Source organism: Gastrolobium bilobum, unplaced genomic scaffold (genome assembly GCF_033153095.1).
Source record: "Gastrolobium bilobum isolate Gb01-03AN ecotype WA unplaced genomic scaffold, APGP_CSIRO_Gbil_v1 utg3261, whole genome shotgun sequence".
NCBI lineage: Eukaryota > Viridiplantae > Streptophyta > Magnoliopsida > Fabales > Fabaceae > Gastrolobium > Gastrolobium bilobum.
In genome coordinates, this window is record NW_026899069.1 from 524,708 (window position 1) to 585,655 (window position 60,948).

The window sequence follows — 60,948 nt, forward strand, 5'->3', positions numbered from 1 at the left end:
AAAAAATCCACATCCTAATTTAGATATCTCTATCTAATTAAGAGACAAATCCACTATTGGATCCTAATTATTTTTCCTTTTAAATTACATAGCAAAGACTTATTCTGACTTTTCTTGAAGTTTTTTTCCCCCGCTAATAAATGGGAAATATGATTCAAATATTTAATCACTATGCATGTTTAATCTTTGGAAAAATTTCTTTTTCACCCATTGTGATTTTGTGATTTATCATTTGACACCCCGTGATTTTAAACTTATCACTTAGACCCATTGTGCTTAAATAATTTATCATTTAACCCCTCGTGGTTTCATATTTTCACTTAGACTCCTTGTGGTTAAAAATATTTTCACTTAGACCCTTGTGGTTTAAAAATTAAAATTTTAAAAAAGAAATAAGAGGAAAATAAATTTTCCCTCTTTTTTATTTTATATCCTCACCTAAAGCATTTAAGGTTTAAAAACTAAAAATAAATTCTAAGAAAGTTCACTTATTTTTATCACGAAAATAAATTCAAATCAAATATTTTTATTTTATCTATTTAAAGAAATTAAATATCTTATTTTGATAGTACATATTTAATTTATCATAGATAATTTTTTTTAATTTCATCTTAAATAATCTTTTTAATTTCAAATATATTTTTAAAATAAAAGAAATTAAGATAATTTAAAAATTAATTTCAGAATAAATAACTTAAAATATATTTCAAACCCTAAATGCATTACATGAGAATATAAAATAAAAAAGAGATCCATCCACGAAAAATAAAAAAAATAAAAAAGAGAGAAAATTTATTTTAAATATGTTTTTAAAATGTTTATTTTTTAAACCACAAGGGATCTAAGTAAAAATTTAAAACTACAGAAAATTAAATGATAAATCATTTCAGCATAATAGATCTAAATAAATGATAAGTTTAAAACCACGGAGAATTCATAAAAATGGAAATGAAGTTTTCCCTTAATCTTTGATGAAACACAAACGAATGGCAGACTTGAGCTATAGCCAACAAGTATCACTTTCCAAAGGAACCGACACAGGGACGGCCGAGAGAAGCTCGAGTCATTACTTTATGAGGTACTTTTGTACATGCAACTGTTCACTGTTCAGAAATTGGTAGTCCCTATAACCACGTGTGCTTAGGTTCCTGGAAGTTTCCACTGCAGTTTATTGTGGCACACAAACACTGATGCATAAGTATTTGGGACCCTCCACCCTCAATACCGTGATCTTTCCTAACATCACATCCCTTCAAATAACTCTTCTCAACAATCCTCTTGTCAATGGACACGCACGATTAATTACAAATACCCTGTTTTTGATATATTGTTTGATCATGCGTGTTGAAACTTGAAATTTGGATCTCCAGGCATTATGGTTGTTGTGAGCTTTTTTTTTTCGTATGAACCGATTTCATTATGTATCTCCGAAGGTATATAGTGAAAATATTAAAGTTATAATTTTTTTTTTCTTCAGAAATTATCTAGTGATGTGCAGAGAAAAAAAATTATTTTTTATATTTTTATTATGTACTACTAGGTAGGGGTGAAATTGGGTTGGACCCGCCTATAGGGACCTACGGTTCAGCCTATGTCAGGCCATATTTGACTTAGTATATTTCGCAAAATAAGCCTGACTTGGGCCTTGAAAAAACTTGTTTAATAAATAGACTGTAGACCCACTTTCACAAGGTCTGACCTATAAGCTTATAGGTCGCCTATATTGTACTATTTATTTTAAATAAAATAGAATACAATAAGTATGCCTTGAAGAAAAAACAAAAGATATAAATTTAATCAATTGCAATTATTTATAACTTAATTATATTCGATTGTTATTTAATATAAATCTGACTTTATTTCTTATGTAGAAGGAACCAACATCTCAGCATATTAAATTGTGTATATGAATATATTAAAATATTTTTGGAAGAAGTTATACTTACTACAAGTATCATGATGTGTTTGTTGGATTCATGTAATTATTTTAATTTACATAGTATGAATTTTTTGTCAGATCTTATGAAATATATGTTCTTTAGTTTAAGCATTTTGTTTTTGAAAGTGATGAGTTTTGTTGTGATTCATGATGCTGTTTGGACGTTGAAATTGTGATTTTTGATTTAATAACATAATTTTAGTATTTTGTGAAGTTGATTCATGGTTCTGCTTGGAAGTTAAAAATTAACAGGCTAAAGGGTTAGAGCAGACCATTTGTTTTTTATATACAGGTCAAGTCAGGCTAACAGTTAGACTTGTACTAGACTTAGACCAGGTCAAATTAAAACTTTTTAGCATAAAATTGGACTTTTGAGACAAAGCATGGTCCAGTCCACTTTCACTTTTACCACGAAGGTATATAATAAAAATAAGTTGCTTCATAAAAAAAAATAAAAAAATTCTCCATTGAAAAGATGAAAATTTCAACCCTATAAGTATTTAACCTAATTCAGCATTTATTCGTATGGTATATGTTCTTTAAGAATTTTAACTCCCAACAACTTCCATTTTTGATACTGTCTATTATTTATTATTGTTATTATTATTGGTTTCTTTTCACGGCTTTTGTTGTATCCTTTAATTCATAAGATAACATAAAATCGTACTCATTTTCACTCCGACAAATGCATGTCTTCATTCAAAGATTTTTGTGCCCCAGAGATCTCCAACCAAACTTGTATCTTTCATCAGATCTGCATTTTTTACCACCCTTTGTTTCACCCGCAATATATTATGCCTCGTATTCGCTTGACCATATATGCTTTGCTGGATATTATTACTATAATTTCTTTTTCTAATCGATATCTGCTGTTTCATGTAAATATTATAAGTAATGCTATTACACGAATAGGGTTAGAAAATTTCAATTCTGGGTTATTATTGTAAAGAACCTTGGGAGTTGGAACACACCACCCCAAAACCTAGTTCTTAAAGTGAGAGTGCCAAAGAGAACCTCTATATATCTCAACACGTCTCCTCACGCAAGAGTGAGAGTGCCCAAGAGAACCTTATAGTCACTCAAAGTCTGATACCATGTAAATAATCTTGAGATACACTACTCCAAAAGCTAGCTCAAAGGGTGAGAGTGTCCAAGGCCTTATAAACTCCACATTAATTGTTCATACAACCAATGTAAGACTATATATCTCAACAATCATTAATGGTAAATTTTATTTTTATAAAAACAGGCTATTATCTGATTGGTTAATTTTTAAGAGACAAGAACAATTTATCTTATTATTGAATATTTGAATGTCACCAAGTCATTTATTTGGGATGTGTGCACCAGTTATTTTTTTTTTTTGATAAAGTCTGGTTAAAGGCAAATTAAATTATACATCGTTACTTAGGGTTTTATTTATCTTATTTTACCGGAAATCTTTTATCTCGAGTGGTAGACACAAATCAACAGTGGATCCTATTAATAGAAGAAAAAAAAAATTGAATGGACCCACATCATTTTTAAGTCTGCAGGAAAAAACCCTGTCTCCTTTAGAAGGAGAATAATAAATCTCTATTATTTAAGAAAAATAGTTGTCTTATGTCACATAAGATAATTGTCTTATGTTGCACACTAATCGAATCTTGTGCCCATATTTATTTATTTTTAATTGTAATCTCCATAATTTTGTTTCACTCATGTAAGATACATTTCTTATGTAACATAAGATTAATAACTCCCATTACTTAATAACTCGTAATGAAAGAATTATTATGTAAATAATTATATTTGCAGTTAGGTTCTTTGCCGTTACTTTAATATAAATATTTAAGGATATTTTATTAAATTTAACACATCTTTCAAGCTTTTTAATTTTGAACTTGTCCTATTGATAACTGTCTATCTAAATCTGAGAAGCAGTGGGAGAAGACTTTGCTTAACACAATTACTAATCTCTCATCTTTAGTGCTTGTGGTGTTTCCTTATTCATCAACTCAGTATGTAGTTTTGATATTTAGTGCCTGTTTAGATCCTCTCTCTTTTTAGTTAGAAGCTACTTATAAGTATAAGCTAGGTCAAACAGGTTTTGTGAAAAGCTCTAATAACGAAAAACTCTTTTTTTTATAATAAAAAAAAAAAGCTGCAAACTAAAAGCTCTCTTATGAGGAGCTTTTTTTTAAGCTCTTATTTTTTTCTTGAATTGTGTGCTTTTTTTTAAATGAAGAGTGATAAAGATAGAAAGAGAAATAATTTTCTTGAAATATGTACTTTTAAGTAATTTTTAAGTTAAATTTTTTATGTAATTTCCAAACAGCTTTTAACTTATTATTTTAAGCTTTTTTTTTTAGTTTTAGCTTATAAGTAACTTTTAGCTTAAAAATAAGAGGATCCAAACAGGCTCTTAGTGTTCTAAATTTCATATAATCTATAAGGGTTATATTTATCTCATTTTATATGAGATAAACAATTTTCCTACACACAAAAAAATAGTTGGGTCTCACTCTTCTTTTTTCTCTCTCCTCTTACATGTAGATCCCACTTATAATTTTATTTCTACAACTTGAGATAATGATTTTCCTACAAGAAAAGTATTTCTCAATTTATAAATATTTTCAACATAATATTCTGGTTAATATTATTCAACCTATGACTTTGGTATATTGTTAAGTTAAAACGGGTTCTTTTTTTTTGGTCAACTAAAACGGGTTCTTTATTTTGGTTAACTCTTCATTTATGATTGAAAAAAAAAAATACTCAATTGTTCAATCGTAATTGTTTTTTCTTATAAGATTTAAGAAAAAAATGTAAAGGGTTCTTTATTTTGGTCAATTTCCCATTTATAATTGAAAAAGTATACTCAATTGTGCAACCTTAATTGTTTTTTGTTAATTATAAAATTTAAGAACATAGTCATATTTATTTATTTTTTTAAAAATGCTACAAACTTCTCGAAAAAAATTACAACAAAACTAATAAATATGAGAAAGAAACCAATAAATCTCACAAATAAAAATTGGACCTAAATGCTAAAATATAATGATGTTATACTATATGCATATTCCAACAATGTGCTACATTCTGTCGGCAGGGAAAAATAAAAATCTTTAACTAGCTACTATTTCTTTTTCTTTTTTTTTTAACTGCTACTATTTCTTCTAATTTGATTATTCAATAGCGTGCCTTTTTCTTTAATATTTTCTGTGGGGACATTCACACCTCCCACATACTATTCATTATTTATTATTGAAATTAAAGTATATTAACTTTTTTCCTTACAATTGTGTTGTATGAAAAAAAAATATATGTAAAAATCTTTATGCGGGGAACAATAATACTATTTATAATATACATTTTTAAATTGTAAAATAAATTACATAAGATTTATGAACTTTTCCCTAATTTAAATGACAATTTAAAAAATATTTTATTAAAATTTACCTGAATAGAAAAGATCTCTAGTCTCTACCATAGGGTAGCTTTAGCTTATACTTTTACTGAAGAGCATTGATGTTTGTTTTTTTTTTTTTAATATTATCATTGATGTTTTTTATTAGAAGAAAGAAAAAAGAAAAAAAAAAGAACATGTGTTATTTTTATTTTTTTGTAACTATATGTTCTGTTTTTAATTAGAACATGGATGTTGACCATACAATGACTGTATACTGTAACAAAAGGAGAGTCCTAATTTGTGGTTATCTGATTATCTCCACTGATGCAACACTTGTATTGTATCATATTCTAACAAATTGAAACAGTATTTGAAAGAAAAAAAAATGAATTACTAAAACTAGACTTACGTGAGGTTTTTGCTTTATATGCACCTCTGTTTTTTATTGAGTAAAGCCCATTTTTAATCTATAACAAAAAAATAGGTCCCACTTTAGTCCTTTACAAAAATAAATTAGTCAGTTAGTCCTTAACAAATTCAAGGTGGACCCATTTTAGTAATTTTAAGAGACTAATATGGGTCTTTTTTGAATTTGTGAGGGATCACGATTTCAACTAAATGGATCTACTTTGAATTTGTTAGGCACTAACTGACTAATTTATTTTTGTAAGGAACAAAAGTGGGGACCGTATTTTTTGTTAGGGACTAAAAATGGTATTTATTCTTTAATTTATTTAACTTTTAATCTGACATACTTATCTATAAATTTTTAACTTACTACAAATAATTCTTTAATAATATATTTAATTGATTTATATGACATAAAAATGGTAATCAATATTCCGTTGAATTGCAATATGTATAGTGTATTATTTGGTTTATTTATGTATCATGTATTGAGAATTGTATTGAATCATAGGGTACAAAATTACAATAAAAAATAATTTAAAATATACATTATACTAAATACCATATAAATTAAAATTCTAAAAAAGACCCGACTAGCAAAATACATAACTAACTAAAGTGCAAATGAATTATTCTCCTACTTATCAATCATCAAAATTAATATTATCACTACTATCGCTTTCAGTATCTATCAATGACATAATTAATTCATCTTCCTCTTCATCAGTGTAGTTTTTGACTCATCTTCCATTTCTTTTTTTTGGTAAGCTGAAAAAGTTTAAGTGGGGTTAGACACCGGTATCTCACTAGGGTCGGGTTAGAGACCGGTATCCCACTAGGGTCAGTGAAGACCCCCTACTTCTTTGAGGATTTCTGAGAGGAATTACATATCACCTACCAACAAAGTTCTCACATCGGTCAGTGGGGTTTGAACCCACGCCCTTGAGAAGCATGGACCAAACCCTTAGCCAACTGTGCTCACCTTTGTTGGCACTCACTTCCATTTCTTATTCAACAATATGAGGTCATTTTTCCTTATCATTCTTGTGGAAATATCATTTCGTTTATCAAGTCAGTTGACATTATCTTGTTCTTGCATAATGATGTCTTTACTTTGATTATTTCTGTCGGCTTTAAGATTTCGATGACTTAAAAAAGAAAAATATACATAACAAAATATATATTTATTTAATTATTTCCTTTGTTAATACATGTTTTTCAAATTGATATTTGAATTAAAATTATAAATTAAATTTTTATTTTTTTCCTTATTAATAATAATTTTTGTGGATTTTTTTTGAATTTAAATCACAAATTAAATCCTAATTTTTTTTAATTAAAATTGTAATATTTAATTTATTTTCATATCATATGATATACGATACCATGTTTTGTCGTCTGATACAATCTTTTTTTGATACATGATACATCTCTGGATACATATTTTTGAGCTTGTAAATTGTATCATATCGTACGAATTATATTATATATTGTAAGATACTAATAACTACAATGAATATCATTTAATATAATTAAAATCAATAGATCAATCTATCAAATGTTTGCAAAATTTTAACGGGACCAAAATGAGCAAATTGATTTAATTCTTAACAAAAATACTCCGACCGTCGAATAAATCATAAATACTGTTTGTTTGAAAATGTTATTCAATGTTTTTAAGTTTTTATCAAAAATGATGACACATTAATTATTACTGTTATCGTGTGGAAAAAAAAAAAAAATAGGTGAATTGGTGTTAGTGTGATGTCATTGAAATCTGTGATGAAATAAATGACCCAACAGTCTCACAAATACAGCCTTTAGCAAGCACATCACTGAGCACCACCAAACAGAGGAAGCAAAGCTTAGAGAATCATCCCTTACTCCCCCATTCCCCATTCCCCATTCCATTAGAGAGACACACACACACACACACACATAAAAACACACATAGCAAGCAATTAGGAAGACATAGCTATGGGTATATTACCAATAACAAACCCAAAATGTAGCACCACCAACAACAACAACAACAATAACAAGAACAACATGGGTCTTCTACTTGTGTTGTTCCCACAAGACAAGTCCACCACCACCACCATTGCCGACAAAACCAAGCTTAACTTCCCTTCAACATCAAAATCACTATTTTCAAAAGCTCAATCCACTATTTCAATTTGCGCAATCCTCTTATTCTTCACTCTCATACTCTTCACCCTCTCCACCATACCCAACACCCCTTCTTCTTCTCCTCTTCCTCTTCCTCCACGCTTCCTCCTTCACAAAACCCAAACCCACAAACCCCATTTCGCTCTTCAACGCATGGGTACTCTTCATCGAAGAGGAACCAGAGCCATGACCAATCTCCTCGTTTGCCACGTGTCAGACGAAACCCCACTAGACGATTTTCGCTTCTTCGTTAGACTCCTTCACCGTTCCACCCTCACTGCTTCAACCGACGTCGTTTTCCTCTTCGCTTCTCCTTCCTCTGTTTCCACCTTCGCTCCCATTCTTCGTCAAGAGAACAACGCATTCTTCTCCTTCCTTCGCCAACATTCCCGGTTCAACTCAACCCGGTTCAACCTCACTCGGTTCTTCTTCAAGGAACCGCGAATGGGAGAGCCAGAGCAGACCCTTTGGGGTAATAAGAAAATTCGAAGTAATTTCGATGATGTTGATTTACTGAGTTATGGATCGGTGCTGAGTTTCGACGCTACCGAACTCGACCCGGAGAACTCGCTCGCCGGGTTTCTTGACCGAGTTCCGCTGAGTTTGCGAAGGTGGGCGTGTTACCCTATGTTACTCGGCCGAGTCAGGCGCAATTTCAAACACGTGATGCTCGTCGACGTTAAAAGCGTCCTCATTTTGAACGACCCGCTCGGCCGAGTCAGGAATCGGAGTCCCGAGTCAGTTCTTTTGTTCACGAAAGCAGAGAAGCACGGTAAGAAAACTCAGCGAACGGTTCTCTCCACCGTCGTCATGGGCGGCGCTCGCGGTGTTCGGAGGTTGTCAAACGCGGTGCTGGTGGAGATTGTTCGAGCCGCAATCCAGCACAAGAAGAAGAAGAACTCGGTGTCCGAGTCAGCGATTCTGAGTCAACTCGTCGGTGATGAGTTTATGTTGAAGAACAGGAACATTAATTTGATCCCCTCGAGTGAGTCAATACCCGAGGCGAGTTCACTCGGTGGCCACCACTCAGGTGCTTCCACGTCATTGTCTGATTATGCAATAATTCAACGTGGTGCAAGTAATCACGACCTTAATTCTGTTTTTAAGAAGCAAATTTGTTCGTGTATGATAGATTCTTCTGTTTATAAAGATTGTTAACACTTAGCAAAGTAGAAAAATAAAACACGAAGTGAAAAAAATAAAAAAAATAAGAAGAAAAATTCATATTTATTTTATTATTATAATAATAGTGTTCACCCTTCTCGGTGACACATTTGTTCCTATTTGTACATATTCATCTTGGAATTACATTTTTTGTATTCTTTTATGAAAAAAAAAAGTTTGTGGACCACTGTGTGTGAATGAATGGAGCTGACACAAGATTTGACCATGCAAGACAATGCAGCTACAATGAAGTATTACAATATTCTATATTTAATAATATTTGATCAGGGTCTAATACTCTAATGGGTTTAGATCATTAGATCATACCAAATTTTTCTCTCAATAATTTGATTTTGGACCTTGATTTACGGCTTTTCTATTTTTTTTATTTATCATTGAATTTTGTAATATTTTGTTGGTTGTTTCATCCAAATGTGTCACATGAAAGGAAAGTGGGAGAAAATTTGGGAGGAAAATTAATAGTAAAATGAAAAAGGAAGGAAAGTTTATGAAGGGCATGTGAGCCAAGGAAGAATTGGGGAAGCTGTAAAAGGCATTGATTAGTGCATGTGCTTGTGATCTTTTTGGCTTCTGGCTTCGACAATGTGTACGCGTTAGCAATTAATATTTTTTGAAATTCCAGCTCCTAAAAGTAGAAAGGGCACGGAAACGTGCTTATTACGCAGTTTTGTTTAACTTGGCCTTTTACTTCGTATGGCGTTAAAGGAGCTGTGTTTGGGTTTAGTTTAATCGAAAGGTTATTGATTATTGCGTTCTTAATTTGATTTAATTAATTAATTGAGGAATGGATGAAATTGGAAAGATGAGAAGTGTGCATTTTAATGTGGTGTGCTTGTTTCTCCCAATATGGTGTCCTTTTACCTTTTATAAGGCTGCCAAAATCGAATGGACCTTAGTCATTGACTTTCAACATTTCAGGGAAACTTGCAAGTAAGGCTACTAACTACTGTCTTTTTAAAAAATAAAAAATTAATTTTTTTATTTTCATAATATTTTTGAATTTTATTTTCGTCATCTATTATCAATATAATACAGTGAAAATGGCATAAAAAATATAACATTTTTATCCATATACATGATAGTTATTTTTAATTTAGTTGTTATATATTTCACTGTTATATATGACCAATTATTAACTTAAGTTCAATAACACTGTCAACTTATTCTAGTAAAGATGTTAGTAAAAAAATTTTTTTGTTGAATTATCGGTTTTTTTTTTTTTTTTTTTTACTATGGATGCTTATCAAATGTTCCATCATCTCTTCCTTTTCACGGTGAAATCCAGTTAGTCACCGACACTAATAATGGACCACTTTTTGCAGCACGAATGATACAAGAAAACATATGAATTCTTATATAGACAAGCACTCAAATTAAAAATCTGCAAAATTACGTGAAATATATTCGATAGAGGTATTTATCAACTGATTCAAATTACGATGACTGAATCGAAAAATTGAGAATCAAAAAATAAAAAAAGAACTCACATATTTTAATTGGATTAAATCGGTTATCGATTTAGTTGTTAAAAATTGATTCAATCCAAACTGATCAAATGTATTATGTATTTATTATTTTTGAAATTTAGCTAATGCTCTTCTTATGTAACCCTCACTCAGTTACGCCCTTAGTTTCGAAGCCTAGAGTAGATTATTTTTAAATTCACATCCACCCACCCACCCATGCCGCGCCTCCTCTATCTGAAGAATCCACTTTTGTTTCAGAATCCAAAGGCTTTCTCCACTGCGTCATTGCCGCCGTCCCTTTTGTTTCCTCTGTGTGACAAACTGACACTTACTTGCCTCCTCTGTTGCTTTGTATGACTTTATTTTGATATAACTAGTGATTTGTATGGCTGAAATTTTAGACTTTTAAAAAAATAAAAACTAATTCAATCCAAACCGAATAAAATTGGATTAGATTTGAAATATAAAAAAATAATAATGGATGATTAAATGATCAAAATGAAAGGATTGAATTAGATGATTTTTACTTCAAAATCGATCAAATTCAGATGACGAATACCTCTAATATTAGAAATATACTTTATTATAAAAATAGAATTTTACATAAGAGGATTAATTGGCTGTTTATGCGTAAGATAGAGTGGAGGAATGGGAGGTTTTTTTTTTAATTTCTTTTTTTGAGCTTGCACGCATGTCTATTTAATGTGAAAGAGAGGATGCTCATACAATGGGCAATAATAACAAGATAGGGTCCTATTAATGTTGCTGTGGACAGCGTTAAGCTGATATAACTGAAGGACATTCCACACTTTGAAATATAAGAACTAAATTAAAAATAAATATCATGTATATGGATAAAAAATGTTATATTTTTGGATACCAAAAAAAAAAGTTATATTTTTGGATGTCAATTGCACAGTATTATATTGATAATAGATGACGAAAATAAAATTCAAAAATATTATGTCTTTTTTAAAAAAAGAAGAAGAAGACAGTAGTAGCCTTATTTGCAAGTTTCCCTGAAAGGTTGAAAGTCAATGACTAAGGTCAATAACACTGTCAACTTATTCTAGCAAAAATGTTAGTAAAAAAAAAAAAAAAACTGTTGTTGAATTATTGGTTGATTTTTTTTTTACTATGGATGCTTATCAAATGTTCCATCATCTCTTCCTTTTCACGCAGTAATCCAGTTAGTCACCGACACCAACAATGGACCACTTCCTGCAGCACGAATGATACAAGAAAACATATGAATCCTATATATAGACATGCCCTCAAATTAAAAATGTGCAAAATTACGTGAACTATATTAGATAGAGTGTTCATCAATCGATTCAAATCACACTGACTGAATTGAAAATTTGACAACTGAAAATAAAAAAAATAAATAAATCCCGCATAATTTAATTGGATTAGATCGATTTTCGTTTTGGTTGGTGAAAACCGGTTCAATATATTATGTATCTATTATTTATAAAATTTATCTAATGCCCTTTTTCCTATAACCCTTACTCAGTTACTCCTTTAGTTTTGAACCCTAGAGTAGACTATTCCTAAATTCACATCCACCCACCCATCCTGTGCCTCCTCTATATGAAAAACCCATTTTCGTTTCAGAATCTAGAGACTTCTTCCCGCATTGGTGCCGCCATCCCCTCCGTTTCCTCTGCGCGACAAGTTGACACTAACTCGTCTCCTCCATTGCTTTGTATTACTTCATTTTGATATAACTAGTAATTTGTATGGTTGGAATTTTAGGCTTTTCGAAAAACTGAAAAATGATCAAATCCAAACCGAATAAATTGGATTGGATCGGATTTGAAAAAAATCTAAACCAAATGGATCGAAGGAATTAGATCTGATGATTTTTATTCCAAAACTAATCCAATCCAGACCACGAACACCCATAATATTAGAAATATACTTTATTATAAAAATTGGATTTTACATACCTTAAGGATAGGATTACTTGGCTGTTTATGCGTAACATAGAATAGATGCATGGAATTTTTTTATTTTTTATTTTATTTTGAGCTTGCATTAATAACATCCACCAATTATGCAGATGCAGTGAAGAATGCAGATGCAAATATGGTGGAGAGCACGTGACTTTTATTTAGTTGATTAAGTTATGTGCCAGCTGTAATAGTTGTAACTAACTAGGATTTAGTTAGTTTTAGTTAGCTTTCTGTTGTATTTTTAGTTGTTTAGTTACTTAGTAACTCACTTCCCTTTTACTTAGCTTAATGTTCTGTATATAAGCCTTTGAGGCTTCATTGAATGATACTTTTACAATTTTCATTTTTCAATCAGAATATCAGTTCATAAGATGGTATCAGAGCACTAAGCTCTGGTACTCACCATTCTTTCCGCTGTAAATTTTGAGTTCTTGATAATGACAAATCAAGGCGCTCTTCCAGATTTCCTTACAAATCCAGCAAATGTTTTCTTTCTTCATCCCAATGAAAGTCCAACATTGGTGTTCGTTAATCCAGTTCTTGATGGAAGAAATTATCACAGTTGGGCAAGGGCGATGACGATGGTGCTCCTTTCAAAGAACAAGCTAGGCTTCATAGATGGAAGCATTGAACCTCCACCTGCTGAGGATCTTTCGTTTAGTGCATGGCGAAGATGTAACACCATTGTTCTTGCATGGATCCACCGTTCAATTAACGAATCCATTGCAAAATCAATACTGTGGATAGAAAAAGCTCATGATGCTTGGATAGATCTTAAAGATCGATTCTCGCAATCTGACATATTTCGAGTTTCAGATCTGCAAGAAGAGATTTATAAAATGCAACAAGGAGAAAGAACGATCACTGATTTCTTTATCGATATGAAGACTATGTGGGATTAATTAGATAACTTGAAGTCACTCCCTGCATGCAATTGTGTTAATCGGTGTGCATGTGGTGGATATCAACAGATGCAGAGATACAGAGAGAGATCATGTCATAAGATTTTTGAAGGGTTTGAATTATCAGTACTGTCATGTTCGATCACAAATTATGCTGTTAGATCCATTGCCAAATATCAAGCGAGTCTTTTCCATGGTGGTTCAACAAGAAAGACAGATGCTTACAGAAGGGCATTTTGATGCCATTGCTGAACCAAAGGCATTTTCCACCAACTCTGATAGAGGAAGAGGGCGTGGAAATTATGACCAAGGAGTAAGAGGTCGTGGAACCTATAGTCACGGACGAGGAAATGGTAAAATCTGTACCTTTTGTGGGAGGCATAATCACACAATAGATACATGTTATCGAAAGCATGGATTTCCTCCAGGTTTTAAGCCAAGAAATATGACAAACCATGTTGCATTGGATTCTGATATAAATGAGTCCATGCCTGATCCAAGAATTGTTAAAGATTCAACAGTTTCCATGTCTCATGAACAATATGAGACTTTGTTAAATGCAATGCATTCATCAAAGATCAATCCAGATGCAGTGATGTATTCATCAAATCATGTTCAAACTTATGCTTTGAATGCAGATGCTTCTAATAAACCAGGTAATCAACCAATTCAGTGGCTCCTTGATACTGAAGCCACAGATCACGTATGCCATGTCCAATCAATTTTCACCAATCTTCACAAAATTCCACCAATTTCTATTTCTTTACCTGATGGCTCAGAAAGTATAGCATCATTTGCAGGAACAATATATCTTTCCCCTCATCTTACTTTGATTAATGTTCTTTATGTTCCTACTTTTCGAGTAAATCTTATTTCTGTTACAAAACTAACCAAAATTGTTCCATGCTACCTCATTTTTCATGACTCTTTTTGTTGTATTAAACAGAACCATACCAGAGCGATGATTGGTTTAGCTGAGGCAGTGGGTGGACTATACATGATGAAGACCTCCCCCCAGCATTCTTTTTACCAGAATAAGCCATATAGCAAAGTTGTCAATTCCACTGTAAACACTTGTATACCCCAATACCTTTTAGCCAATAATGATGTACCTAGTGCTGTTGATGCTTCCTTACTTTGGCATCTTAGACTAGGACATGTATCTCATAATATTCTGAAGCAAATGTCAATACAATTTCCTTTTGTTCCTAATGTTCATACTGCACCTTGTGATGCATGTCAATATGCTAAACAGAAGCGTTTATGTTTTCCAATAAGTAATACCAAAACAGAGAGGCCTTTTGAAATGATACATGTAGACATATGGGGACCATATGCAGTGCCTTCCATACATGGGCACAAATACTTTCTGACAATAGTAGATGATTTCACAAGATACACGTGGACTCTTCTCATGAAATCAAAGAATGAAACCCGAGAAAATCTTCAAAGCTTTATCAAGCTAATGGAAAATCAATTCAATACTTCTGTTAAGATTATCAGAAGTGATAATGGATCTGAATTTTCAATGGAAGGATTTTATAGATCAAAAAGGTTTTTGCATCAGAAAAGTTGTTTTGAGACACCTGAGCAGAATGAAACTGTAGAAAGAAAACATCAGCATTTGTTAAATGTTGCAAGAGCTCTCATTTTTCAAAGTAAATTGCCACTGGTATACTGGTCCTATGCTGTAATGCATGCATCTTTCTTAATCAATCGGTTGGTAACTCCATTGTTGAAGAATAACAGTCCACATATGTTGCTATACCAACAACCAAGATCTCTCACAAGTCTCAAGATCTTTGGTTGCTTGTGTTATGCATCAACAAATGTGTCTGGTCGCACAAAATTCTCCCCAAGGGCCAGAAAAGTAGTATTTCTCGGGTATACAGATGGGATCAAGGGATATGTCTTACTTGATTCAACATCACGTTCCATTTTTATTTCTAGTAATGTGATTTTCTTTGAGCAATGTTTTCCCTTTGCAGATACCAAAACCATAAACACCAATCCCACCAAAGCCACCAACCCAGTCCATAATCCAGAAACCTGTGATTATCCATTTCCTATTGAAACTACAACACCTAATATAGTTCCCAACATTCCTGAACCTGACATAACAATTCCTATCAATCCTGCTTAACCACGACGTTCCAACTGCTTACATCAACAACCGAAATACTTAAGAGATTATCATTGTAGTCTATCTACTGTAGCAGTGCCAAACCATTCTTGCTCAGGTAATATTTCTAACTCTTCTGTTGATTACCCAATTTCTGATGTTGCCTGTTATAACAAATGTGCTCCTTCATACAAATATTTCTGTTTAAATATAACATCACACAGTGAACCTCAGTTTTACACACAAGCAGCAAAGTTTGAATGTTGGCAAGATGCCATGAAGAAGGAGATTAATGCCCTTGAAGAGAACAATACATGGGTTTTGGTTGACTTACCACCAAGAAAACGAACTATAGGGTGCAAATGTGTATACAAGATCAAGTTCCTTGCGAATGGCACAATTGAGAGATATAAAGCCTGACTTGTGGCTAAGGGCTATACACAAATGGAGGGAGTGGACTATTTCGACACTTTTAGTCCAGTAGCCAAGATGACAACCGTGCACATGTTACTTGCCATTGCAGCAGCCAAAAACTAGTTTTTGGAGCAATTGGATGTAAACAATGTGTTTCTTCACGGTGATTTAAATGAGGAGGTGTATATGGATGTGCCTCAAGGACTTCAAGTCTCAAGTTCTCATAAAGTTTGTAAATTGCAAAAATCTCTCTATGGCTGTAAACAGGCTAGTAGGTAGTGGTATTCTTGATTGACCACAACTCTTATTTCTTTGGGAAATGTCCAATCATCTGCAGATCATACTCTTTTCATATTACAGAAAAATGATAGCTTCACTACTTTATTGATTTACGTCGATGATATTGTTTTAGTAGGAGACAATTTTTCAGCGATTCATTTCTCGATTGACCACAGCTCTTATTTCTCGATTGACCACATCTCTTATTTCTTTGGGATATGTCCAATCATCTCGATTGATCCAACGAGTTAAGCAATTTCTAGATGCTGAATTCAAGATTAAAGATCTGGGCACATTACGCTTTTTCCTTGGATTAGAAATAGCCCGTTCTAAACAAGGTATCGCTGGTAATCAACGAAAGTATACACTTGAGTTGCTTTCTGATAGTGGACTTCTTGCCACCAAGCCTGTTTCTACTCCATTGGATCCTTCAACAAAATTCTCTTGTGACCTTGGGTCGAAGCTGTTAGATGCAGGCCCTTATCGAAGATTAGTCGGAAGGCTTTTATACCTTACCACCACTTGCCCAGATATTGCATTCTCTGTTCAACAGCTAAGTCAATTCATTTCATGCCCAACTGATGTTCATTTCAATGCTGCCACACGGGTCCTCAAATACCTTAAGGGCGCACCGGCAAAAGGACTCTTTTTCTCTGCTACAAATGACCTGACTCTCACTGGTTTTGCTGACTCGGATTGGGCTTGTTGCCCAGATACTCGTCCATCCATTACAGGATTTTGCACATTTCTTGGTCCTTCACTGCTCTCATGGAAGTCTAAGAAGCAGACAACAGTATCTAGGTCATCTTCAGAAGCTGAGTATCGCGCTCTTGCGGCTCTCACTTGTGAGATTCAATGGCTGCGATTCTTACTTCAAGATTTTGGCATCCCCTTCTCTCGACCAACATCAGTTTATTGTGACAATCAATCTGCCATTTATTTGGCCCACAATCCTTCCTTCCATGAACGCTCAAAGCATATTGAGCTAGATTGCCACATCACACGTGAGAAAATCCAAGCTGGACTCCTTCATCTTCTTCCCATATCTTCTTCTATGCAGTTGGCTGATAGCTTTACTAAAGTTCTTCATCCTTCTTCATTTTCCATGCTTATCAATCGATTGGGACTTGTTGATCTTCATAGTCCAGCTTGCGGGGGGGTAATAATTAACATCCACCAATCATGCAGATGCAGTGAAGAATGCAGATGCAAATATGGTGAAGAACACGTGACTTTTATTTAGTTGATTAAGTTATGTGCCAGCTGTAATAGTTGTAACTAACTAGAATTTAGTTAGTTTTAGTTAGCTTTGTGTTATATTTTTAGTTGTTTAGTTACTTAGTAACTCACTTCCCTTTTACTTAGCTTAGTGTTCTGTATATAAGCCTTTGAGGCTTCATTGAATGATACTTTGACAATTTTCATTTTTCAATCAGAATATCAGTTCATAAGATGCATGCATGTCTATTTAATGTGAAAGAGAGGATGCTCATACAATTGGCAAGAATAACGAGATATGGTCCTCTTAATGTTGCTGTGGACAGCGTTAAGCTGATATAACCTAAGGAAATTCCACACTTTGGTATAGTAAACCATATATGGGGTCTAGCTTTAGGTCCACATTTCCTTTTTGACATTGACTTGTGAGATTCTGCATGTGCTTCCCATTGTTTCTTTCAGATCATGCAACCATATATGGAAGAGTTTAATTTTGTCTAACCTCAAAATAATTGAATTTTCTTATTTTGTTTCTTTTCTCTTATTTCACATCCAAAAGGGGTCGAATAGCAAATTTTATTTCCCATATTTCCCACCCATGCAAACCTGTTTATCCTACTGAAAAAGCATTAAGGGTTATAAACATCTCAATCTAATTAATTATAAGACGTGATAAATCGGTAAACCACATTCACATCGCCGATAAGCCACCAACAAAACCACCTACCAAAATCTTATATAAATGTAAAAGCACTTATTTATTATTCTTTGCCAATAATTCACTAAAATCAGCATTGGTTATGTTTTAGGGAACAGATTCAGGAATTTAAGAAATCAATTCAAAAGGAAATCTGCTTCTGGGTTTCAAAAATAGACTTTATCTTCAAGAGTATTGCTAAGTAGTTAGAAAATTTTGATAAAATTCAGTTAAAATTTGTCATAACTTTTTAAAAAATTGTTAAATAAGTCAAAGTTCAAGGACCAATTATGTATTTAAGGTCCATAACTTCTAGCATAAATATTAGTACAAATTTTTTGGTTGACTAGTATTTTTAAATTTTCAATAGCCTAAGCTTGTTTAATTGAGTTAAGTAAGTTGTTTATCTTCTTAATTACTATATGTCCCTCTTAATATTTTGCCGTTGCAAGCACGTAAACTTTGAGTAATGTTATTATTGAGAGAAGAAAAAACAGATCATACAAGAGTGGCTTTAAAACTTTAGGTGTCCTGTACCTGCGATGACATAGGTCCGACGAAAAGGCAACAATATAATAACGTGTGGATCGATAAGAGCTTTTCTAAAGTTAATTCAATTTTGAAGGAAACTTAAATATTTTTTTATAAAAAAATACATTAATTTTTTATTTATAAATAATTTATATTAAATATTATAAATTGAGTATGAAAGTTTATAAATTAAATAAATAAAATATTATCTTTTATGAACACAATAAGTGGTAATTTAACTTATTCCATACTTATGGTACTTGAATTAGTGCTTTAAAATTATAGGTAACTTGACGAAAATGGAGCCAAGACATGTCCAAACTAAGCCAATTTTAAAAAGAAGTTGGAATCACAACAAGGATGCACAATAAACAAGAGCTAGCCTGACCCTAAAAAAATATGGCAAAAGTCACAAAAGAGATCGAGTAAATAAAAATACAAAACACAGGTTTGGGCTTTGGGGTAATTAAGTTCCACGAACTCAATCAAACGAAAGGAAAAACTATTCCGGAGGTAGATATCATGGCAGTAATAATATATTAATATTAAAATAAATTTAGGAAGAGAATTAAAAAAAAAGTTTAGTTATACTTTATGAATTAATATAGTATGTAATGATGTGATATGATACGTTATAAAAGACAAAACCGTTGTCTCTGTTTACATAGATAAAATAGTCCTAATCTTAATTGAATAAAGAAATAAATCATAAACTATAAGAAAATTTGAAAATGAATTACAAAAATCATTTAAGAGAGAGAATCGACCTTCGAGTATTCCATATTACATATCGAAATGATAGAAGTGGGGGACAAATAAATAGATATATACGTAGTATATATATGTTATTTTAAGATAAAATCATAATATTAATTTTAAATATTTTAACAATTTTATATGACTTTTTTATTTCATATTATTTTAATTATGTGTGTCATTTTATCAACAAATTTCCGTATTGTTGACAAGAGAAAATAATTTTAAGAATTACTACATATAGAACAAATTCTATTTATTTTTTGATTGGGAATAAATCTTCTCATGTCTCGTAGTATGACGATCTCAGCCGATGTCAATGACGGGCGAGAATTTTTTATGATGGGTTGAAAATAAAAGATATTATATTATAAGGAAAAGTGCTTACAATACTTCTAATAAATATTAATCAATTATTTGTTAAATGCACGATAATTTTACAAAAACTATTCTTTTATAATTTTTCGCCAATTTTTGTATGCTTTTGAATTAGGGATAGGTTATTCTATCTACTAATTTTTTTGCCTATCATTCTCCAACACTGTTAGATCAGAATCTTTATCTTTCTTTCTCTTCTTGAGATTCTGATCTAACGATGTTGAGAGTGGTAGACAAAAATAAGCAGAGAAAATGATAGGTAGGATAACCTATCCCTTTAGATTAGGGATAAGTTATTTTACCTACAATTTTTTCTGCCTACCTTTGCCTACCATTCTCCAACGCCGTTAGATTAAAATCTTAACTAATATTTATATTTCTCTCTCTTCTCGAGATTTTGATCTAACAATATTGAGAGTGATAGGCAAAAATAAGTAGAGAAAATGGTAAGTAAAATAACGTATCCCTTCGAATTATATATGTATGTCTCATTAATAACGGGTAACAATGGGGGGTTACTTCGCTGTATATACATGTCACATTGTCACGAGCCTATGAATGAGTCACTACAATATTGAATGATGTGGTTAAATGTGTGAATCAATATATATTATCATATTATAAACTATTGGCCTTGACTCAGCATTCCACGGGTGGCTCATGAAGCTTAATGAAAACTCTTTCATAGCAACATGCGTGAACAAAATTTCAGCTTCAACAATACATATCTCTTGTGAACCCCATTGAAGTTTGTGGAAGCATCATAATTATGCTTATATTGGCAACCCTAATTCAAAATATACACCGATTGATGGGATTCAATAATTTGACGAAATGTGGCGTTTCCGCGTGTCAATTTGTAAGGCATATTAAAGCACCCTAATATTTGGGACTGGCCCTATAATATTCGAAGTGTTGGGACCCATGACATGCTTAAGCTAAAGACTAGTTTGGATTATTAGAATATAGATTAAGATTGGGGGTATAAATATAATGACAAGCGTTGGCTAAAGACAGGCTTGGAAGATCAGAATAAAGAGAAGTTAAAGATGAAGATTAATATAAGTGTTTTGGATGCTACTTACTAAGACCCACCAGGTGGACCCAACTATTTAAAGCTCACATCTAAAACTTTCTAGAGAGCACCCATGGCAAGCCATAAAGGCGCACCATTGAAACATTTCCCATCCCTGCACTGCTGCCCCTGTACACTGACAGTGGGCAGCTTGATGAGACAACTTATGGGCTGACCGGTCAAGCTTCCATGAAGAGATGACTCTCCTCTCTAAATACTCCTCTCACACATGGAGAGGGGATATTCTTATTCTCCATCTTCTACCTGCGCTGTCACTCTGCCCATTGGTAGAACACACACCCCCTCTTATGCACCATGAGAAACTTCACTAGTGGCTTGGTCTCTACCAAGATCATTATGGACACCCCTATATCAACATACTTCACTCTCCATGGGACACATCTTATGTACACCAACATACACGATTTTACAATAATGAAAATTCCTCGCAACATATCAACAAGGTTAAGAAATCTTCTTGTCATGTATTGGCAAAGTGTCCTAAATGATTAACTTTTTGCGGAGCCAAAAAAGGTTCCCACTTTATCAAAAGATACAAATTATCATGAAAAAATAAATAAAATAAAACCCATAATTTATCATAATTTATCAAACTTTACAATTGCTGAATGAGTTCCTTGATAGGTCCATTAAAGGAACTTTCAAAAAAAAAGAAAAAAGAAAAGCAAGTTGGTAACAGTCAGCTTATATGTAATTGGTTGATACTCTGTAGAAGCTATTTATTATTTCATTATGCCCACTGAACTGAAGTGGGCTCCTCTAAGCTATGCACACTTTGGGAAAATTCAAGAACCAATTATTCCCCCTTTGCTCTTTTCGACAAGCTTTACTTTAAATGAAATGATGGTTTGTGTCCCCAGAACCAAATAATCAAATCCTTCATTTTCATTGTTAGGTGAAGAAGGGCACTTCAATCAACTTTATTGTAGCTGGGTCATGACTCAGCCACTAAACACTACAATTTCTAGGCCAAATTAAACAAGCAAAGGCACCAAGAGAGACAATTATCTAAGAACCAAATATACAAGATTTGACTTAGGGACTCCTTTAGTCCTTTTATTGTCACAATGGTGACGTGTTTGTATTATATGTTATATTTTATTTGAATTTGTGATAGAGGATAAGGTCCTTTTATTGTCACAATGGTGACGTGTGGGTATTATATGTTATATATTATTTGAATTTGTGATAGAAGATAAGGCTAAGATTTTGTAATTTCTCACTTAAATAAGAGACTAGTTTTTTTAAAATATAATCAAGTTAAAGGTAAGAATTTCTCAAATTTTTTTTTTGTCTATGAATTTTAAGATTAGACTCAAAACCATATGTGTTAAAGATTCAAACTTCTTTCATTTATATTAACACGCAATGATTGATAAGTACGGCAACAAATTATACTAAGTGTGCTATTGGACAGTATCGAAGTTGGTAGTTGGTACTTGATTTGACACATCACTTTTTCCCTCAAAATTTTCTGAAATATCAATATTCGGTAACATGATAAAAAAATATAGGAAAATAGTTGTAGAAATAAAATTACAAGTGAAATTTACAAATAAAAGAAGAGAAAAAAAAGTGATGGAATCTAACTCTTTTTTGTGTGCGTAAGAAAGTTGTTTATAACACTGAAAAAAATGTGATTACTACTTTTATGATATTTCTAGCCAACAATAAACAACGACAATTCTGATTTCTGAGTGTGTCTTCTTTGGTAGATAATGAATTGTATCTCAATAACGACAATGGGTGACGATTATTTTATATTGGTAAGTTATATTTTTTATTTTATTTATTAATCTTATTTATGTCTAATAACTTTAATTTATTCAATACACGAGTTATTAGATATAAATAAATTAATAATTAAAATAAAATATAAAATATTTTATTCTTACAAGATATAAAATTAAAGTATTATACAATTTTTTTTTTTTTTTTTTTTAAATATCAAGGTAAGTGTGTGGAGGAGATTGAAGGGTCTTAGAGAATAATATAACCAATGTGGAACTATGTATCTCAACAAAGGGTTAGAAAGGAAATACTCATCAAACAATTGCACAACCAATTTGAACATATTCCACGAGTTATTTCAGGTTACCACAAGCTTTGTGCGTGGAAATTAACTCCATGATGAGTGGTTTCTTTTGGAGTAATAATTCAAATGATAAAAAAGAAAAGAAAAATTCACCAAGTGAGTTGGAAACGGACGTGCCCACAAAGAAGGAAAGAGACATGGGTTTTAGATATTACTTGCAAAACATGGTTGGAGACTCTTATATGGAACCCAAACTCTTTGTCCTCTAGAGTTCTGAAAGCGAGATACTATCTCCAATCAGTGGTGGAACTTCACTGACAAATTTGAGGGGAGAAAATGATAGGTCTAGGTGGATAACTTGAAAATAAAAATGTGGGATGATGGAGTAACTCTTAAAAAGGAAATTCGAAATAAATCCGCAAACTTATAGACTATGGTTGTTTTGAATATCACTTCCAACAATATTACATGCCTTAGATGTTTAAAATGAGTAATCCATGAAAGCAACATGTTTAAAATTTTAAGTGCTCACGAATTAACAATCAAATCTTAATGTATCAGGTGAAAACAAGAATTAATAAAAGTAAATGTCCTTTAGCATTCAACTAAGCGCCAAAAACCTACTTGGTATAGTATAATGAATGGCCGTGAATGGTTAACTTATACTTAATCTCTTGTTTATGAGGCAAGGATATTACAAAAAAATCAGAGTATTTATATTATATGTCTTTAACACCTTCCTTCACATAAGAGTTCATTCGTGATGGAACTCATGATAATTTATTATGTAAAGAATCAATTTAATTAAAAAAATAAAATAAAACTATTAAGTGAAGATTACATTAAATAATCTTATATTATATTTATCTAAGTCACTACTTGTCAACCTCAAAATCATCATATAAAGACTTGGGAAGCATGGAGCCGAGTTAAAATAGGATAATCACACATAAATAATCTTAATTTATTTATATTATATATAAATATGCACATTTTATTTAATATATGTTTCAGTACTCATATCTTTATTTTTCAAATAAATATTTTACTTGCGTATCATATGGTATCAAAACACTCGTATCCATATTCGGGCAACATACCTTACTAATTATATGCATTACATATGCTTCATCGGTTTCAAACAAAACAAATCATTTTTGGGGGCACAGCTGCCCCCTTTGGTCCCAAAGAAATTCTGCAGTTGTGTCCATGGACCACTAGAGATTGGACTTTTAGATCTATAACTACCATGCATTTTTTTTTTCTCTCAAGATGCTAGTGACTTTATTTGCTGATTACGAGCAACACGAGTGGCATATCCCTTTGTTGGAGCAAATTTTCCTGAAGCAAATCCCTCTGAGCTTCCGAAATTGTTGGAATACATCAAACTTATCAAATGTGGACTACGGCATGTCGCGGTCAACTCCGAAAAACGCTGTAGCAGATTGCGGTTGCGAAAATAGCAGAATAGATATATGACAAAATAATGACAAAAATAAACAATTTTTAAAGGCAGTGATAACATAAGTGAAGAGATGCAGATGGACTAAAAAATTCTTAAAAATTTTCTATTACACATTTAAATTTAGGACAAAATTAATATTTTGCCTTATGACAGCAATTTGAACGCAAATACGATCGCAATGGTCGCTATTACATTCCAATGCGGCGCGGCATAGTTTCTTGTGGTGAGGCACCGCAATGCCCATACAGCACGTCTTGTGGCGCAATTAACTACTATGGAATACGTGGCCTTGGCACTATAATAAGCATGATTACTTCTTCACCGTCGTAGTGCATATCTTATGCAAATGCTAGTGTTCCCGTTGAAGCTTTTTCAATCTCCAATTTAGATTTAGGAGGATCCAAATATATTGGTTATTGATTCAACTAATAAGTCATCAAACATTGAACAAAACAACTAATAAACTATCAACTGCGTTAGTGCCTTAGTAATTTACTAATTTATATCAATGAAAATTATTTCAAGTCTCCTCATATATTTCTTTGATATTTTAAAACAATACTTTTGTTATCAATTGAGCAAAGTTAATTTCGTTGACTTTTATATTTACTAATTCATAGTTTACCTTATATTTACCTTAACCAAATTCTTAACCCAAACTCTGCATGTCAATTCCAAATCTCCTTCTCCACTAGCAAATAATAAAAAGAGAGAAGCAGAGAACCACATTTACATAATTCATAGGCATAAATAACAACAAACAAATTTTCATTCTTTATATTAAGATTCGGTATAACATGCAATACATATACACCCGCCACCCTAACCAATAGCAACAAGGGGGATAAAAAACCACATTTTTAAAATACAAACTCAACAAAATGAAAGAATTGAATCTGTCCACTGTCTTCATTGCTACAATAATAAGTGAGCATTACAAGAGGAAGAGGCAGCACCAATTTAAAAGGAGAAACTAAAAATCACTCTCCAGGCAGCGTCACATTCAAACTTTGACACTAACCACACCTACATCCATTATAGGCCAAAAGCAAAGTGCTATCCATAGGAATCCAAGTACTGTATATACCAGTAAAACCACACTATCCAACAGATAAGTGCATTTTAAGATAACTAGGATGCAAAAGCAGTAGATATGTTACTCATTGTATTTGAGTCTAGAACAAATCCACTTTCTTTTTCAGCATGTCTTGCTTCCATCTTGGCAATTTAGAGAATGCTTCTTTTGTCATTCCAAAAACAGTTTCGAACTCTTTGTCTGACAGGTAGGCCTAATCAACATTAAGTGGAGAAGCAAAAAAACATGTTAACATGAACCCAAAGCATGAAATTAAAAGTATAACCATATAGCTCCCTAGAGGCTTTCAAATATTACAAATACCCCTCAATATCTGATAAAATTATTAAGACCTCCACAGAAGAAATTAACGGGAAGCTCTAGTAACTGTTCCATTTTAAGGGGGTGTTTGTAAAAAAAAAAAAAAAAAAAAAAACACTCCCGTTAAACCCAAGTGTAGGATAGAGGTAATCCTTGTATGCAGTCTTACCCTTGCATAAGTGCAAAGAGGCTATTTCCAGAATTCGAATCCATGACTTTTCAGCCATGAAAAAACGGCTTTACCACTGCTCAGGTTCGCCTTCTTTTTTTAAGGGGGTGTTTGTAACAAATTAAAATTTCAGGGGAGGTACATATATTTAACACTTATAAAAACATATAAAACAAATCAATAACATGCAAACCAAGACTTACCTCTCTCCGTTTAAGATCAACTCCAGACAAATGATTACCGGATTTAGTCATTAATTGCTCGTAACTGAAGACACTTTGACTATTTTGACTATCATTTCCATCCTCCACATTTTCTTGTTTTGATTCTGAATCCCCGTTAGTACCAGTTTCAGGGGCAAGTTCCTGTGTCTCCTTCGCTTCTGCAACTTCTTCAAGACCTTCCGTTTCAGAATGGGCACTTTCACTTTTAGCATCTGCAGCAAGAACTCAAACTTGTCAAATGATCAAAAGCAACACATGACTTGAAAAATAAGAGCTATGTTTCTCACCGAAAGCGGTACTTTCAACAACAGGACTTGCCACAGGAGAAGCTTCAGGTGAATGTTTCTTCTTTTCAGCGGTGAGAACTGAAGAAAGAGCAGCTACTGCTGCTGCTCTTTGTGATCCTTGACTTCTTCCAGATGGCCTAGGAGTAAAAGTTTTGGTTCCGGATGATGAATTAAATGCAGTGTTTAAGGCAGCTAAAGCTTCTGCCCTTTGTCTTGGTCCTCCTTGATTTGACCCATTCAGTTTATCCTGCATCAGTGAGAGTAGAAAAGTTTAAAAAAAGCACCAGTTTATTTCTTTTCTTTATTCAATTATCACCAATGAAAGGTCATGGATTTGAATCCAGGAAACATCCTCTTTGCAATTATGTAAAGGTAAGGCTGCGTACAAGGATTTCCTCCACCCCACACTCACTAGTTGAGTTTAACGGGGAGTGGTTTATTCAATTATCACCTATGACCCAATCAAATATCATAACGTTATTTAAAACTAATAGGGGTTGCAATTTTCAGCCCGACATGCCAACATGATCCAAACACGATACCAATATTTTCATGTTCTTGTCAACCAGTATTTGTATTCGTGTTATGTTTGTGTCAACCAAAAACTAACAGGGAGAAAAATTATGTTCATTACAAGAGTATTCGTGTTTGTCCCGTGTTTGTGTCGACCTGCAATTGACCCATTTAAATTAAATAATTATATAATTACATATTTACTCTCAATAACCCCACTTCTATTTATTAATTATAGGTTATGTATATTATTATAATTTTTATTCGAAAAAATAAAATTGGTAGGTTATTTGTGTCGTATCAACCGGCATAATAAAATGGGTCATGTTAGTGTCGAGAAGTTTGACAAAAAATGGTTATTTGTGTGTGTTCAGGTTGAGGCGTGTCAAACAAAACACGACTTGCCTACCTGAATTGCCATCCCTTTAGATTGACAACTGTATTTAATGTTGCACCAAGTGGATTGTACGGGTTAATAGACAATCTAGTGTTTTTAATAAAAACTATGACATATAATTTTTATGAGAAAAAAAAATTAGTCATTTTGTTAGAGGATGCTCCATTGACCCTATACCAAATCCCAATCATAGAGGAATACTTTGAAAACTTAATTTGAATTTATTGCTCTTGGGGCCCATGGCACTTAACTTTTCAAAATGAAACCCAAGAAGGTGATAATTTTTTATGCTCAGAGTGAATCTGGAGATATTTAAAATACCTGAGTATTTTTCCTTTCATTCTTTCGGCAATAAAGCTGAACCTATACTTGCCCAAACTCAACTATTTCACTTACACGTTACAACTAAGAACAAAAAGAAAGAAGGAACAAAGATGCTATATGGAATGAATGCCTGGTCATTCATTACCCTGTGCCCTCTTATCTTATCAGGAGAATCTACTCTTGGTTTAAGTTCATTAACTGTAAAATAACAGAGAAAAAGATAGTAAATCATCTATAAACAAGTGGCCATACCATGCTGGATGTTGTCTCAGGAGATGAATTAAAGGCATTATTTAAGGCAGCCAAAGCTTCTGCTCTTTGTCTTGGTCCCCCTTGACTTGACCCATTAGACTTTTCCTGTCAACAGATTCAGCAAAGCCTAGTTAAACATATAGAGGCACACACAACAACAAATTAATGACTGCAATAATAAATTTAGATATGATTCCAAACACCAACAACATTATGTCTGCACAAATTTATCTAACTAGTAATGTCCAGAAAGAGAAGAGCTATTCAAAAGTAGGCATTTAGGAATATTTTTGCCTGAACATGAAAAGACTAGGAAACCATTTAACTAAGAAAAAAGAATCGTAGATACAAAGGATACAAAGGTATAAAGTGGCTTTCAAATTAGACCACATGAATTAAAGCAAAATGGGAAGAACATAAAAAAATTAATGATATAGAATTAAATCCCTAAGTTTTAATGTAAAAACAGAAAAAGGAGGCATTTCTATAAGTAATTCAAAATTATGATTTACTCTAAAATTATATAATAGCATAGCCATATTTATTGCAGTTCTTATATGACATGGACAAATGTTGATCCTTGATACCCTATGTACTTCACTTTTGCCTTTACCACAATCTGAAACAAAGTCATTATATTACAGCAGTGAAGTAACAAAAATGAGTTTGTAAATCATAAATAATTGCATATAATGGATTAAACATCATCAAAAGAACACATGTCATCAAAATCCATGGTAAGAAAAAGTAAAAAGTAAAAAGAACATTAGTTCCTTAATGTTTCTGAAACTTTCTTCCATTTTACAATCCAATTTAAAAGTAAAATAATCCTGGAGTTGGTGCTGAATGTTTCAAATATTAGAGTAGAAAGTTGAAGATATATAAATTTTCTCAAATTTTATTCAGATTACAAGGCATTTATGGTATTTCCAGGTATAATATTATGAAATGTGAGGAATACAGTACAAATAAGTCCCATAAACAAAATGAAAAAGGTCCTTGGTCTTGGTGACTGTATTGGGAGTCCCATATGTCACATAATTCTGAAAAAGTACTTTATTTTGGAGAATTATTGTAACAAAAATGAATGTAGCTAAAGAAACATGACATGATTTAGAATCTCCATTGTTGGATCTAAGCAAGATACTGTTCATGATAGAAGTTCAGTTTCAGCAGTTGGTTTTAATATAAATAAAAAAATTCTGAGATTTTGCATGTTCAACAGCAACAATTTTCTCATGAAAATTTTGAATCAGGTTTTTACCTCTGCAGAATGGCCAATTCCGAAGAGTAATGTCACCTTTTTCTGGAATGAGTTCCCTTGAACCTGCATTTCATCAGGAAGATAATGAATGGGCATTCAACAAATTAAACAACCTATTTTGCAACATGTAAATTTACATGGCTTTAGCCTTTAGGCTCGCTATGTTGAATTTCTTCAAAATTCTCATGATCGCCTCATATCAGTTTCACTAATAACACATGCATCTGATATACTTTGTATACGTAAATATACCAATAGCACTAGGTAGCACTGGTTCATTCATGGGAGCAGTTGTTTTATTGTATCTATAATCTGAGCTTCCACAGTTATTTTTAAAGGTGGAACCTGTGTTATAAAGCTTCAAAATTGTTGCGATCCCTATATTGGATAACAATAATATGCTTTAGCTAAACCAGCCAGTTAGACAGGAATTATAATGTTTTCAACGAACAAGAAATTGTAACTTTACAGGTGACAATAATTAAAAGTGAGGGCGAATTTTTTTAATATAAAAGACAAACAAGAAAAGGAAGTTCCTTAATGTTTTCGCACATACCGTAGCTTTTGCATGATCCCAAGAAAAGTATGTTGTGAAAAAGCAAGGTTCATTCCCTTCAGTTACTTTATATAGTGGTACATGAGGAGATAGTCCCTCCAGAGATGCAGCCTTATCTATGTATTTCTGATGGAAAATTTTCTAGTATACATCAAGTCCATCAAGTAAAAGGAAATATGGGAAGAAAAAGCTCTAATCCGTTGAGCAAGTTTACCTGCGCAATTTCAAAAGCATTTTGCTTTTCTTTTGGGTCCACAGACTGACCAATCCAAACAAAAACTTCTGCATGCGTGTCAAGTATGAGGATATCCTCTGTTAACAAATCATCTTGGGAAAAGTTGTAAACCTCCTCTACCTGAAGAGAAAAATATAAAAATAGATTTAGAAGACATGAAGAACCCCAAAATTACTACTCACTGCTGACAAGTTCACATAATGAAGTTGCAGTCACAAACTCACCTGTAACTTTCCTGGTACATCCACATTGCGAAGAAATTTACAAAATCAATAATGGTTAGAACATTCAAATATCAGTAAATAAACAAATTTTTATACAGGGAAGAATCGTTACAAGAAATGCTACCTCTATTAAATGAGAAAGTGAACAAATGTGGGTCTCTGACAATGTCATTAGTGACTTTTTTGCTGGTGTAACTTTGTTTTCCTCCAACTGCAAACCAGAAAGCTGAGCTTTCTGTTCCTTCTTTAGCATGCTTTAAAGCAACTCCTGGCTGGACATGGATGTATAACATGTTAACAAATAATGTATAATGTAAAACTACTATAATTCAATCTACATGTTAAAAACAATCATTAAGTCTACCGGAGAAAAAGAAATACGAGAATCATAACACGCATTAGCTGGTTACAATTAATGCACTTCAGGGTACAACCACAAGGATAAGGTCATTCCTAGCCAGTTTGAATGACTTTTATCTTGAAGTTACCAAATCTATATAAATAGAAGTATAATGGTTACCAAAAGAAATATGAAAGCCATTTCCATAAGTTTACTAAGTTTTCATTTATAGAAGAGTTGAACATCATCCCTAAAAGGTAAATCTATACCAGTCGTGAGACTATAGAAACTCAAAAATGTGTTTAAATTATATAAGATTGAGACAACTCAGTTATGCTTGAAATTTATATGATAGTCCTTGAATAATTTAGTGGAAGACCCAAAATGTTGAGCTACTTCCCTTAAAAATTCAGCGAACTATTGAATAGAAGTAGAAAAGTTAATTACAACTAGGGAGAGGATAAGAAATCCTCAAAACAGAAAGGAACAAAATACAAAAAGATATCAGGAAAAAAAACGTTGAGCTAATACCCTTAAAAATTCAGCAACTTTTGCTGCTAGCTGCTGCTGCTCAAAGGAACATTGGTTGCCATGCCAAGTAAAAATTGCTGAGCCAGATTGCAAGACAAAACACTCGGTAGAATTCAATGATGTCGCCACCTGAATAAGAATAGCATAATTTTGGTGGATTAATAGAGAAAAAGCCCTAGTAACATAACTATTGTGGACAAAATGAATAATTTAATGAGCACATACTGCATCAACTTGCACTGCTTTATTGTTATGCACGGATGTTCCAGAAATTCGAATAAGAGCAATACTCTCTGCGGTGTAAGTTTCATCTGGCAAACTTTTGTCTGCTATTAATTTTTTGTATCCAGAACTCAAACCTCCCTGCAACAGATATAAGTCAGTTGAACTAGTTAGCTTCACACTATCTATATATGTTAATAAAAATAGCATTGGATTTTGCAAATGATACCTTGAGGATCACCATAGGTTGGAAAAGAGCAACAAATTGTGGTGGCTCTTTACCTTCAAATGTGCGACCCTGTAAAAAACTATTTCAGTAATACACAGTTTCCATGCAACATCCCCAACTTGATATTCACATTACGATACCTGAACAGGTCTACCCTTTAATGAGTTGAACATCGTATTAGCCAACCGAGTAGCCATCCTTTGGTCCTCCTGAAGAAGGAAATGTAACCAAGTGAACTTGTATATAGGCATAAATTCCCAAAAATTCCAAGCAACCAAAATGACTAGCAGAAGTTATGAAAATTTAAGGCAATAAACTCTAAGCCAGTCTTAACAATAATGTTATCACTGTAAAGTGAATGCAAACAAAATATTAGAATCCTCACAATATGTTTTGAGCTCAAATCAGAATGACTGAAGTTACCTCAATGCTGTCTTTGCCAAACCAACAGCACAAGTAGTAGTCTTCCTTCCTCTCGCCAGAGTGATAAGTGTACAGTACTATATAACAATCACCACTATAAAATTTACCGATGTCCTCCTTAGGTAATGGAGTCTTGGCACTTCCATTGATTTGCCATACCTGGAAATTTTAAATAATCTTCACGTTGATTGGTATTAATTTAATTGAGCCAAGAAACTAATTAAAAAAATATATAAACTTACCTCCATCTTTCCACCTCCTTCAAGCAAAGGTGGGATTTCCTCATTAACTGGGGTACTTTTTGCCACTCCTTTAACACCCATACCTTGTTGCTTCAGCAAAGCTGGCAGTACAAAAAAATATCATACTTAGTCAGCATGGCTAATGAGACAAAAAGCCAAGCCAAATCACAATGGAGAAGAAACAATGTCCACCTGCAACTTTTCCTCTTCCTTCCTCAGCACCGGTAGTAGCAGATCCTGATGGCCAAGAATCAAAGTTGGACTTGAATGAATGTGTCTCATAACCTTGAATAAGCCTGGTTATCCTTGTAGATTTTGGTCTTTTTTGACTTGCAACAAACTCCTGAACATCTTAGTAAAATTAATGACTCCACCTTTTAACCAACATAAGAAGAAATAGATTCTGCAATGGCATTACCTCAGCTGCCTGACAAGCTGCTTTTCGTTCTTCAACTTGTGTTACCCGGCCAAACCAGACAAATACCTCAGCACCACAGTCCAGTAAATAGCATCTGTTGTTCTCCAGCAGTGATTTAGAAAGTTCACCTTCCACAGACTTGACCTCACCATCAGCAATACTGAATGCACATGATCATATGCTCCAGGTCAAGAAACTTAAATGCATAGTGCACAAATTATAACAGAGAAATAAAACAATAACTTCAAAACGATTAATACCATAACAAGTATTAAGGAGAAAAAACGTGGAAAAAAGAAAGATTTGAGTAAGGTTATAATACATTTAGCAGAAAATAATCATGGTCCCCAGTATAAACCAGCAAGAAGCAAGGACAAGACTTCTCATACATCAGATGGAATGAGAAGAATTCAAAAGACCTAAGTTTTAATCAATATCTTCTTACGTCTCATAAAAAACTCATTCACTACAACCTCAAAATACATAAATGCAAATCTCTCATCACACGCATCTGCTACCCAAAATGCAATCATAAATCAAAGTTTATATATTAAGTATTATGAAGAGTGTTAGAGAATAATATAAACCATTAAAGAGGCCCTCACCCAATAGCTTAAGCTTTTGGGTTGAATTGGTTCTTTACATGGTATCAGAGCCTCGTGTCCCGGGTTCGATCCTCACCGCCCCCCACTTTTTCTTGTGGAATTTTCTTAGCACAGGTAGGTAGGCCTGCGCATTATCCACCCTTCAAGCCCAGTGGGCTCTCGTGTGAGGGGGCGTGTTAGAGAATAATATAAACCATTAAAGAGGCCCTCACCCAATAGCTTAAGCTTTTGGGTTGAATTGGTTCTTTACAAAGAGAAAGGAGGATAAAATCTAACTGTACCCTTTTGATTATTTAAAGTTTTCTACTCATTTTTTATCTGACTTGCAATCACAGAAGTTTTACAGAATTATATATATAAAAATTATTAATAGCTGAAAAATTCCTTTGTTATGGATTTATCTTAGTTAAAAATCACCAACAACCATCTCTTGTTAGATGATATTTTTGAAACAGGTGCTTCGGGAAGAAGGGGGTGATTGACCAGGATGAAATCAATATACCTATATAATTGAGCTGGAATGGTCTCTGGAACGATATCATCCTCACTGATTACCTTCTTCCCAATGGGAGCAAAACCACCAAAGAGGACCCAAAATTCACCTGAGTCTGACTCAGTGTCCAACTTGCCATCATCTGCAATGTAAGATACATTTTATAGTTAGAAACAAATCAAAATACACATCTGAAGAACAGATATGCAAAATTATAAAATAGGCTTTTCAAAAAGTGATAGGAAAACATGTGCCTTGTGTCCTTACCAACAATTGCAACATCACATTTCCCTTCATGATACTTTTCCTTCAACAACTGAATAACTTCCAAAGCCTTGGCTCTTTCCTGAATATTAGAATTTGCACCATTGAATTGATAAATCTTATTCTGAGTGTCTAGGATGAATACATCATCATGATTCAGTGAAGACCGTGCAAAAGGGACCTGCAGAAGGAAAATGTTAAATTAGATTTACAGTCAATGAAAATGTGTACTGTATGACGTTCACGAATAGAGAACACTATGCCTGTTTTATTCTGACAACTCGTTTTCCTCTGCATATATACAAACGTGTTTCAAACTCCTCTTCTTCAGGTTTTCTAAATCCAGATGCGACACCCCCCTCTAATGGTATTATACATGGCTTAAAGTATGACAAAAACTTGTCAGATTCATGCCCTTGGATTTCCCTGTGCTGTACTGCACGTCCTCCAAGAGATGCATCAAGTTCAACAGTTTTAATGGCTGCAGTTCCAGCCTCATCCTACAAGGAAAACCACAATGTCAATAGAGATTATTTTTTGTCAAAATATATTGATTCATGAATTTCAAAACAATTGTGATCATGCGATGGGGCCCCTTCAAGAGAAAATTGTAGGATTCATCATACCTAAAAACTACTTCAAAAAGGGAAAGCAAAAAAGAGTGGAACTGGAAAGAAACATAAACACAAAATTTAAAACAATAAATTTTCTAAAAAAAATATTGTTATCTTACAAGGTTCAACATTTTAGTCACCCCTTCACTATATGAGGGGAAAAAAGGCTGGATAAGACAAGAGCTAGGTTGGAGACAGGGTAGGGTGAAATCCAAACTTACCTGACTTGTATCCTTTCCAATCCAGAAGTGAATATCATAAAAATAAGCGCCTCCTTTGCCTTGTGTTGTCTGCAAATACATATAAAATCAACTCCTAATTTTATTTTTAACAAAAAGTAGACATCTATATTTAACCAAGAGGGCGAGCCTCGAATAATGGTAAAGCTGGAAACAACCTCTTTGCAAATATGTAAGGTTAAAGTTACGTACAAGGATTGCCCTTGCCCTCATCCCTACCCTGCTAGTAAGGGTTTAATGGGGTGTGATTTTTTTTCCCCCCTGCTCTCCACTCAATATAGGAATTTTATTAAAGACTCTCATCTATAATTTCACAAGAGTAGGGATTCTTTAAAGACTTAAGGTTTTCATCAGTTATATATCATGTAAGCTATGCTGTCCCCCTAGAATTATAATTCGAAAGTGGTCACCCTTTTTTAGACCCACGTGAATAGAAGTTTCTTTCTCTATTTTTCTGTTTATGTGCTTTGATCTAGAGTTGAATACAATAATCGGCAAGATAATGTCTGTTTGAATCTCAAGAGAACTAAAAATGCAATTTAGGGTATTTTGCACAGCCTAAACAGAAAAGGATGAACTGCTTCCAGAACATTCGGCCTCGAGTCATCATAAAGTGACACAACGTATAGCCATGTATAAACACATCTAACTGTAATATTGGATACAGTTCGCACCTGCAAGATGATATAAGAATCTCCCATGTAGAATTTCCCATATTCAGATTTGGGCAATGGAACTGGCAGAAAATTCTCAATCCTCCATATTTCAGTCCCTCTAGAAGAAGTTAAGTCTAAAACTCCTCAAGTACATAATATATCCAATATATAACAATATAAGCAGGAAAAATAATGCTTATAGCTGGAGATTAATTACACAGTCTTTGACTATTCTTTTATTATTACTATTTTTACCCTTTTACTTTATTCCTATAGAAAATTTTAAATGAAGAAATTATAATTTTCACAAGTTCTTTTATAAATCACCCTTTTATTAAGGATACACTTTTTGACCCACTCCCTGGAATGCTGGATCCAAAACTTTTGTAGTGCTAGACATAGCTGAAACTTCCTTCTAAAATAGTGTCTTTTCAGTAAATGCCGTCTACAATTTCGAAAGTAATCCACTGCATGAGAGGAAACAGAGTTAACAATGTCTTAGCATGAGAAAATCATGTATCATTTTGTAGATAAGGTAATTGCATATCCTCTGACACCACCATATCATGCAAATTACTGCCATGATTAAGGTTCATGTGTCAAGCATGGAGAACAGCAGTGGCAGCGAGACTTCATTTTGCAAAACATAAATAATTTATAAATATTGACTTCCTATATCTCCCTGTATCTTTTATAAGCACTAGAACCAAACAAACAACTAAAGTATAAATTTGGAAAATTACTGAATCAAAGGCCACAGCATAGTTAGGGTCACAGCAATGGGTAAGGACATTATATTCATAACAATATGTTCTCCTCAAATGAAAGAAAGAAACAATTGGACATAGAGGGAAGTGGGAATTGATTGCTTCCTTCATTGTCATTATGCTGTGTATCAAAAGAAAGCAAAACTAACAACTTAATTATAGTTATATCCAGAAAAATCATTTCTACAGTGTCAATATTAACCTATCTGTGGGGTTATATTACTTAGGGAGAACATACTTCTAGTCCTAACAAATGAAAATTGCTTGTACTTGCACTGAATCTATAATATGGCTGGTTGGTAGTTAAATTTGCATGCTAACTGCAGGACTACTGTTGTATCAGGCTCTAGCCTCCCATTCTATTTGGTGTCATAATGTCAAGAACCAGCTCTTCCAAGCACTTTAGATGTAAGGTGAAGGCTCATGAATGGTTTTGTATCCAAGACGCCCTCTCATGCAAGAGTCCTTTGGGCATGAAGCACACACAATAGGAACTGACAGCCACGGACAACAGTAAAAGAGGAGGAATATGCCGAAAAATGACACGGCAAGGAAGACCAACAAACCAGAGTTGAAACACGGTTCACTAGAGAACAGTGGGTCCACCGGACATGCACGGTTCTAGGTTGCTTCTGTTTAGGCTGATACCATGCTGAGAGTAAACATAGATAAAAAGAGACATATGATGAACTCTGTGTTTCAACTACAAAATAAAGGCTGAATACGTAGAATTAATGTAACAATTTCCTAATTACTATAATTACATGATGTAGTTAGACTCTAGCTTACAAAATAAATATAGACACTAATTACATAATAATGCTCACAACACATGAAATGTCTTGTCTCAATTTTCTAAAACAACATTAAAAATGATAGCAAAAGAAAATCGTTTAAAGTAATCTTCTTCAGCAATCACAAGCAAAATATGTCATCAGACTCTGGAAATTTTTGGTATCTTTGACACACTCCAAAACCTTTCTCTTCAAGTCAACAACCTTGCTTAGTCTCCTTACCCAATTTCAAACCCCAGTCACAATCACAATATGATTAATGATATTTGGCCCTCAAGTACCCCACAAATCAGATTTTATGGTTTTCAAATTTCTTTCTCTTTCTGCTAAATTTTATCAACCAATGAGCATTAGTAACTATATATGGATGAGAATACTCCACAATCATGATTTTTGTTTTACATACTGAAACTACTTTTTCTTGGGGGTGATATTTATTGTCCTATATGCACCCAACATCTGGTTTTCTCAAAAATTAACACTATGCTGATCCTGGCTTATTAAAATATCAAGCAAATAGTGCATAAATCTTTTTAACATGGACAAGGAACTCTTGAACTTTGCTGAAATATATTCCTCAACTCTACTGAAGCAGTTTATATGGTTAAATCCAACTTATCATCTTGTATAGAACCACATTGTACACATTTTTCACCACTGAATGGCTTTGTAATACTAGAAAGCGCTAAAGTTTAAGTGTTGAAGAAACGGGAGAAGAGATACAGTAAGGTCAGTGTCCATTTAATGTCTAGATGATTGTCCCAATTGTACATTACTTCTATGACCAATAAATATCAACAAGTTCCATGTTAGCACAACAGCCATCCATGTCACATTCCAAATTGCCCAGTTCTCTAATTAGGTGGAGACTGCAAACTGAGAGCAGCATTACCAGGTTGAAGTGCTCTACATGTAAATTGTTACATAGAGTTCAGCAAATAACTGCTCATCCACTGCTTGCTCCACCACTTAACATGTCCCCAATCCAAGTCATTATTATCCAAATGGGTTCAGCATTCCAGATTTTCAATTTCTTTCCAGTATTCTGAAACAGTGAAGCTATCTAAGAGGAGAAAAATAATTTATGATCGTGAAGGCAATGCACTGGATAAGAGCTATTCACTTAATAGTTAATACCAAAATCCAATGGAAATTTGAGCGCACACTTGATCTGAGCTAATAATCAAATAGTAAGCACTGCCACTAAACAGAAAGCACTGCCACTTTAGGGGATCAACTTGATTTGTTGCTGCAAAGTTGAATGCTAACACATCTACCAGCCCCTCTTTTCCAATGCTCATTTAGTCAATTCTTTCTCAAATTAAAAGCTAACATAAATCAATACAATTGATCAAAGCTTGATTAGCCAAAAAAAAAAAAAAACAAATCATGACAAATAGATAACAGGCGTGAGATCACAAAAACAAACAAACAAACAAACTAAAAGAAGAATCGGGTAATCAAAGAACTCAAAACTGTGAAACAATATCAAAACAAGAGGGTACTCAAAAGATAAAAAAATCATACTGATCACCAAACGAAGAGTAAAAGCAAGATGAACCCATCAAAGTTACCACAATATGAGGCAGACACAGATCAACAATCAAGGTACTGAATCAGAAAAACGACGAGAGCATGAGATCAAGGTTGAGAAACAGCATTTAACGTGGTGACATGAGTGTGAGAAGAAAAGGGGTTAGTGATCAGAGAGAACGAACGTACCTGAGATCTCAGGGTGTGATGATGGTTTCTATGTGCGAGAGAGATAAGAAGAAAAGGGGTATGGGAAGGACAGGGTTGCAGAGCTGGCAATAAAGAGAGAGAGAAGATACTTGTTGAAAAGAGAAAAAAAAAAAAAAAAAAAAAGTGAATTATTGGTGTGCCTGTGAGTGTTCTTCTCTCTCTAACTTTTTTAGCCTTTTGAGATTTGCAATTCAGAGAGTTGCAGAGAGAAGGGTATGAATGAATTATGACGATGATGAAAAAATGAAACTACTATGAAAAGCAAACACCGAGGGTGGTGAAACCAAAGAGAACAATAGAAAACCAAACCCAAAAAAATATAAATAAAAAACAAAATAAAGAAAAAAACGACAAGAAGAAGCTGATATATTGTTATATGTTATTTTATTACATAAGACGAATGAAGCAAAGTCGTTATTTTTAAGGTAAAGATCCCTTCACCGTGCAACCGCCTATTTTGGTCTTTTCTCTCTGCTTACATGGGCTCATGTCATGTTTTAGTTTTGAGCTGGCCATGATCTCTTTTTAAATCGTGCTTATTTAATATATTAAGTAATAAATTATATTAGATTATATGTATTGTAAGATAAAAAAAATTAATAATTAAAAATTAAATAATTATCCTCCAACAAATATCATATGAAGTAAAATATAGAAATAATAATAATAATAATTATTATATTATTTAGTGTTTAAAGTTTGACATTAAACAGTTAATTAAACATCTAAATATACAACATCTGAGATGTTATATATTTACTATCTCTTTTTTTTTACTATCTCTTATTACTAAATCTTGATCGTTAATTTTCACTATCTAATGGTTATAATTTATTAAAAATTAAAAATTAATTAATAAATATAACCCAATAAATTATAACCGTTAAATTGACAGAAATCAACAATTAAAATTTAGTAGTAAAAAATAATAAGAAAAGAGGTAGTAACAATAACCTCTCCCATGCAATATTGAAAAAACATTTTCTCCCATGAGAATTCAATTATCATGTTATGATCATTCGTTTTCTTCTTATTTTAATAAATGTGAGACCTACTACTAATTGAGTCACAACATGAGAATTCAATTCTTATGTAAGATCATAAAATCAAATCCCTACAATATATGTTGTACTTGTACGTCCCATGAGTGAAACATCCAACTTGTGACATATATAAAAATACTTTGCTCAAAATGTGGATATAAAAAGCATACATTTTGAACCATTGTTCTTTAGGGAATCGTTCTTATTAGACAAAATTTATCACTAATTTGAATGTTAGAATATTGGTATAAACCTAATTAAATAATGTCTTGGACAGATTAAATGAAATTAGATAGAACATATTAAAACATAAAAGGAAAATCTAATGTGGGGGTGAAAATGAAATTCACCAATTTATAGGGCCATGAAGAGTATGAAAATTATTTTGCATTGTCAAGTTACATCAAAGCTATAGAAGATAGAAGGTTTACTTTGTTGTGACTTATAATTGCCTATCCAATTTTGCATATAAAGACGCTGAACTTCTGAAAGCAGCAGCATGGTCGACCATCACTCACCCAATATTAGATGAAATTGCTCATTGAAAAATGACAATAAACTTTAGTTAAAAAAGAAGGGAAAAAAAAAAGGGTATGCTACAATAAGTGTGGCAGGTTATTGTAAACCTACAAAATTAAATTCTCATGCGTTTAATTTTGTATAGAATGGGTAAGTGGAGTATTATGTAGAGCAGGTGAAGTGTACTTATTATGTTTTATGAAGGACAGCAACCCTTTCAGTAGGCAGAACAATAATCTATTATTTAGAATGTTGTTAGGTCAGTTCTTACAAAATCAGTCAAATTAACCTACTGAAAAAAACACCAATTATATCCAACTTTACATTCTCAGTGTATTGAATACGATTAAATCAGTTGTTGTGAATGAAAGTTAATAATCTGCCATTCAAAGGACATGTTAGTTATTAGTTAACAGATAAGATTGGTACATCAGCTTCCCTTTAAATTACAGTACGATTAGGCTAACCAATGTGCCATATATAGTTGGAGAAGTTACCACCAAGCAATTGGATAAACTAACGCGAGTTTACTTCAGTTTAATCAGTAATTTCAAGTTCGAAGTTTAAATATGGATTCATTTTTTCTGCAGTCACTGCAGATAAATTATCTGCATTAAGTCCAATGCGACGTCGTTCTAGGACGAAAATTATGGTGTTTTTGTAATTTTAATTTATTTTAGGGTTATTATAGTCTTTATAATTATAATTTTTTAATCCTAAAACGACGTCGTTTTAAAAATAAATACAGATAACTTATCTGCAGTAATTTGCAGAAATATTTTCTGTTTAAATATATAGTTGTGTCAAAAATTTGGTTGGGAAAGTTGTGATTCTACAAGGCTTGGATTAATCAAATAATCGATAAATCTGTAAAAAACATTACAAAATTAAAATTAAAATAGCTGGAGAAGTTGCCACCACTGCTCCAAAAGATTAATCAATATCTCTAATGAAAGTATCCAGTTGAAACCAACTCTAACAAAAGAAAGTATTCTACATTTTTCTTAAGTCTCAAACAAGAGTAATAGAATTCCATTTTGTTTCCTTATTAATCTTTTAACTAAGTGAAAAGGTAGTTTTGATCCATTTGTAAAATAAAAAATAAAAAAATAAAAAAAAGTCTAAGCACATAGAGAAGAGATATTCTACAAAAGGGGAGAGAGAAAAAAGAAATAGAAGCAGAAAAGATGAAGGGTCTACCATGAAGTTGGGAAAAGATATGTCTAGACCACAAAATCAAAAGAGGGTCAAGGATGCAAAGAATGTAGCTCTTTTTTAAGCTAAAAGAACCACATCAGATAAAGTTATAAAGTAATTCGAAGTGTATTGACTAAAGACTGCTTAATTATTCACTGATTTATTTCCTAACACTGAGCAAGCCTTATGGATCTTAATATTAGTTCATCGGTCACCAAATTTAAACAGTAGCAGAATTGGTTAAAGGGCAATAAGATTAAGAAAAGGTGGACAATCTCGTACTGTCAACAGCAACCTAGGCTGGCTATAAACTTTTTGCTGTCTTCTGATATTCCTATTTAAACTCACCCATATAAAAATAAAATAAAATTCCAACAAACACATGAAAATAATGTATCAACTTAGGACTTGTTGCTGGTTTTACTCTAAATTTGAGCATAGTTTTTTTATTATTTACACACACACACCCAATTATTGTATCAATATGCCTTAATCACCAACTCAGAAATTTCATTTGCATTTTGTAGGTGCAGGATTGTGAAAACAAAGAAACGTACTGCAAGATATATGAATCATTTGAGTTGATGATAATGTAAAAAGACTAAGCAAAACACGGGTATGTTTGTTAAAAGAAATAAAAATCAAAACAAGAGTTATGTTTTCAAGCATCTCAATTAATCGAAATTAATCTCAGATAATCTCCTAAGCTGAGATTAGTGAATTAACCATAGTGAAAAACCATCTTATGATCTTGCTTGAAGAAAGTATATACTGATGATCACGTGAATTACGGGTTAAATTTCATTAGGAGCAAGAAGTACATGAGAATTGCTGTAAAGTAATTAGAATAATGAAAAGAAATAAAAAAAAAATATTAAACATTAATTAAGTTCCACTTTGACAGAACACGTTCTAAAAGAACATGAGTTACTTTCTTAGTTTATTTATTTATTTTGAACTTCAGATTATTGTAAAGGCAAATGAATGAACAATGCAGTGAAAACTAATTTTGCAAAATTATATACAATTACATGTGGGTTCGGAAAAAGAAATAATAAAATAAAGATTTAATTTATACTTACATCTTATGATACATTACTTTTGTTTTTAACAGATAAATCAAAATAATCAATTAAATTAACTAATGCAAATGATGAACTTCTATCAACTCGCATATATAGAAATCATTTGCCATGTTAGAATGTTTTCATCATACTTGATATGGAATTGAAGTTGCATCCTTTGCATGCCACGTCTCTCTCTCTCTCTTCGTGCTTAGATGACAATCATGAATACTAATTATTGCACAGAAATTAATTGTGTGGAAGGTTCATGGGTACATGAGATTTGTTAATATATATGTAGAATTTGTGTGGGTCAGCATACATACATGTGCCATTTTTTTTACATAAAATAATTAATGGACATGCATTTCTTGAGAAGTATGAAAAGGAATATAGTTAAATTGGACATTAAATCTTAAATTAATCTTAGCAAGGGAGGCGTGTAATGTGTTAGCAAAGCCAGCTCACATATATTTCCGGTTATCTATAAGTAGTGATCAATAACAATATTATTTGATCGTTATTTTTATTTTTTTTTAGATTTTTTCACCAATTCATTAATTAATTGACTAATTCGGTCAAAATAAATAAAATCACAATAGCGACAAAACTTTTCCTATCAAGTTTTTAACATAATTAACTACATATTTAGAGAAAAATAATTCCCTGACCCCTTCTCTCTGTGGAGGTGCAGTATTCCGAGAACACTACATATTTACATATATTTAAGACTCAAACTTGAAACCACCGATTAAACTAGATTCATTCCTTACCAATTAATTCACGTGTTTAATAATAGTATTAAGAATTTATATTATTAATATTAATTATTTGTTTTATATGGCAGAGAGGCAAATACGTCAAGCATTTATTTTTTCCGTCAAAGCTGGTTACACATTCTTTACTGTATCTAAACTTCTCTAGTCTTTAAACTTTGTAAAAGATTATATTAAAGGGGCAGGTTATATTTACAAACTTTTTTGTTTACAAACTACACTATGTAGGACCAGTCCTACATTAATCACACAGTGTACGACCGGTCCTACATTAGTGTAATTGTAAAAAAAATTTGTAAACGGATCATGTCCCTATATTAAATAAGGGAATGTTATTTTTCATATTACATATTACAATTTTGTCTCATACTCAAATGAGTGAGATTTATTTTTTTCTCTTTTTCTTAGTAAATCTCATCGATTTTTTTGTGTGTACATAAAATAATTTTATCTTATGAAACATCAAAAACAATATTGCCATTAAATAAAGAGAAAAATATGTATTCTTTTAAAATACATAAATTTAAGTCTTTTTAAAAGAAAAATAGACACAAATTACTGAAAAGATAAAGGAAAAATAAAATAAAAGTGCAAGTAGAGTTTGTGTATGACATGAAAGACTTATCCCAACTCTTAAAAAAATTCTTGTAAGTTCAGCAAAATTCATCAACATTATATGACGTGACAATACATTAATAATTTTAATATTTATCTAACCAAGACCAAGAGTGGTCAAATTAATTAACTAATAGACGTCAACATACATGAAAGTTCAAGACTAGGCAAATCAAATTTATTTTAGATGATAGACAGTTACGAACTCTCGATAAAACTGTTGGGAACTCGGTTTCCTCAAGTTCGGCTAAGCATCCTTTTTGTGGAAGTCAGTCAACAAGATCCTGATCTCGGATCTCAGCAATACCTCGGCCAGAACTTCACCAGGTCAGGCAGCGCAGCGGAAAAATCAAAAACGAAAAATCACAAAACAGGAGAGAGAGAGAAGAAGAACACAACCAACGTGGGAAAACCTTCTCCAATGAAGAAGTAAAAACCCACGGGACCTAGTCCAGATCAAAAAATCCACTATGAAAATAATGGTTACAACGAATCAAATACACCAATGTGGTGGTTAACTCAACCTCTCCAACAATGGTGATAATCAAACTACCCTAGAGATGTTTCACTCAAACACTCTCTAGAGATCTCTCAAATGCAAAGCATAAAGCTTTGCTCAAACAATCAAATAATTCTCTCAAATTTGTTTTCTCAAATCTGACCTAGCCTCCACCCACAACTAATGAGTATATATAGAGGAGGTGGAAATTAGGGTTAGAGTTTTTAGGAAACCCCTCAAATGGGCTTGGGCTTAGCATTGAAGGAGGAAGCCCAACAAATCCCTCCCTCCGACTTCAATGCGTCGGCTTCAGCATCAACCCGGCTCCTTCACAGCAGTCTTCAAATTTTCTTGCTGGAACCGGCTTCGTCATCATGTCGGACCAATTTTGGTCAGTGTGCACCTTGACGAGTTCGAGCTCTCCTTCCACCACATCCCGGATCCAATGATACCTCACATCAATATGCTTAGTGCGGGAGTGATAGGTTGAATTCTTCGCAAGATGGATTGCGCTTTGATTGTCACAACCCAGCTCGTATTTGTCTTGTTCATGGCCGAGTTCCATGAGGAACTTCTTCATCCACAGCATCTCTTTGCTTGCCTCAGTAGCGGCAATGTACTCAGCCTCAGTTGCCGATAGTGCAACACATTTCTGAAGTCTTGATTTCCAAGAGACAGCTCCTCCGGCAAATCTCATCAAATATCCTGTAGTCGACTTCCTCGAGTCGGCGTCTCCCCCTAAATCAGAATCCAAGTAGCCTTGCAACTCGGCTTTGCCTTCTCCAAATCGTAGACATAAGTCGGTCGTACCTCGGAGGTACTTGAAGATCCACTTCACTGCTTCCCAGTGCTCTTTGCCGGGGTTTGACAAATACCGACTTACTATTCCAACAACATACGCCAAGTCGGGTCTAGTGCAAACCATTGCATACATCAAGCTTCCGACAGCGGATTGGTACGGGACCTTCATCATTTCATCTTTGTCTTCATCAGATCTCGGACATTGCTTCTGGTTCAGCTTTATGTGTCCGGCTAGGGTGGTGCTCACTGTTTTGGCTTTGTCCATGCTGAATCTCTTCAGAATCTTCTCAATATATTTTTCTTGACTTAGCCACAGTAGCTTCTTTTGTCTATCTCGGATGATCTTGATTCCGAGAATCTGCTTTGCAGGGCCAAGGTCCTTCATTGCGAAGGACGAGCTCAACGCCTTTTTCAGGGCGGCTATCCTCAATTTGTTTTTCCCTACAATAAGCATGTCGTCAACATATAACAACAAGATCAAAAAATCTCCGGCCTCATACCTCTTCACAAATACGCAGTGGTCGGCTTCAGTCTTCTCAAACTTATGATCAATCATGAATGATTCAAGTTTCTTGTACCACTACCGAGGTGCTTGCTTCAAGCCATAGAGGCTCTTCTTCAATCGACATACCAAGTCTTCTTGGTCTGGAGCTTGGAATCCTTCAGGTTGCTCCATATATATCTCTTCTTCTAAATCACCGTGAAGGAATGTCGTCTTCACGTCCATTTGTTCTACCTCGAGGTCCATCGAAGCCGCCATGGCTAACACGGTTCGGACCGAGGTCATTTTCACCACAGGAGAAAAAATCTCCTCAAAATCAACTCCTTTATTCTGATTGCAGTCTTTCACTACAATCCGGGCTTTGTATCTCCGCTTTTGCCCGTTCTCTTCATTCTTAATCTTGTAGACTCATTTATTCTTCAGAGCTCGTCTTCCTTTTGGCAACTCAGTCAGCTCATAAGTCTGATTCTCGTGCAGAGACTTCATCTCGTCTTGCATTGCCTTTTTCCATTCTTCTTTCTCTGAGCTCATCACAGCCTCATCATAACTCTGAGGCTCACCGTCTTTCTCGAGTTGGATATCTCGGTTGTTCTTCAGCTTGAGAACCCGGTTCATCATTCTCATCCCGTATCTCATCCTCAACTCGGACCTCAATGTCTTGGTCATCTTCAGCTTGTTGCTGTTCATCATTTTCTTTATTTTCTTGATTTTCTCCCCCTGCTTCAGCTTGGACATGAGGGATGGGTTCTTCACGTCCGACAGTAACTCGGACTTTGGGCTTCGAGATGTCATGAATGTTCTCATGCTCATGAAAGATCACATCTCGGCTTCTCACGATCTTCTTATTGATTGGATCCCAAAGTCGGAACCCGAACTCACATCTCGGCGAACCAAGATAGATGCATTCTTTTGTCTTTGCATCAAGTTTGGCCCTTTCATATTTAGGGATATGCACGAAAGCTCGGCATCCAAACACCTTCAATTGATTATAGGCCGCTTTCCGACCTGTCCAGACTTCTTCTGGAATTTCTCCTTCAAGTGGCCGTGATGGTGAGAGGTTGATCAAGTCAACAGCTGTTTTGACGGCTTCTCCCCAGAATGATTTCGGCAATCCAGCATTGCATAACATGCTTCTGACCTTCTCTTCAATAGTTCTGTTCATCCGCTCAGCCAGTCCATTCAGCTGAGGTGTCTTGGGGGGCGTCTTCTCAAGTCGAATCTCAGCCGCTCTGCAGTATGCATCAAATGGGCCGCAATACTCACCACAATTATCAGATCGGGCCACCTTCAATTTCTTGCCAGTCTCCCTTTCAACCATTGCATGGAATTCTTTAAAGGATTTGAGTACCTGGTTTTTAGATTTCAACAAATATACCCACACTTTGCGGGAATGGTCATCAATAAATGAAACAAAGTATTGAGCTCCTCCAAAGGATTTTTCCGACATGGAGCAGACATCAGTATGGACGAGGTCAAGAATATACCTGCGTCGTCTAGGTTGATCCGGTCTCACAAAAGAAACCCGGTGCTGCTTTCCAGCTAGGCAGTGTGCGTGCAACTCTCCAACGCTTGGCCTTTCAACCCGATCAATAATCCTTTCTTGATCAGGATCTGTAGCCTTTTCTCGCTCATGTGGCCGAGGCGCTTGTGCCATAGCTCCAAGCTAGGTTCATCTCGGACAGAATTGGCTTCTCCGCCATTAATCTTTCCTTGCATCACGTACAAGGAGCCTTCCTTCTTACCTCGGGCCACGACCAAGTTTCCCTTGGCCAGCTTCCATCTCACACTACCGAAGTAGTTTACTAACCCGGCATCATCAAGTTTTCCTACCGAGATCAGGTTCAAACGCATGTCTGGAACATGCCTTACATCTTTCAACACAAGCCGGCATCCGACATCCGTGGTCAGAGTTACATCACCGACACCAACAATCTTGCTGGTCACTTGATTTCCCATCTTCACGACTCCAAAATCACCACCTCGATAAGAGGAAAAAAACCTTTGTGTGGAGTAACGTGGAAGGAGGCACCAGAGTCAACAATCCAGGTGCAGTCATCATATGCAACATTCAAATAATTATCCTCACCAAGGAGGAATATCTCGGCATCCGGGTTGGCAGCCACCGCAGTGGTGCTCTTGTCTTCCCTCTTCTTGGGAATAATCTGATCCGGCTTCACAGAGCCGTTCTTCTCATCATTCTGCAGAGTCCAGCAGTCTGGCTTCTTATGGCCTGTCTTTCCACAGTAAAAACACTTCAACTCATATTTCGGCTTTGACCGACCTCTGGACTTGTCTCGTCTATCATGACCTCTACCTCGGCTTTTGCTTCTACCGCGGGAGTCAGATTTCCCTTTGTTCTCAGCAACGTTGGCCTCAGACGTACTCGAAGTACCTCGTTCTCTTCTCCTAGATTCTTCGCCCAGGAGGCTGTCTGTCACGACATCCATCTTCAATTTTCCATCTGGAGTCGAGTTATTCAGGGTCACCACCAGAGTATCCCAGCTTTCTGGCAGCGAGCTCAACAGCAGCAATGCCTGCAATTCTTCTTCAATTTTTCATGTCAGCCTTTGACAGCTGATTCACAATACCTTTGTAGGTGTTCAGGTGTTCAATGATGCTCATGTCGTCTTTGTATTCAAGCTTAACAAGTCGGCGAACCAGGTGTGCTTTGTTCCTGGGAGTCTTCTTCTGAATCATGGACTCTAGCTTCGTCCACAACTCATACGCGTTCGTGAACTCGGACACGTGTTCAAAGAGGCTTTTATCAATATATTTCCTGATCGTGGCTACCGCCTTCCGACTCAGGATCTCCCACTCCTTATCAGTTTTGCCTGCTTGTCTCTCATCAAGAATAATGGGCTCATGCAGATCTTTGCAGTAGAGATGATCTTCGATCATCGGTCTCCAATAAGTGAAGTTGTCTGCGGTCAACTTGAACATATCTCCATCATGAGTTATGCCACTGGTCTCCATCTCGTCTCCCTCAGAACCCGTCGAACTCGGGCTCTGATACCACTGTTGGGAACTCGGTTCCCTCAAGCTCGGCTAAGCAGCCTTTTTGCGGAAGTCAATCAACAAGATCCTGATCTCGGATCTCAGCAATACCTCGGCCTGAACTTCACCAGGTCAGGCAGCGCAGCGGAAAAATCAAAAACGAAAAATCACAAAACAGGAGTGAGAGAGAAGAAGAACACAACCAGTTTTAACGTGGGAAAACCTTCTCCAATGAAGAAGTAAAAATCCATAGGACCTAGTCCAGATCAAAAAATCCACTATGAAAATAATGGTTACAACGAATCAAATACACCAATGTGGTGGTTAACTCAACCTCTCCAACAATGGTGATAATAAAACTACCCTAGAGATGTTTCACTCAAACACTCTCTAGAGATCTCTCAAATGCAAAGCATAAAGCTTTGCTTAAACAATCAAATAATTCTCTCAAATTTGTTCTCTCAAATCTGACCTAGCCTCCACCCACAACTAATGAGTATATATAGAGGAGGTGGAAATTAGAGTTAGGGTTTTTAGGAAACCCCTCAAATGAGCTTGGGCTTAGCATTGAAGGAGGAAGCCCAACAAAAACCTCTTGTATAATTAACCTTCAATTCACATCATTCCATTATCAATCAATTAAAAAAAGTTAAATATATGTTAAACCTTTTATTAATTTTTTTGGTTAAAAACCTTCAGTTAACAATTTAAACTTCTGAAATGGTGTCTTCTTAATTCTTGACAGAACCTTTTATATTATTTATTAACAAAGCACCAACATTTGCTTAGCGATTACTTAACAATAAATGATACTACTAGCTTCACAAAAAATATACTACTAACTGATTTGTCAATATAAAAAACCACAATCTTTTTCCTTTTACTAAAAATTATTAACAAGTGAATTTCTTCCTATTACTATGGCAGCTTTAAGAGCATTAACACAGCAGATCATGTGGACAGTGGCATTTCTGCTTTTTCTTTTTTCTTTTTTAAATAAATTCAAAGGTATCCTCCGGCAGTAATCAAAAACTAATCCCCATCGAGCACCGTCGGACCCTTTAACCAAAGACTAATCCCCATCGAGCACCGTTGGACCCTTTCGGAGGTGGCTCTCCCAAATCCTTTTTTTCTATTCCCATGAGCATTTCTGCTTTTTCCGTAGTAGCAAAAATGGCCTACTGGTCACAGCTTCTTTCTGGCCTCGTGCAGATTTTGGGTTTTTATATATATATTTTGCATAAGAAGATAAGTTATAAAAAATATGTTGTGACTAGCTTAGTCATTTATGTTGCCAGAAGAGAGTTGTTATAGGAACTAAACATATAAAATTAAATTTTTTTTTACTCATCTGTTACAAAGTTGTAAGTATAATTTTGGATTAAAGGATTCTGATTTTTTTAGATCTGTGGATAAGGAGGGTTATAGTTGATAAAACATTGATATCATGCAAATTAGCGAACTTAAGCTATTGTCTCAAATAGCTTCCATTGTTAAAAAGCAATTTTGGTACTCAACACATTGCTTTTTAACAATGGAAGCAAGAATTTAAAATAAAACTCTGTACTATCAAAGAAAAGATATATTATTTTTTTATTATATGAATTTACTATACGGGCCTCAATTTTATGCAAAATAAAATTTGATTTGTATAGAGAGGAGATTCACCTGATTTCTAACAAAAAAAAGTTGCTTTCCCATAATTATTTTTCGGGATTTTTATTTATTATATTGTAGGAGATAATTTTTTTCTCTTATATACACATAAAAGTATGTGAGACCCATGTGAAGAGAAGAAAGAAAAAAAAATAACATAAGCTTTAAACACTTTTATGTATGTATAAAAAATACAATTATCTACTACAATATAAGAAACATTATTTTTTTTTCTAGGTAGATTCCACTTACATTTTATTTTTATTTTTTGGATACACAATTTTTGTTAATCATCATAATGCATTTCATGTTTTTATGTTCAAAATGACATGTAGGACAATAGGAGTACAATGGTGCGCTGATTGGCTTCATGATTTGATATTAATTTTTTTTCTTTTTCTTTTTCAGGAAACTATGAAATCAAGTTTCGTGCCAATCCAAGCCACTCTCCCTGCCAATGGAATCCTCACGGGCTTAATCCTTTCATTTTAGGGTTTTATTAGTGTTATGTAACATAATGTAAGTGTTGTTTCCAACTCTCACATCAAAAAGGAGAGAGAAAGTGGAATGATGAAAGAGAAAAAAAACATGTGGACCCCACCTTTTTAATGTGTGTAGGAAAGTGAAGTTATATCATGTTAAATGATAAACATAAAACCCTTCATTTTATTAATGGTAAGGAATGGGCACTTATTTGATGCCTGTTGTCTAATTTGTACCAGGAATGACACATGACGATTTTTATTGGATGAAAATTACTCTATTTTAGTATAAAAAAAAAAATTACTCTATTTCAATTTAGGTGCGAACACAAGCATGAAAGGTTTAATCAGCAGAACATGGACATCCATTCTTCAATGTTTGCACATGAAATCACTTCAGCATATTTTTTTGCTGTTACGTATTCTGTTCTAATTAAATGATATCTTTCCCTAACTTTTGCTAGCTTCTGTTCTTGTAAGATTTTCAACAAATACCATAGTTTGGAACAGTCGTTCTTGTGTTCTATAAATGTTCCTCATCAAGAAATTGACGACTTCGGTCCCATTAAGTAATCTGGAACTTAAAAGCCATATTGTTGTATAGAGTTATAGTGCTTCAATCAGCACATAAAAATCACAAAAGTAAATTAAAATCAAATTAACAAATATGCATTTCCCACGCTATCCTAAAACCATCCAATCCAACCAAGTATTCGATGAACCGCGCATGTATAAAAAAGACCACCCAATCCCATCATAGAAAAGAAGTACTTAGCATCTAGTTAGGAAGCACCGACTCCGACACAACATTTTTGATACATTTCAAATATATTCTTGATACGACCATTAATTCGTTGATACGATATAATACGTTTCAGATACAGTGTATCGGATACTTTGAAAAAAAAAATTCAAAGTATCGGTGTTTTATAGACATCTAGAATACATCTATACCAAAGCATTGGCATAATTTGGCATATAGAGTTAGGGAAAAGTGTTTATCCTTTTAAATTACACAACTTATCTCCTTTCACTCTCACAAAGAGGTAGGACCCACACCTTTATTTTTTTTGTCAACTCTTTCTCCTATTTTTTTTGTCAACTCTCTCTCCTCCTTTATCTATCTCTTTCTCTTTCTTAAAATGACACAACTTTACATCCTTTAAAATGACACACATTTTTCCCATAGAGTTAATTCTAAAAATAAAACCACAACAAATAAAATTTGCTCACCACAACACAATGATAAAACTACAAATCCTCATGCTGTGCTTGAGACAGAAGCAATTGAATTCCGCAAAAGAAACCACTAACCATTTTGCATTCACATGTCTCACTCCTTTTCCTTTTCCTTTTCCTTAACCTTCTTTAACAATTTGGGCCTGGGCTTCATGGGCTTCAAAAACCCAGCCTGTAACCTAACCATTTCCTTCAAAATCTTAATCAATGTGCCTTCAATATCGAACCCGTTGGGCTCAAGAACACCCAAGGCTCTGGCCACAGCCTCCATAGTACTCACACATCCAGAAAAAGGTTCCTTCCTCAAAACCAAATCAGAATCGTAAATGCTTCCGCCACTCACTTTCTCATCCACCCCCAAACTAACCCTAATCGCAAACTTCGAGAGGAATTCCTCGCTCGCCTTCACCATCTCCCTCGCGTGCTTCCACGTCCCGTCAAAAGCGATCAACACTGAGGGTTTCTCGTGCTTGAGGTCGGAGATGTTGACGGCCGGCGAGGAGGACGTCGCCGGAAAGAGGTAGTAGACGGCGGCGGGGGGAGACTGGTCCAGCAAGGAGGAGATGCCGGGGCGGAGGCGGCGTCCGGTGACGGCGGTGGCGTGGAGGAGGGTTTTGGTGAGGATTGGAGTGGTGGAAAGCTTGTGGTGCGCCTCGTGCGGGTGCTGGAGGATTAGGACTCGTGTTGTGGTTTGGATTGGGTGCACGGGAAGCGCGTGGCAGAGACACACCGGATTTGGTCTCCGGCAGTTGGAACAGATCGACCGGCGGGGTGGCTCCGGTGAAGTGGCGGTTGGTAGGTCGTGGGTGGCGTATTCCTCTGACTCGGGGTCCATGCAATGGAAATTAATATGATACTTTCGTAAATATCTATGTGGTTTAAATATTGCAGCCACACTGATATTAATATGATACTTTCGTAAATATCTATGATGCACGGACACGGGACAGACACGACAAGCCGACACGTTAATTTTAAAAAATGTCATACAGAAACGACAAGTCGACACGTTAATTTTAAAAAATATCATATTTAGACACGTTCCGACACGTTATGAAATTTGACATTAAAAATTAACAAAGTATGAAAATTTAATACTTTATATTTATTTTTTGTGTGTGGTTATGATTTCCCATATTTAATGCTTTCACTTTAAATATGGGGAATCATGACCATACAAAGATGGAAATAAATATAACCATTGAATCCACATAATCGATCTAACGGTGAGATTGATTGGTAGTCACTTGGTAGTAACACAACTTAGTTGTCACAATATCCTTTCCCTTTATAGTATTCAATAATTTAACTTTTTATATCCGTTAATTTTATAAAAAAATAATAAATTATCATAAATATTTATATTAAAATTAATAAAATAATAATTATAATCTAACGAATTTAATAATTAAAATTAAAACCACAATGCAATATAATATTTTTTTAAATCTTTACGGCCCGTGTTGAAATGTTGGGATATGAGTGTCGTGACACTCATTGACACGTCAATTTTTCGAAGTGTCAGTTTAAACAATTCAATCATTTATAACCTTGTTCATTTTTTATTCTAATATGCTGTCCCGCAATTTTCTTTTGATCGTGAAGCATCTACAACGGGGAAAAGCACATTTTCATACTAATCAAAAATTGCAAAGTAATTTTTCAACTTCATTTATTCATTTCTTTTATTTTTTTTGTCGTAGTCCAAAACTTCCCATAACATGAATCTTTAATACAGTGATTTCAGTTGTAATATGCAATTAACCCATTAAGCAATACTCAAAATAAGCTTGAAAACAGCTTCTTAAGAATGAAGAACACCACGATGCCCGAACAAGTATCTGTATTTGTATCCAAAAAACTAAAAAAACAAGTATCTGTAGTCAACTTTCAATTTAACACTCTCTTCGAATTGCTAGAGATTAAAACAAAAAACAGAGATCTCATATCTCAATATTCACTTTATTTATAGTTAAATATGCTCTCAAGTAATATCCGAGAGAATCCACAACCATTATCTGAAAGTCTCGGTTTAGCCAAGAAAATCTATGGGCCCATTTGATTTAAAAATCAAAACAAAGGATCCCCTCGATAAAGGATCATATGTTTTAATTAAGTATTTTGTTTTGGTTTCATCATTACACAATCGGATGCTATTTTCGACCCAAACAAGCAACGACTAACGAGAGAGCGCTAGCGTGAAAGCCGCGCCCGCGGATATCTCATATTTTCGTCCGTATCAGAACGCGCGGTTAATTCCGGATAAAAAAATGGGTTATCTCGTTTCATGGGGGATCGGCAAATTATTGGGCCGAACTGGATTTGAACCAGCGTAGACATAGTGCCAACGAATTTACAATCCGTCCCCATTGACCGCTCGGGCATCGACCCGGGAAGAATCAATTTCAGTAAAAATAACTCAGGTAAGTTATTTTCTTATAATTTTGATATTAAAAACTTAAAAATAGTTATAATTTTTATAAAAAAAAATTTGTCAACCAATTTTTTTTATTTTTCATTATAAATACTACAAAATTAATTTTGAAAATAGAATTCAGAGAGGCCTTAAGTTTCATATATTCACCATGTGAAAGCAACAATTCTGTATTTGTTCCCTAAAAATAAGAATATTCCAACAAAACAATAAGCTATGTCTAGGAGTATAACCAAAAGCTAGAGAAGTCATGCAATACTACTAAGTATTAAGCTTTATTCTTAGCAAGAGAAATATTAATTATTATGATACTGATGACATGATCTAAGTTATGCATTCATTTTCCGGCTAGTCATGAATAATAAACTTTCAATACCGCAGTACGGACATGAATATATTGTTATTATTGTTCTTCTAATAATAAACTGTCGTGAATATATTGTTCTTCTAATAATAAACTTTCATGGCTTTTCCGGTATTGAAAGTTTCTTATTCAGTAATGAATATTAATAGAGATTAAATTTGGTTTTATACCCGCAAATCATACTAGCCGGAAAATGTTTAACAGATTGATTTTTTGTTCTTCTACAAGTTCAAATCTAACTCCACCAGAAATACAGCCATGAATATATTGAATTGTAGCAAAACCAATTAGTTCATATTTTGAAACCCTAGTCCAGAGATGAAAAAATTCGAAAGATAGGAAAGTGGCTAATAATAAGCTGATTACACAGAAAACTTAACATTGCAAATGATATGAACATAAAAACGAATTCCTGTTTTCCTTTGATTTTTAGTATGATAAAAATCTCAAAGGTGTTATCCTGAAACGCATGTGCTCGAGAGAAAGGGGAGGAAAGAGAAACGGTTGGAGAGGAAATGTGGAGAAAGAATTGGGAAAAAAAGATTTATTTTATCTCGCAAATCTCTACCGTTGGATGAGATTAAATCTGACGGTATTGAAAAGGGTAGACAAAGATAGGCAAAATAAGAGTAGGCAGAATAACCTATCCCCATAATTAATGTATGGCTTGTGGTTTTGAGTTATATGATTTATTTATATAGGGAGTAGATTATATTTACAAACTTTTTTGTTTACAAACTACACTAAGTACGACCGGTCATACTTTAATCATGCAGTGTACGACCGGTCATACTTAGTGTAATTTGTAAAGAAAGTTTGTAAATGGATCCTATCCCTTTATATAGTTCCTTCTGGTGCTACATGTTCAGCAATTGTCATTTGGCGTGGATCCTCAGGAACCTGATGAATGGACACATCAATGAGTTTGTCAATGTTTGGAAGCCACTTATCCAACCAAAAAAAGAGTTGAACGACCATTTTCTAAGTGGATTCTACATCCACACCTTGAATATCTTTCCAAGCTCTTGTGATTCCTTTCCATAAATTAGATGAATCATGCCCCTCTTTTAGAGAAGGTATCAAGTTTCATAACCCAGGCTTTGTTGTATAAACGAAGTTGCTTGAGTCCCAATCCACCTTGCTTGACCGGTGCACATAATTGGTCCCAATTCACTAAATGAATTTTCCTGTGACCAGAACTGGACCCCCCATATGAGCATTCTAGTGCACTTCTCAATGTCATCTGAGATAGTTAAAGGCATTTCAGTTGTAATACAATAGACACGCAATTAACCAATTAAGCAATACTCAAAATAAGCTTGAAAACAGCTTCTTAAGAATGAAGAACACCACGATGCCCGAACAAGTATCTGTATTTGTATCCAAAAAACTAAAAAAACAAGTATCTGTAGTCAACTCTCAATTTAACACTCTCTTCGAATTGCTAGAGATTAAAACAAAAACAGTTATCTCATCTATCACTTTATTAATACTTAAATATGCTCTCAAGTAATATCCGAGAGAATCCACAACCATGATCTGGAAGACTCGGTTTAGGCAAGAAAATCTAAGTTTCATCTTCACCATCTGAAAGCAATAATCTTGCCTTTGTTCCCAGGAAATAAGAATACTGCAGCAAAACAATAAGCAATGTCTAGGAGTATAACCAAAAGCTAGAGAAGTCATGCAATAAATTCCACTGCTATCAAGTATTAACCTTTATTCCTAGCAGGAGAAATATTGATTATTATACGATACTTATGACATGATCTAAGTTGTGCATAAATTTATAATTTCCCACACAGCACACAAGTTAATTTTTGGATAAAGTCTCCTTTTAAGCTTATCTTTAAAACTTGCTCAGTTTTAATTTAAAATCTTGAAGATTACATATGAAGATTGTTAGAGTCTTTTTATAAAATTTAGAGAGAATAAATAAAATACCAAAAATTCAAACAAAGTCAATCACAATCAAATAAAAATCCAGTGAAAACACCTTAATGCTTGAGAGATTTGTAATTTTGCAACAAATCAATGAAAAGGGAAATGAAGTGATGTATCTCTTCAAATAAAGACGTGATATCGGTTTTCATAATATGAAGAGAAGTCAAATTTGCTTTTCCAGTCTCAGACCACACACTGTTTTATGGTGTTTATTCCTAAGTTGAGACCAATCATGATTTAATAAATTTTTGTTCAATCTTTCAAAATTCATGCATCTTGCAAATGTTAGACTCTTTATGCAAACAGAATAATTTACTATACCAACTCCCAACTTTTTGAATACTTAAATCATGGCCTGCAATAATACAGAGGAGATTCACCAAAAGGCTCCATTCCTTAATGACAAATAAAAGCTATGGCCATTTAAATCACCTTAAACAAATGACAAATGCTGACTTTTCTTAGGTATGTTTTGAGTAATACAGGGATGGAATAAAATAATCATTTTCAATTCTTGGGCTACATCAAACCAAACATGCTGATGGAAACAATTATTTTCCATCCTCATTCCTGATTCCTGAGAATCTAAAGTGTTTCGCTGGCATTTATCTTCTCCTCATGGTGTTCTTGAAGCCTCTTCATCTCCCTCTTCATCTACATTCTACCTTACCTGTAAATGAGGGAAAGGTTACTGTCAAAAAGTCTTCCTCTTTTACTGATAAACCAAACATGTACTCTCTTTTTTTCCGATTAAACTTTATCTCCATGAAAATTTACACAATGTTACCACTAAAAATCTGCGATTTCATTCAATTGATGAAAATGAAGCTCTTAACTGCTTCAAACTGAACTAACCAACTTCTACAACAACTATCAGTAAATTGATGTGGGCTTTCCCACGTAGGACTTAATGTCAAGAAAATTTAAATACAATAAAGTTTATTATCTATTCTTTCTCTAATTTATAGTTGAAATATTCAGGAGGCTAACGTTAGAAATGCAAATATCTATTAATAATAGCTTTACACACGGCGAACCATTAATTTCTCTAGCTCCATACCAAACATATTGTAAAAGTGGATATGATTGAAAAGTGTGCCAATGTTTAGTGACAAAATAATATTTTTACCTTCGTTCCTTCTCTCCTCATGGTTCTCCAATGTAAAGGCGTTTGATGTGAGCAATCATGGGCCAATACACACCATATTGAGGCTGATATTTTCGACACAATTCAGGACAAGCATGTATTCCCAAATATTCAAGGGCAGTGAGGCGATGCATGTCACTTGGAAGATACAACAGTTCAGGACAGTTATAAATGCCTAGAAACTTAAGATGAGCCATTGTTGTCAGCCACTGAGGAAGCCTCTTGAGATTAGGAAAATTATAAATGAACAAGCTCTGTAAAGTGTCCGCAGCTCCTTGAATCCATGGAGGCAATGTTTCTATCCCTGGAAAATCATTAAGATTCAGATATTTCATCCTCAATCTTTGGAGTGGGCATTCATAGTTCACTGACATCATTGGACTGTTTTTAACTAGAAGAACCTCCAATTTGGGGAGAATATAGAGAGGAAAAGACCCAAGGCGCCCACATGATAGAACTTCCAATACTTCAAGGGAAGTGAGTTGTGCCTCATTGAACGAAAACTCCAAATTGTCACAATATTCAAAACTCAAAGTTTGAAGATTGTTTAAGCTTGCAATTTCATTCTGTGACAGAACAGATTGTTTTGTCGTTATACACAGTCGTCGAAGGCTGATCAGATTCCCTAATCCTTTAGGCAGTGTTTCAAGCTCCATGCATCTTGCGAGTGACAATACATGCAAATTTTGGAGTTTGCATATAGAATGAGGAAGTCTTTTGATTTTGTAGTTACCGGAAAGATTGAGAACTCGCAGATGCTCCAATTTATCAACTGAATTAGGTAGAGTCTCAAACGAAGAATCACTTAAATCTAAATAACGTAAGTATCTGTATCTTGATAACCATGTATCTAAAAGAGTTTTACCAACAAGACCCACTCTTTTCGTGGGAGATAGTATAGTTCTCACTCTTGTGGACTTGGGGAACAAAGCATGGCTAAGTGACTCATTTTGTACAATTGATAAATGCCTTACTTGTTCAGGTATACTTCGAGTACGGGAGTCTACCACTAGAAACTCCTCTTTCGCAACATACTGTGCAAGATCATGCACCAAATCATGCACTTTGAAAGAGTAAAAGTAGCCATAGTCAACAAAATCCTGAAGAAATGATCTTGAATACAACTCATCTATATATTGTCTTGCAATATTCTCTGGCTTTTGACTTCCATCCTTGGATTCAAGTAATCCATGCGACGCCCAAAGATTACCAATTCTAGAAGTAAAAAAGTCAAAATCTTTGGGAAAAAGGGAAAAGTAAGCAAAACAATGCCTCAGATGGAATGGCATTTGATCATAGCTTAACTTAAGAGCTGGTAAAATGTCATCCTTCTTTTGTTTTAAATTCCATACCTCATGGTCTCTTACAAATTCCCATTGATCCAAATCAAATTTTGAGAAAAGGGAACTTGCTAATGTTCTCACCGCTAGAGGAACCCCTTGGCATTTTTTCACAATTTCATTCCCGATCTCCACTAGATTTGGATATTTGTTTTCTTGGCCTTCCTTAAATGCCAATTTGACAAACAGGGATAAACAATTCTCAAGGGAAAGACCATCTAAAACATACGAGGAAACGTTTTCCATCATTGAAGCAATTGAGTTACTACGTGTTGTCACTATGACTTTGCTTCCTACTGCGCCAACTTTTATTAAACTTTCCAATTCAATCCATTTTGCACGATCTTCATTCCATATATCATCCAAGACAAGTAGGAACTTTTGACCAGAAAGCTTATGTCTAAGACGACCTTGTAGCTGCTCAATATCTAAGTTACTAATGTTTTCATGGTGAGCAAGAGCAGTACTTGCAGCAGAATCTGAAGCAGAATTAATGATTTTAATAATTATCTGCCTGATGTCAAAATCATTAGAGACACATACCCACATCTTCAAAGGGAAAAACTCATCTATCCTCTTATCATTGAACACCAACTTAGCAAGTGTGGTCTTCCCCAAACCTCCAATGCCCACTATGGGAATAACACAGAGACTTTTAACACCATCAGAGTGGGGTTGCATCAAAAGTTGGATAATATTTTCCCTATCATTCTCCCTTCCTATCACATTTGAAGCATCAACATGGGAATAAGTCATTTCTCTCCTTTGCACCACAAGTCTGTGGTCAACATCAATCCTCTCATGAACAAGACCAAACTTATTCCCATCAGCAGCTACCTTATCCAATCTATCCTTAAGTTGTTTGATTTGATGAGCCATCCTAATACGGAAAACAAGAGGATTAGACTTAGAAAAGAAGTGGCCTACCTTCATCCTGGTGCTGCCAGAAGCTTCGATCACTTTCTTGCGCAAGGTTTGGCAGTCAAATCCATCCAAAACATCTTCAGCATCGGAGCAGACATGATGAATCTGCCTCAGCCACTCACGCAAGGCATGGCTTAGTTCCTTCTTCTCCTCAGCATCCAATAATACAGCTTTTACAATTAACAAAGTATCTTTGAACCCTTTGAGATCGTCATACACACCATAGGCTCGAGAAGCTTCTTCATAAACATGAGAAGCAAGCTTGTTCAACAGGGATTCAGCAACATCGAAGACAAATGAATTGGCCATGTCAAACGGGAAAGAGCAGAAACAGAGTTTGGATACAAGTTTGCGGTTGTGTTGATTGTGCTTCCAATTCTTTCTTTCTTTCTTTAAGAGGTTAGATTGTGTGGTGTATATCGGTAGATGCTAACGGGATATACATACACCATCCACAGATACAAGTCAACCAACAGACTTACTAAGTCTTTCTTTCTTCAAAAGACAATTTTTAATTATGGTTAATATTACTCTCATGTAACGTCACGAGAGTAGTTCTCTCATGTTACAAAGAGAAT

The 60,948-nt window shown here is 34.2% G+C and overlaps 5 protein-coding genes across 5 annotated transcripts; 2 read left to right on the top strand and 3 right to left on the bottom strand.

Moving 5' to 3' along the window:
* The first annotated feature begins 7,715 nt into the window (after positions 1-7,715).
* LOC133286878 (uncharacterized) lies at positions 7,716-9,065 on the top strand. Its single transcript, XM_061484378.1, has one exon. The coding sequence runs from the start codon at positions 7,716-7,718 to the stop codon at positions 9,063-9,065; it is 1,350 nt and encodes a 449-aa protein (XP_061340362.1).
* A 6,751-nt stretch (positions 9,066-15,816) lies between these two features.
* Positions 15,817-17,684, top strand: LOC133286880 (uncharacterized mitochondrial protein AtMg00810-like). The gene is made up of 3 exons (XM_061484379.1): positions 15,817-15,906; positions 16,370-17,392; positions 17,670-17,684. The coding sequence occupies exons 1-3, from the start codon at positions 15,817-15,819 to the stop codon at positions 17,682-17,684; spliced, it is 1,128 nt and encodes a 375-aa protein (XP_061340363.1).
* A 7,519-nt stretch (positions 17,685-25,203) lies between these two features.
* Positions 25,204-39,102, bottom strand: LOC133286848 (villin-3-like). The gene is made up of 24 exons (XM_061484343.1): positions 38,810-39,102; positions 35,871-35,993; positions 35,545-35,644; positions 34,853-34,921; positions 34,281-34,517; positions 34,021-34,198; positions 33,763-33,895; positions 32,656-32,815; positions 32,430-32,580; positions 32,238-32,338; positions 31,996-32,154; positions 31,713-31,781; positions 31,573-31,641; positions 31,347-31,484; positions 31,122-31,250; positions 30,375-30,522; positions 30,251-30,261; positions 30,006-30,146; positions 29,792-29,917; positions 29,236-29,298; positions 27,972-28,076; positions 26,486-26,732; positions 26,178-26,410; positions 25,204-25,698 (listed from the first exon to the last, which is right to left on the bottom strand). The coding sequence occupies exons 2-24, from the start codon at positions 35,924-35,926 to the stop codon at positions 25,585-25,587; spliced, it is 2,937 nt and encodes a 978-aa protein (XP_061340327.1). The 5' UTR covers positions 35,927-35,993; positions 38,810-39,102; the 3' UTR covers positions 25,204-25,584.
* A 12,965-nt stretch (positions 39,103-52,067) lies between these two features.
* On the bottom strand, positions 52,068-53,052 carry LOC133286881 (tRNA-uridine aminocarboxypropyltransferase A). Its single transcript, XM_061484380.1, has one exon. The coding sequence runs from the start codon at positions 53,050-53,052 to the stop codon at positions 52,312-52,314; it is 741 nt and encodes a 246-aa protein (XP_061340364.1). The 3' UTR covers positions 52,068-52,311.
* A 4,187-nt stretch (positions 53,053-57,239) lies between these two features.
* On the bottom strand, positions 57,240-60,746 carry LOC133286855 (putative disease resistance protein RGA3). The gene is made up of 2 exons (XM_061484354.1): positions 58,089-60,746; positions 57,240-57,629 (listed from the first exon to the last, which is right to left on the bottom strand). The coding sequence occupies exon 1, from the start codon at positions 60,677-60,679 to the stop codon at positions 58,106-58,108; it is 2,574 nt and encodes an 857-aa protein (XP_061340338.1). The 5' UTR covers positions 60,680-60,746; the 3' UTR covers positions 57,240-57,629; positions 58,089-58,105.
* Between the last annotated feature and the right edge of the window lie 202 nt (positions 60,747-60,948).

Coding starts and splice junctions, on each gene's coding strand:
- LOC133286881 (XM_061484380.1), bottom strand. CDS start 53,052: ATGGACCCCGAGTCAGAGGAATACGCCACCCACGACCTACCAACCGCC.
- LOC133286880 (XM_061484379.1), top strand. CDS start 15,817: ATGAAGAAGGAGATTAATGCCCTTGAAGAGAACAATACATGGGTTTTG. Junction 15,907..16,369: donor GAACTATAGGGTGCAAATGT/GTATACAAGATC, acceptor TTGTTTTAGTAG/GAGACAATTTTTCAGCGATT.
- LOC133286878 (XM_061484378.1), top strand. CDS start 7,716: ATGGGTATATTACCAATAACAAACCCAAAATGTAGCACCACCAACAAC.
- LOC133286848 (XM_061484343.1), bottom strand. CDS start 35,926: ATGTCTAGCACTACAAAAGTTTTGGATCCAGCATTCCAGGGAGTGGGT. Junction 34,518..34,852: donor TTGGAAAGGATACAAGTCAG/GTAAGTTTGGAT, acceptor TTTTCCTTGTAG/GATGAGGCTGGAACTGCAGC. Junction 34,199..34,280: donor GAGTTGTCAGAATAAAACAG/GCATAGTGTTCT, acceptor TTCCTTCTGCAG/GTCCCTTTTGCACGGTCTTC.
- LOC133286855 (XM_061484354.1), bottom strand. CDS start 60,679: ATGGCCAATTCATTTGTCTTCGATGTTGCTGAATCCCTGTTGAACAAG.